This window comes from Ips typographus, linkage group LG14 (genome assembly GCF_016097725.1).
Source record: "Ips typographus isolate SLU linkage group LG14, UJ_Ityp_2.0, whole genome shotgun sequence".
Classification (NCBI taxonomy): Eukaryota; Metazoa; Arthropoda; class Insecta; order Coleoptera; family Curculionidae; genus Ips; species Ips typographus.
Window position 1 is genome coordinate 5,626,853 of NC_138435.1, and position 72,089 is coordinate 5,698,941.

The following is a 72,089-nucleotide window of genomic DNA, read 5'->3' on the forward strand; positions in this document are numbered from 1 at the left end:
TTAGCCAGGCTTGCAAAAGAACGTTTTGTACGAGGGTGTCCGGGTTGTCAGGCTCGTGAAGGCCAACAAAATCAGAAACCTATCGGTTTGTTTCACCCTATCCCGGTTGGCACCCCATTTGAGAAAGTTGGGATAGATTAATTAGGTTCGTTTAGCAGAAGCAGCAGTGGCAAAATCATGATAGTAGTTGCAACGGATTACGCCACACGGTGGGCGGAGACCGACGCACTACCGAGCGCTACCTACTAGACACGGTGCACCTAAGGAATTGTTGAGTGATAGAGGAAAGGTTTTTCAATCAGAGTTGGATACAGAATTACTGAAAAAGATGGTGACGACAAGTCAGTTTACTACGGCGTATCATCCCGCAACTAATGGCTTAACGGAAGGATTCAATAAAACTTTAGCCAATATGTTATCCATGTCTACTAATACAAATCAATCAAATTGGGATGAATATCTTCCACATGTGACTTTTGCGTACAATTCTGCAAAACAGGATAATACTCAATTTTCACCATTTATGTTGGTATACGGTCGTGAGCTAATTTTACCAACAGAGGCAAACCTGTTGCCGCCCTTAGAAAGCAGTAATAGCAACCAAATTAGAGACGTTAGTTTAGCAGTCAGAAATTTGGCAGCTGAGAATATAAAACGGCGACAAAACATAGATAAATTACGTTTCGATTGTAAACACCGCAATATTAAATTTAAAGAGGGTGACCAAGTGAAAGTATTCACCCCTATTAGGAAAGGGGAAAAAGTGAAAAATTACTGCTTAGATGGTTTGGCCCTTACTATACAGGGTGTCTCTAAAAGGTCTGTACAAAATCCTATGATATATTCCTGACATCAAAATAAGCCTATTTGAAGCAACTTATCTTAGTCCGAAATTGCTCCGTCTTCGAGATACAGGGTGGTAAAGTTAAAAAATAGAAATAGATTTTTTTAAATATAATGTACATTTTGTAACATATTACTTTCAAATCTGGTACCCAGGATTTAAAAGTAATACGTTACAAAATGTACATTATATTAAAAAAAAACGATTTTTATTTTTTACTTTACCACCCTGTATCTCGAAGACAGAGCAATTTCGGACTAAGGTAAGTTGCTTCAAATTGGCTTATTTTGATGTCAGGAATATGTCATAGGATTTTGTACAGACCTTTTAGAGACACCCTGTATATCTGTGAGTCATCGATTCTCGAACGTTCCTTTATGCACAGAATGTTCCCGCTATACGTCCAGTAAACGTTTATTGTATCGCGAACATTCCATCCGATGCGCCGATCCAAGTTTAATGATACCGGGACATTTCCAAAAGTAGTTGTTTTGTGGACTTGCATTTTACATGGGGTTAAATGGGTAACTCCCTTATTTTAAGGCCTAAACTTCGTATTAGGGGGGGTAAGTTTGGGACACCCCTGAGATTCGGTGTTGCCAAGTGGTACACTTTTGCCCTAAATTTAGGGAAATTCTATATAGTGACCCCTCGTTTTTCCCTAAATTTCAGGAAATCTTAATCTGGTTATGAGGCCTGGTTATGTAACAATATGTCTCTGTTCTATCTTTCAACTTCCCCATTCATTTGAGGCCAGTAAGGAATAGTGTGAAATATTTTAATGTTATTTTCTTTGCAAAAGAGTTTCATTTCCTCGCTTGTGAATTGTCGACCATTAGCCGATGTTATCGAAGTTGGAAATCCAACTTTGGAAAAAACTTCTTTTAGCACGTTATTGGTTGCAACAGCAGTCATAACTGCTACTATAGTTCGCACGATTTTGACTTCTTTATATCTACTAAAATGATCGACTATTACAAAGAGATAGTCATCACTTGGTAGTGGCCCCATAACATCTACGCTTACATCTACCCAGGCATTTGTAGGTATTTCCCTCCTTTTCATAGGATGGGTTATTTGGTGCAGAGAGTAGAGTACAACCTTTACATGTCTTTACAAATTCTTCTGCCTGTTTATTAATTCCTGGCCACCAGACTTTTGTTCGTAACCTACCGTTAATTGCCACGATTCCGGGGTGTCCTTCGTGAGCTGCACCTAAGAAGTAGAAGGACAACTCACATCATTTTCGTCGCTCGAACTCATTGTCACCGATAATTCACTTTGACGGAATGGCTTTATTTCAAACAGGTATGTCAAGCGTTGTTATGGAAACGCCGAAAAAGTTGTGAGTAGATTATTAGTAGAAAGCGAAAACGCTCTAGAGCAGAAAATGATTCACTTTCTGCTTTCGCGCGGCAAATAACCACTTTCTGCTTTTAAATGGAAGCGTACATGAGGTGCTTTGAAAGTCAGTAGTCGAAAATATACTAATTGCTTTGGTTGGGTTCCCTCCCTGGCTAGTATGGCCAGTGATCGTCGAGAGGTACGGAAGAGCACTTCGACCGTTACGTCATAGCCTTTGATAATGTCCGCCGCAGATGTGGACGAAACGTCAGGAAGAAATTCCATTGGACCACGGCTTATAAGCCCGGATAACTTTTGTATTATATTAGAGGATATATCGTATCCAAAACGAAAAATTAGTTTAGATCAAGATTTAACTCCGAGTTTAACTAATTTGTATTCGGAAATTTCTACAAATTTTCCGCTTCAATTAGAAGAAATCGATAATACTAATATAAGAAGTAGTTTAGAGAATAATTTATGAGTAAGAAGTACTACCCCTATTGACAAACTGAGTGATGCTTTAAGATCAAGCGTTACTCTTCTAAAAACTTTTGACGGAAATCCACTGAGCTTGGAATCCTTTGTAAACCAAATTAATACTTTTCACACACGATACTTTAATGCTGATCCATCACAGCAAGAATATATAATTTTGGCAATGAAATCTAAAATATTAGGTGCTGCTGAAGATTTTCTTTTAACTCGGCCAGATCTTAAAACTTGGGACGAAATTAAAAATGCACTACAATAAAAGTTCACACAAACAAATGAATCTACACAAGATTATATTCAAAAACTCAAATCTCTAGTTACTAAAATTAACACAAAAATCTGTACTGAAGTAATGAATGCAGCAGCAAGAACTATATTAACTTCCCAAAATGAACTTACCGCGACACAAAATCTCTTAGCAAATATTTCAAGTGAATTGCGAACTCTATTAATTGTTCAAAATCCCCAAAATTTGGACAGTGCAATTGATATAATAACCAATTATGAAATATTGACTAGCCAAACCACTTTCAAAAATGACTATTTACAGAATCAAAATAAACCAAGTAATAAACCTGCTAATCAAACCTTTGTAAACACTCAAAAGCCTTTCAACTCTTTCAAACCTCAAAACTCTTATAGACCACAAAATCAATTCCAAAAATCACAATTTCGACCTCAAAACCATCAACAAAATGCACCAAATCAACGAAACCATCCAAAGCCGCAATTTCCACAACCCATGTCCGGTGTAAGTACCATAAAACGAAATTTAACTGCACCAGGTCCTCAACCTCAACAGAATAGACCTGAATACAGACCTTATAATAATTTCCAACAGACAAGAAAACCCAATTTCTCTTTTCAAGAATTAACACATCTTGAAAATGAAGTTAATGATGATTATTACCAACCCGAATTTGACAATACTTACCCTAACGACGACGCATACTTTGAAACTGAAAACCTTGAAGATAATTAATCAACTTCGATGTTACCTCCAGAAGAAAGTTTAGTCGATCAGCTTGAAAATTTTCATCTACAAGCCTCGGACAAAACCAACCATGTTTAAGTTTAAATAGTATGCAGATCAATCAATTACCTTATATAGAAATTGTCCAATCTAGTGAGTGAATGTGCGCGAATACTATATCGGGCGTTTTGTTGTGCGTTGGCTTGTTGCCCGGGAGTTGGCAATACTGCCGAACGACACATGACTGACAAGTGACATCGACAGTTTTGTTTTTTGTTGGTGCGTTGGCACCAAGGTTTTTTACCTCGTTTTTTTGTGTAGTTGACAGCCAATTTTTGGTCTTTGTTAAAAAATTAATGAAAAATTAATGTAAAAGTAATAATCTTTGTATTACATATCATAAAAGTTCCAACTGCTTTTCAATCATTCCAGCGGACCGTTTATTTCAATTGCGAAAGACTCCGCTACCCCACATTTTGGTCAATTCGAGCAGGATTGAATAGCGTGGTTTTGGATGTTTGAAATGGAATGTCAAATCTCTGGTTCCAGTTAAAGCGTTGTTAAGGAGTCAGAAGACGAGTGGCAAAGAAGATTTATTATTAATCTGAAGAAATAGGGGGAATCTGTAAGTCCGTTCCTTTTATTTCCTTTATATTTCAAGCTCCCAATTGAACAAGACTGATTTGATAATATTAACATAAAACTTCATTATTTGTGCTTACTGAATATTGTTTGCTCCTTTTTAAGCTGTAGCAATAATTTCAGCAACCAGAGGTTTTTATTCACACAAATAACTTTGAAGATTTAATAAGGTAAGTGGGTTGCTTGAGGTGGTTTACTGGTTAATGCCAGGTTATTTGAGTTTTCTATTTATTTAATTATAATTGTTAGCCATGTCTGTAGTTGATGATAAGACCGATGTGAGCATTGAAGCTGAAAAGAAAACTTTAGTAGCCAAGCGAGGTTTGTTAAAGTCAAATCTTACACAAGATTCGAAAGTTTTGTTAATGATCCCAGAAATTATAATAAGATTATTGAACTTGGTGAACGTGTGTCAAAAATTGAGAAGGTTTTTGATAATTTTAATGAAATACAGTCCGCATTAGAGCTTTTAGAACCGTCCGAAGTTCAATTTGATGAGAGAGGAATTTGAAAATCGGTATTTTTTTATAATATCAAAATCGAAACAGTTGATTAAAGAGAATGATATAAATTTGGAAAGGGCTTCAAATGTACAAACTCTAAGTAGTCATGAGGCTCCACAGAATACATTTTACCAACTTCCACCTATTTCCCTCCCAAGTTTTGATGGATCATATGATAAATGGTCAAACTTTATTGATACATTTAAAATATTAATTCATAACAATTCTAATTTGGCTCCAGTCCAGAAATATCATTATTTACGATCAGTTTTAAAAGGTGAAGCATGGAAAGTTGTGGATTCTTTGGAGGTAAATGATTCTAATTATTCTGTTGCTCTTGATCTTTTAGTTAAGAGGTATGAAAATATACAGGGTGTCCGGAAAATACGTGTACAACGTTTGACGACAGACTCCTGACGTCAAAATATGTCGATCTAAGCCGACTTAGTTATATCCAAAATTGTCTCGTTTAGCCGGTAGAGGGCGTCAAAAATTTGTAAAAATATTGGTTTTTTACTAAATTACGTGAAAACCTGCTAATCGATTTTAATGAATTTTAGTATGTAGACTAATACTATAAAATGACGTTTTCTAGTAGTATAGTCACCGGCTGTAAATAAGTGGACGTGTTATAAAGGTGATATAATACGTCAACATTTCTCCTAATTTTTTATATGAACGGCGTTATGACAACCCAGATATTTTTGTCGAGTGACCGGAAGTATTTTACATACTAAAATTCATTAAAATCCATTAGCAGGTTTTCACGTAATTTAGTAAAAAACCAATATTTTTACAAATTTTTGACGCCCTCTACCGGCTAAACGAGACAATTTTGGATATAACTAAGTCGGCTTAGATCGACATATTTTGACGTCAGGAGTCTGTCGTCAAACGTTGTACACGTATTTTCCGGACACCCTGTATATACAATATACATTACAAATATAATACAATTCGGTGTCATATGAAAGGTATTTTTGAGTTACCTTCAATACAAAAGGAATCTCATAGCACATTGCGAGTTTTTCTTGACAATTTTTTGAAACATTACAGATGTTTAATTAATTTAGGAGAGCATATAGATGCTTGTAGTTCTATGGTTATTTATTTACTTTTATCTAAGTTGGATAACAACTCAAAGAGAGAATGGGAAATCAGGACTAGAGATATAGTTTCACCTGAAATAGACCTATTTATAGAGTTTTTATCTGACAGATGTTTGCTCTTAGAATCCTTAGATATTAAACATGATTCAATGTCAAATAAAAAGGTACCTGTACACAAGGGATTTTCAGCCAATTCTGCAATTACAAAGTATTTTTGTATTTTGTGCAATAAATCTGGTCATGGTATTACTTATTGCAATGAGTTTTTTAAATTGAATGTTAATTCAAGGTTTGATAAAGCTAAAGAATTAAATGTTTGTATAAATTGTTTGAAACGTGGACATAATAGTTTTTCTTGTGTTTCCAAACCTTGTCATTGTGGTAAAAAACACAATAAGTTGCTACATTTCAATAATAAAGAGTCTAAAAATGAAAGTGACCATAAAAATAAATCTACAATAGAATTTAATAGCTCAGCATTTACCGAGGCTAATGCAAATCCTGAGAGTACTTCCATTTCTACAGATGAATCAACTGTAGTGAATTGTGTCAAAGGTAATTGCAACAAATTTACATTGTTGTCTACTGCTCAGATTTTTGTTTATGACTCAAATAATCAGCCTATTCCTTGTAGAGCTTTACTTGACAATGGGTCACAATCAAATTTCATGTCAGCTCAAACTGCCAATATTTTGCAGCTAGCTCCTCGAAAAATAAATATGCCCATTGTTGGTATAAATTCTGTAACATCTAGAGTCAATCAATGTGTACAAGCTAAAATTAAATCTATGAATAGCAATTATTCATTGAATTTGTCTTTTCTTGTGATCAACAAAATAACTGAAGATCTACCTCAGCAAAATATTGACACTTCTGACTGGCCCATTCATGAGAATGTAAAACTGGCTGACCCTCATTTCAATTTAGCTTCTCCTATCGATATTCTGATTGGAGGTAGTGTGTATTATGATATATTGATTCCCTTTCAGATTAAATTGGGACCTGGTAGGCCAATTTTACAGTCTACTAAATTTGGATTTATTTTAGGAGGTAGTTTGTGTTCTACCACGTCTGAAAAATATCTTTGCAACTTTGTTAAATGTGAAAACCAAACTTTGGATGAACAATTGGAAGCTTTTTGGAATGTTGAAGAATGCCATGTTAAGGAAAATGTCTACACCAAAGAAGAATTAGAGTGTGAAGAACATTTTGTTCAAACTTATAAAAGAGATCAAAATGGTTCCTTTGTGGTTAAGCTGCCATTTAAATCCAATGTAGGCAATTTAGGTAAATCTATTGACATTGCTATATCTCGTTTTTTTGCATTAGAACAGAGACTTTCAAAAAATGCTAAACTTAAAGAACATTATTTGTCATTTATGAAAGAATATGAGGATCTTGGGCACATGACTCAGATAAAACCTTGCACTAATGAAGATCAAGTTTTTAATCATTTTTATTTACCACATCATTGCATACTTAAAGAGTCATCATTGACAACAAAGTTAAGAGTTGTTTTTAATGCGTCTTCAAAATCTAGTTCTAAATTGTGTTTGAATGATACCCTCAAAGCAGGTCCGTGTATTCAAGAACCCCTTTTTTGGATTCTTTTACGTTTTAGAGTTCATGCGATTGTTTTTACAGCTGACATTGCTAAAATGTATCGCTGCATTTTGATTGATAAATCACAGCATGACTATCAAAGGATAGTTTATAGATCTGACCCATCTGAGGAAATACGACACTATCATTTGAATACTGTCACTTATGGTACTGGTCCTGCTAGTTTTTTGGCAACACGTTGTCTGAAACAGTTATCTTTAGACAATAAGACTGTCTTTCCTGAAGCTTCACGTTCCATCATGGAAGATTTTTATATGGACGATTGGCTAGCTGGAAGTGATGACATTGAGACTGCTTTGACTCTTATTAAAGATACGTGTAATATTTTGTCTGGCGCTAATTTTCATCTTCGTCAGTGGACTTCTAATGATCCTAGAGTCCTAGATTATTTGGGAAAAACCAACAATTGTACTGGCACTCAGTATTTTGTCAAAAATGAACAGGAGAACAAAACTCTTGGAATTTTCTGGAACTGTTCATCCGATGAATTTCGCTATTCCGTTGTTATTAATGAACATATTTCTAAGTTTAGTAAACGTATTATTTTGTCGATTATCAGTCAAATTTTCGACATTTTAGGCCTTTTAGGACCTGTTATTATCAAGGCTAAAATAATAATGCAACAGTTATGGTTGTCTAAAGTAGATTGGGACAGCCCGTTGCCTGAACATTTGTTGCAAATGTGGTTAAATTTTTATACTCAACTACCTCAATTAAATGAAGTAAAGATTTTACGTCCTCTGAAAGGTACAAATGTTGATTGGATTGAAATCCATTGTTTTGCAGATGCATCAATCTTGGGTTATGGAGCTGCTTTATATATACGTTCAAGCAATTCATGTGGCAAAATTGTTGTGCAGTTAGCATGTGCAAAATCTCGTGTAGCCCCAATCAAGTCATTAATCTTGCCTAGGTTGGAACTGTGTGCTTGTGTTTTGGCAGTTCAGTTGTGTCATACAGCCTCGTCAGCAATGAAGTTGAATGTTCGAAACATCTTTTACTGGACTGATTCACAAATTGTTTTGGCGTGGTTAGCACGCGAACCTAGTTCTTTAAAGACATTTGTATCAAATAGGGTTTCAAAAATCCAAAGTATGTCTAATCTTTCTCAATGGTCTTATGTCCCTAGCAAGGAGAACCCAGCTGATTTAATATCGCGCGGTCTTAATCCCTCTGAGATTGTGGGTAATTCTTTCTGGTTTTCCGGACCTAGCTGGTTGTCTCTGGACAATCAATTTTGGCCAGAAAAAATTTGTATTAATGAATCAAAAGATTTTAATGATTTACCTGAAGTTAAAGTTAGTACTTTTGCTTGTTTAAATAAATCTGACCCAAACGAAGCACAATTATTCTTGTGTAAGTATTCTTCCTATCGAAAATTATTAGCGGTTACTGCATATATAGTTCGTTTTAAAAATAATGCTTTATCGCCTAAACACTGTAGAAATTTGGGACCTATCACCATAGAAGAATCCGAGAAGGCTTTAATTCTGATGGTGAAGTTAGTTCAAGGTAAAGCTTTTGAAGCGGAAATGTCTGCCCTTCAACACTCAAAACCAATATCCACTAAGAGTGTCGTATTACCTTTAAACCCTATGTTGGACAAAAATGGATTGCTCTTGGTGGGAGGAAGGCTAGGTAATTCAAGTTTAGATTTTAACGCTAAACACCCAATAATATTGCCTTCCGATCATCACTTCACAAAGTTGCTTATCATGCATGAACATTTAAAAAATTTGCATGCAGGTCCACAACTTCTCCTATCTACGTTAAGATTACGATTTTGGCCTCTCAGAGGACGAAGTACGGTGAGAAATGTTTTAAGAAAGTGTTTAATATGTTTTAAAGTTTCGCCTACTAAGTTTTTCCAAAAAATGTCAGATTTGCCTGCATCACGGGTAACTCGTACTTCTCGTCCATTCGTAGTTTGTGGAGTAGACTATGCTGGCCCTTATAATATTAAAGATAGTAAATTTAGAAACAAGAAATTCATTAAGGCTTACATTTGTATTTTTGTATGTTTCAATACGAAGGCTGTGCATATTGAGGTCGTTTCCGAACTATCTAAAGAAGGGTTTTTGAATGCATTCAAACGGTTTGTAAGTAGGCGTGGTCTATGCTCTCACATTTACTCGGACTGTGGATCTAACTTTATTGCGGCTGAGAAATCTCTTTTTAATTTTGCCAATTGTGCTAAAGACAGCAAATTTATGAATTTTTTGTTAGAAAATCAAATAAAATGGCATTTTTCTCCACCTCGCTCACCACACTTTGGCGGGCTTTGGGAAGCCGCTGTACGTTTAGCTAAGTACCACTTAAAAAGGATCATGCAAAATTTAACGTTTACTTATGAAGATTTCTACACCATTTGTGTGCAAGTTGAATCGGTCTTGAATTCCCGTCCTTATATCTCCTTACGGAGGAACCCGACGATTTCGAGGTCCTCACCCCAGGACATTTTTTGATCGGGGATTCCTTAAAATCTATTCCTGAGATGCCACTATGGGATAAGAAAATTAGTTGCGTGTCCCGTTATAAACACATGCAGTTTATAATGCAGCAGTTTTGGGACCATTGGTCTAGTGATTACCTGCACAATTTACAACGAAGAAGTAAATGGCATACATCTCAAGAAAACATTACCATAGGAGATCTAGTTTTACTTCATGATGATGGGTTACCTTCCATGAATTGGAGAATCGGGAGAATAGCGGAAACTTTCCCTGGAAGGGATGGTTTGGTACGTGTAGTAGCAGTCAAAACAAAGGATGGGGTATACCGGCGTTCGAAATTGTCCCTCTTACCTACGGAAACCGAAGCTAAGAACGTTTGAAAGGTGGACCTTTCAACGGTGGCGGCATGTCCAATCTAGTGAGTCGTCTAATGTCCGCGAATACTATAGCGGGCGTTTTGTTGTGCGTTGGCTTGTTGCCCGGGAGTTGGCAATACTGCCGAACGACACATGACTGACAAGTGACATCGACAGTTTTGTTTTTTTTGTTGGTGCGTTGGCACCAAGGTTTTTTACCTCGGTTTTTTTTAGTAGTTGACAGCCAATTTTTGGTCTTTGTTAAAATTAATGAAAAATTAATGTATATATATCTGTATATATCTTTGTATTACATATCATAAAAGTTCCAACTGCTTTTCAATCATTCCAGCGGACCGTTTATTTCAATAGCGAAAGACTCCGCTACCCCACAACATCTGCTAGGTACTATAGAGGCTCTAGTCCTAATTTTGTTGGTTTTTCGGAGTCGGGAAACGGATTTTAGCACCAATCGAGCCAAGAAGCGGCTCGGTTGGGCGATATGTAACCATATATAGTTTTAGTCTGACATTTTCAAATTTTGTGAAAGTTGAGTTAGAAATGACTGGTTCAGTTAGTACGCTACTAGTAGACACCGGAGCTGACATATCAATTTTTAAACGTTTATCAGTAAATCCTGATCAAATAGTTGATTTTTCTCGAGCCACTAGCATCAAAGGTATCACAGAATATATCATCAAAGGTATCACAGAAATCAGTCTCGATAAATTTAACATTTTCAACATAGAAACGGAAAATCAAGATAGACATTTTCAACTCTTAAAAGAACTTAATCAAGATGTCCCAGACTTTGTTAAAAAAGAACTGCTACAACTTTGCGAAGATTATTCAGACGTTTTTGGATTAGAAACAGATAAATTAACATTTAACAACTTTTACACACAAAAATTAAAAGTTATTGACAAAAATCCTATTTATATTAAAAATTATAGAGCTCCCAGAGCACTTAAAGATGAAACAAATCGACAAGTTGAAAAATTGTTACATAATAATATAATCGAACCATCTTGCTCAGCATACAATAGTCCGGTTCTATTGGTTCCTAAAAAATCGCAAACTGATCAGAAAGCGTGGAGATTATGTATTGACTTTAGAGCTGTAAATAAGGTACTTATAGGAGACAAGTTTCCGATTAATCGTATAGACGATATTTTAGATCAACTTGGTAGAGCAAAGTGGTTCTCAGTAGTCGATTTGTTATCAGGATTCCATCAGATACCTTTAGATGAAGAATCGCGAGATTTGACTTCATTTAGCATCGATAAGGGTTCATATCGATTTACCAGATTGCCTTTTGGACTTTCAGTCAGTCCCAACAGTTTTCAAAGAATGATGGGTATTGCTTTTGCCGGAATAACTCCAGAAAAAGCTTTTTTATATATGGACGATTTAATAGTAATAGGCTGTTCAGAAAAACATCATTTGAATAATCTAAAAAGCGTTTTTGAAACTTGCAGAAAGTACAATTTGAAATTAAATCCCAAGAAATGCGAAAGTTCATTTAACCGTTTAAAGCAAGCACTAATTAGTCCTCGCATTTTGCAATATCCGGATTTCTCAAAACAGTTTATTTTAGTTACTGACGCATCCCAACTTGCTTGTGGTGCAGTTCTTTCACAAAATTTTAATGGTCAGGAACTACCTATAGCTTATGCATCTCGTATGTTTACAAAAGGCGAGTCTCACAAACCACCTATTCTTAAAGAACTCACAGCTATTCACTGGGCAATAAAGTACTTTCGTTGTTATTTATATGGACAAAAATTTTTAGTAAAAACAGACCATAGACCTCTTGTTTAATTATTCTCTATGAAAGACCCGTCGTCCAAATTAACCAGAATACGATTGGATTTAGAAGACTTTGACTTTGATATAGAATATATAAAAGGAACAGATAATGTAGGCGCAGACGCCTTATCTCGAATAAATATTTCGGATTTGCAGGAAATCAGAAACACGGCTCAAATATTAGCAATTACCAGATCAATGACTAAGACAAACCAAAATTTTAATAAACACACTACTACTGGGGATAAACAATTATCACGTACTGAAGAACCTCAGATTTATGAAGCCCTTAATAATTATAATGTATTGAAAGAACAGACAGTTGAAAAGAGAAAACGAATTAGAGAGAGATGGACTCTTCCTACCAAAGTTTAATTGACAAGCGACTGATATCGGCTTTGGCCGTTGAATATCAGGAGTTTTATTGGTTGTTTATTCAAGTTGTTGAAAAACGTTGCCGTATCTCAGACCACATCAAATATTTGTTTTGAAACATCGGTTTAAAGTTAATAATAGTGTAACGTAGTAATTACACTATGTTCCGTACCTGCATTTGCTTCGGTCTCCCCCAATACCAGACTTATGTAAACAAGATCGGCGAATTGGGGTCATGATGTGGGTATAAATACAGCTTCAAAGCACGTACTAATCACGGAACTCTGGGGTCTTCCCCAGAGGGAAGTCACTGACTGATCTCTGGGATAGTCTGGATTCACCATCTGTGTAGCTTTTAGTGGAGCAGGTGGTAACCAAGTGCAAGCACCCGGGAATCAGCCTGTTAAAGGAAATAGCACGGGCGAGCAGCATTAGTTGCCGTACCGGCTTATCTCCCCTTAACAATACCATAGCGTTTTATTCGGGGTGGTGAATGCCCTGGGACGCTAGTCTAGGGTTCTATTCACCCCCGGTAAGCGTGCGCCCTCCGCGAACCTCTACAAACATTCCCACAGACACACCCACCGCACATCATGATCCTCGCCATCTTGGCAATCTGGGAGTAAGACCATTGTATCAATCATCATGAATAAAAGTGGATTACCGGTACACCTGTGGTTTCCTTCCTCTGAGCTACCCCTTAACGTGACAGTACTAGAATAGTGTAACACACCATTTCATCATAAATTACCAATTTAGGATTCTTTTTCAATGTAAGAATCAAATGTTAAGAAATATGGATTTTTACGTAGGTATTACCTTACGAAAATATAAACAGTTTCATTTGGAAGAATCATCAATTGTTTGAACATGAATCACAAATTTATTACTTATACTTCTTCTACCACCAAGTGGTTTTCGGAACAATCTTGCTAAATATTTCCAAAGTTAGCAAAACTGGAAACTACATTATCCAAGTACAAGTGTTAAAAATAATATTTGACTTCAAATTCAATTAAAGGCGGGATACTATAAATAAGTTGGACCAACCCGTCGTCCGGCTTCACAGAACAGCGTTGCCAGTGTCATTGTAAAGTACGTAATTCTGAACTTTCTTACTCAAAATACATCAAAGCAAAAAAATATCGAGATCTCATATTGTCTGATGTGGTCAAAAACTGTTAACCTTTCTGGTAAATTAACAAGACAAATCTTGATACTACGTAGTAATCCAGTATCAATAAATTTTCTGTATTAGCTTTTATCTCTCATACGTGGTAGAACTTTTATTTGCGCAGGACTGGCAACGCGGGACAACCGGCGCAAGCGCATTAGCAGATCATCTCGGTCTTTGTGTTTCAACCTTGATTTTGCTCGACGCAAGAGACACGATTTTAGTTTCAGAATAGGCCGCCATTCCGCCATTGTGGAATTCTAAATGCTGCTTGAAAGTTGGTGCTGTTTTTTTAAGTGGAATCTTATGTTTGAAGTGCTAAATTGCATCACAAAAAGTAAGTAAAAAACTTAATTATTATTTATTAGGCAATATTTTAGTACATTATTACTTTTGTTGATACTCATATGGTATATTCTTTAGATATAACCACATGGTTTCTATCCAAAAAGCCTGGATTTACTCTACTGTTTTACTAGTTTATTCTCAATTGGTATGATTAATAGTATCTCTTTATTTTTTTTGCCGAATTTCTGTGTTTTTAGTAAGTACTAAAATTACTACTAACTTAAATTTTTTTACTTTATTTCTTTGGTGTCAAATAGTAACAAAATTAATTAACACAGTTAATGCAAATCCATCATCTTTTAAATGTTTTTTATTACATTTACAGACAAAAACAAAATGCAATGCGTAATTTTAATTTTAAGCTTATATAGTTGGATTTTTACCTTTTGAGAAGGGCTCTTTTTACATCTTTGTTTCTCACATATCAAACATATGAAATAAACAATTTTAGCAAAAAAGGCACGTTATTAATTTTGTCATCCTGTCAAATTAAAAACGTTGACATTTACTGTCACTTTGATATAAATAAATACCAAAGGTATAAAAATGCTGCGCTACAATGAGCAAGCCCAAATGCTAATTCTAGATGTGCTGCTTTTTTTGGAGTACGAAAAGAAACAATTTCCAGATGTTATCCCAATTGATTGTACCAATGTGTATGATAGAGCATCACAGGCTTTAAAAGTGAGTACTGCTACCCTATGCTGAATGAAAAAGGCTGGAATTCCAGCTGACGGCTCAGTCAGCTGAGCCGTCGGTCAGTGTCGGTCAGGTAAGTTAAATGTCGGTCAGTAAAACCAAAATAACCGCTTTTATGAAAAACAAAGAAGTTAGTAATGTTGGTATGTCAAATTACTATTTTCGCTTTATTGTGCAAAGCACAATAACACAACACAAAATCAATGAACATTAATAATATATTATGTTATTAGGAGTAGAAGAGATCTTTAAGTGAGTGCAAGCACACCTATTCACTGAATGAATGATGATTAAACTGAAACTCTCATGATGATGTGATTTTCAAGGCACTTGTTCATCAGTCACTTCCAAAAACACTAATTTTTCAAAGCATTTGTAGGTTAAAATTTATGATCTAATTCTAGACATGCGTGTTTTTTCACCTGCTTGACGTCATTCTCAAAGGGTAAAAATTTGACTATAGGTATTTTTCTGTAATAAACTTTTCAAGGTTATGTTGTATTAGCAGTTGTTGTTTAGCTTTTAGAACAATTCTATATGATAGAACGAACCTCAAAATTTGTAAAAGTAAAAATTAAAATAAAAGAATTGAAGAGTTTTTGGGGTAGGTATAGGTATTCATTTTTTTTCACATCAGGGGTATTTGAAATATTTTGAGTGTTTTATTCTTTTTGCTCATACAGTTTTTTTTTTGGTGTATGAATTATCCGTCATTTCATTTATTTTAGAGACTGCGTCCTAAAGAGAAGTAGTTGAACCTTTTGGATTGAACAGAGCACATTCTCCATTTAATTGTAGGTTGTAGTTAAATAAGCTAGTATTGTAAACTTTGCTTATCTGATTAGATAATGAGTAAAGTGATTTCGAAGCGTCATCTTCGACGAAAAACAGCTTTGTCTGTAAGAAAAACATATCATGAAATGTCTCTCACGCTATATGAAAATTTAAACAATAGCACTAATAGTTTATATGAAAACGAAATATTTAATTAAAATAAAAAGTAAACTGTACTAATGACAATTTATATATTTCATCGCCAAAGAACTACCAGTTTTTTGAAAATGCTGAAGAAAAGTCCAGCAAAAACTTGAGTTTAAATGCTGATTATGCGACAATACCACCGTACCCATCACCATTTTCACAAATAAATAACGGTTCTTTTAGTCATACCTTGGACTTTACTTCAGAAGAAAATGAATTCAAACAGAAATTAAAATTATGGGCTATTAGTAATGGTGTGACACATCGATGCTTAAATGAACTTATTGCCTTAATTAAGTCAAAATATCCATTTTTAAAAAATGATGCCAGGACCCTTCTTGAAACTCCTAGAAATATGAATGGCACAGTTAAATTAAATAACGGCGAATTAGTATATTTTGGTATGACAAGAAATTTAATAAAGCAACTTACTACACTTCCAGAAAAAGATTTTACAGAATGTCATAAACTTTACCCTCTAGAAGCCCTCTAGCCCATTAATGTAGATGGAATACCAATTTATAAAAGTAGTGCTATAGAATTGTGGCCTATATTACTGCATTACAAAACTTTCAAAAACCATATTAATGTTATTGCACTTTTTTGTGGTACTGGAAAGCCTAATCCTTTAGAGACATTTTTGAAGCCGTTTATAAACGAGATTAAGATACTAACAAATAAAGGATTAATCGTTAAAAATAAATCTTTTAAAGTCATTTAGAAGCATTTTGTTGCGACGCACCGGCGAGAGCATACCTTAAACAAATTATAGGACATAATGGAATACAAGGTTGAAATTACCGCTGTGAAATTACCAGCGTATATTGCAAATCTAACAAGAAACGATATTATCCCATTAACTTTAATGCTTCTATGAGGTCCGATAACAATTTTTTAGTGATTGAAAACATTCCTAATACTCATATTAAAGCTCACTCTCCATTGACTGAACTTGATATAGGATTGGTAACAAATTTTGTGCTAGATCCCATGCATATGATTTATTTAGGAGATATGAAAAGATTGATAAATTATTGGCTAGAAGGTGAACGTCGATTTAAATTATCAAAGTCGACTGTCGCTGACATAAATGTCAAAATATCTTCTATAAAAAAATATATTCCATGCGAATTTGGAAGAAAAATTAGAACATTTAAAGATATTAAACGTTGGAAGGCTGTGGAGTTTCGTTTCTTTCTACTTTATTGCGGAGTTGTTGTTCTGCAAAGTAATGTTAGTTCTACGATTTACAAACATTTTTTATTGTTACATGTTGCAATTTATATATTATGTAACAATAATTTGATCAAAACGTACTTGCATGTATCAAGAAAATGTATTAAAAAATTTGTTACTAAAAGCGAAACGGTTTACGATAAATTCTTTGTTGTATATAATATACATTCTTTACTTCACATATGTGATGATGTTCAACAATATGGTTCATTAGAAGATTACAGTTGCTTTCGTTTTGAAAATCACTTAGGCAAAATAAAGAGAAGTATTAGAGGAAAAAAATTACCTCTGGCTCAAGTTCACCACAGAATAGTTGAATTTTCAAAAATTATTAACAATACTCCCCAATATAAATCACGAAGTTTTTACATTCCTTGTGGAATTACAAATAAAAGTAACACAGCAAATTAATTATTGGCTCAAAATTTACTATTACCAACAGAATACCAGATAACGTTGTATTGGTAAAAGAAAAAAATTTTGTTATAAAAAAAATTTGCATGATGAAGGGTGTATACAAATGCATTCGACAATATTTCAGATACAAAGAAAACTTTTACACCTATCCTGTTTTGTCGTCAGCCTTAGGTATTTATTACGTCAGTGGAGTTTGTCCATATGACATAATACTGACAAACGATATAATACATAAATTTATATCTTTTCCAGAGAAGAATGGTTTTGTTGTTATTCCCATCGCACATTTATAGTTTATATAGGGTAAAAGGTGTGTCAGGCCAAACTTAGTTTTTTTTAAATTAATTTTTTTAATTTTTTAAAACCATCTCTGATTGAACTATTGAATAGAGCATGTCAAGACGATTTCAGTCTATATATCCAGATATCCAGCTTTGTTGGGTTGAAGTATTGAATACTATTGTCAAAAAACTTAAATAAAATTCGAATTTGATTTTAAACAATTTCATACAATATTAATTAATTCCTTATTTATGTTTTTTGAGGAAAGTGTTAAAGACCTCAACTATCTTCTGAAGACTGAAATCGCCTTGACGGGCTCAATTTTACTCAACAGTTGAGTAATATCCCAGCTAGCAGAAGCACGTTATAATGACGTCAATATCTGGTGATTAGTCGTCATAAGACGTCATTTGACCGAAAGACGACGTGATATTCACGTTTCGTAAATGACGTCATAACGTCGATTAACATACGACGACATAATGACGTTGGTGATAAAATGATCATTACGTCCATTGTGGTTTTTGTGAGTTTTACATATATAATAGGTCGTTTTGTAGCGATTACCGTTACTTGCAATATTCAAGAATGTGTTACTGTTATCCTAAAAATAATTTTCATGAATACTTTTTTTTTAAACCTGAAAAAATAATTGTTTATATAGTATTCATCCCATTGGAACACCAAGTCCTCTCATACGTATGTAAATGGTAAAATTAAGAAACACATGTATTTAAATTCGTATGTTTTTTATTGTTAATAGCTTAACATTTGCTGTAACAATACTTATTTAAATCTGGCGCCATTAATTAACCGGTAACGGGCAGCGCCGCAGCACCTACCGCTACCACAGCCGTTCTCCGGCCGCCATCCGGCAGTGTTGCCAAAGTTATAGTTGTAAACATTGTAACATATTTACTATCTGTTTTTAAATGTCTGTTGATTGATTTTAAATTGAAAACAATCATTAAGTTCAATTATTAAGGTTGTTTGGAGATAAGGATTGTTGGAGGTAAGGTTGTATAAGGACCGTTTGGAGAGCAAACCGAATTATATGTTACCTTTGTTATAATTTTATCAGTACTAACAGAATATTTTTGGCAACACTGTTATACTTCCCGCTCAAATCGGCCAATGACGACTGACCATACAGTCACGTGTCACGTCTGGCCCGCAGCTCGACAGCGTCCAGGCAGCCATTTGAATTTAATTCGAATTCGATAACGAATTTGCCATTGTTGGTATTTTGTATCGTTGGACAATAAACGGGAGTAAACGTGATTTCCTTTTAATCGTGGTCATCGTGGTTGAAAACTGCAGAAACAAGTAAGTAGTTATTTTATTTTACCTTGTATATATTGATTTTAAAATTATTAGATTAGATCTGTATCTGGTTTTGGTTACTTTGCTATACTGCACCCCTTGCCCTTGCAGCTTGCATGCATGGGTATTTTTATAGGTGGGTCGGAGGGAAAAAATCCATAAAAATGACTTTGGGTGGTTTTTTTTGGTAATTAAATTAACTTGTGTTTATAGTTAAGGTGCGAGGAGCAAATTGTACAGATATAAGTACATAAATAGAACTACCGATAAGTACTTCAAAAATGTCTTATGTGGGTGTGGAGTTTCTCGAAAATGGTGCAATGGGTCTTGTCCATGCCTCTTGGCTTTCTCCTCTAAAACGAGAAGTTTTTTGGCCTCCATATAAGTCTTCAAAAAGTTTTAATAAAGCACTGATGATTGCCGAGGAGCCAAATCAGAGCACATGGAAACTAGAACCTATTAAACGCTCTTTTTTTGAATGTGGTGTGTATAGAATAAAGTTTTTTTAGTAGTTTATAATTTCTATCTAGGTAGTGAATGTCAAAACATTTACTAAATATCAAAAGGTCTAGTATATCAATTGTTTTGACTGCTCACCGACAATATTGTTTTTATTGTAAAACATTGATCTATGGAATCATGGCAGTACAATTTTTATATTTTATTTTCTTAATTATTTTGGTAGTTGTGCCAATAAAATGATAAACCAGGCTTTTCAGATCAAGGTATTTGTCTTATAATAGCTTATAATAGATTTAGTAGATATGCAGAGTATTTCTGACTACTTCGGTGGTACAAAACTTCTTGGAAAGGCTAGGCATATTTCCTTATAAGCTTCTTTAAATTTTTACTAGAAATGCTGCAACTTTTCACTTTAAATCTTGCTTTCAAAAAGTTAAGTTTTTCTACAAGAAACTAAATTAGGTGATAGAGGTTTTAGGGACACTTATTCATATATACCAACTGTCTTATAAATCAAAATAAAATTTATTGTGTAGTACTCGCGCTGCTCTGTTGGTTTCCGAACGCACTTACAACAACGTCATGCTACGACTTATGTCACTGTCATCGATATAGACAGATGAGAGGTTAGAGGTTAACTTTCACTTTTTCGATTGAGAACAGAATGATTATGTATTATGTTAGGTTTAAAATCCTAAATTATTATTATTATTTTGTCATCCTGAATAATTTAATAAACTATTGAATTTACGAGTAGGATTTATTTATATTCTACAACGTCAGAAGTGGGATTTGAACAAAGTGCCGTTATTTAACCGGATGTTTTAAGATTTTCATCACGATGCATACCAATGAGGAATTTGAACGTTTCATGGCCCAACAATTCCAACCTGGAGATGAGAATGACATGGGGGCTAAAGGACAACAATCTCCAACCACCCCACCAACACCCGGACTCTCTGTACAGGGCGGCCCCTCAAATAGCCCAAACACTAATGCCACCGATATGTCATCTCAGTTTATGTCGACTATTACCATGCTTATGCAGCAGAATAGTCAAATGTTAAGTATGTTACAATTATCACAACAACAGGCACCTTCATTTACGAATCCTAATGTAAACCAAGTGCCAAATTTTAACATTATGCCTGATTTATCAAAGAGCATAGACGTTTTCGACGGTGAAAAGGGTCCTGAAGTGGCAAGTGCATGGTTGAGTCAATTAAGAAGTATGTCACTAATCCATCGTTGGCCTGATGCCTTTCTGCTGCAAACAGCCAGAAATAACTTAAAGGGAGCTGCTAGATATTGGCTTCAAGGTAAAAATGAGGAACTCACTAGCTGGGATCTGTTCGAAACTGCATTTAAAAAGACATTTATGTTTGAAATAAGTAAATCTGACAATTGGAGGAAGATGCAAAGTCGCCATCAGCTGCCTACAGAAAATGTGAGTGTTTATTTTCATTCTAAAGTTGCATTATGTAAAGTACTTGGCCTGACTTTCATGGAGACAAAAGAACAGGTAGCAGTTGGTTTACATTCTAGAGACTTAAGCAACTTCATTATGTCCAAACATCATGATGATGAAGACAACTTGTTTCGGGACATTGTAAGTTATGAACGTGTGGTCAATGCTCGTCGTGTTAGACAAGGTGACCGTACTAAAGAGCAGACAAGTCTCGCCAACACTGAAGGAGTTTTAAGCAACAAACCACCAAGGAAAGCAGGGAGCCACGTACGTTGCTACAATTGCAATACTCCTGGACATGTGGTGTCTGAATGTAGGAAGCCATTAAGACCAAAAGGATCCTGTTTTACTTGTGGTGCCACTACACATCAAGTAAAGGATTGCCCTGCTAATAATCAGAGGCCTGCTAGAGGAGACCGTACAGCACTGATGGTACAAGAAAGGCCTGTTCCTGCTATGATGGTTAATGTGCAGTTGAGTAAGAATAGTTTTAAAGTAAGTGTTGAAGCTATTATTGACACTGGAAGTCCTATTTCATTGATTTGTCATAGTTTGGTTAAGAGTGTGGATCTTTTACCAGAAACAAGATTTGATAAAGTTTATGAGGGCTTGAATCAGTCTAAATTAAACATTTTAGGTACTGTTAAAGTCTTACTGAAAGTATGTGAAGTAGAAGTTGAGCTTTATTTTAAAGTGGTGCCAGATTACACCATGTTTAATAAATGTCTGCTTGGTAGGGACTTTTTGGCTTTGAAACAGCTTTCCTTTGTTATAAAAGGTAACCAAATTTTGATTACACCTAATAATGTTGATTCTCAAGTATACCCATCTAATGAAATCGAACAGGAAACATTAAACATTCTAAATATTTCTTATGTTAATCCGCAAGAAGTTTGCTTAGATATTAATCCTGAACTACACCTAAATCAAAAGTTAGAGATAGAAGATGTGATGAAAAAATCTTATTTTGAACCAAATCGACCTTTAGAGCCTGCTATTAAATTTCAAATGAAGATTGTAGTTAATCCTCAACATGCTCCATTTTATTTCAAGCCTCGTAGGCTATCATATGGAGAAAAGTTGGCTGTTAAAGATATTTTGAATGATTTAGAAACAAATAACATTATTCAAAAAAGTAACTCTGAGTATAGCTCACCAATTGTATTAATCAGAAAGAAAACTAAAGATCTTAGGTTATGTGTAGACTACCGCTTTTTAAATAAAATAACTTTACGTGACAATTACCCAATGCCAGTTATTGAAGATCAAGTTGAAGGACTTAGAAGTAAACGATACTTTACTATACTAGATCTTAAAAGTGCATTTTACCATGTTGATATTGAGCCTTCCTCTATAAAATATACTTCTTTTGTATGCTTGGACCAACAGTGGGAATTCTTGAAGATGCCATTTGGGCTAAGGAATAGTCCAGCTACTTTTATGAGGTATGTACATCAGATATTTAGTGATTTGTTGAGAGATAAAAAAATCTTATTGTATATAGATGACATTATGATTGCCACTGAAACAATTCCAGAAAATTTAAATATTTTAAAACAGGTTTTGATGTTATTAGTTGACAATAAACTTACTCTCCGTCTTGATAAATGCCACTTTGTAATGACAGAAATTACTTTCCTGGGTTATACCATCCGAGCTAATAATGTAATGCCGAGTGAGGAACATACAAAAGCTATTAGCAACTTTCCATTACCTCGTAATGCAAAGGAGCTTCGCAGCTTCATTGGTTTGGCTTCTTATTTTAGAAAATTTGTAGAAAATTTTGCATTGATTGCTAAGCCTTTGTACTCCCTCTTAAAAAAGGACACTCCATTTAGTTTTGAACAAGAACAGTGTGACAGTTTCAATAAAATTAAGAGTATTTTGGTCTCTAGGCCAGTTTTATGTATTTACTCACCATTGGCAGAAACACAACTCCATTGTGATGCCAGCTCACTGGGTTTTGGGGGTATAATTATGCAAAAACAAGAGGATGGTTTGTTTCACCCTATCTTTTATTTTAGTCAGCGTTGTACTGAGACAGAGTCCAAATTGCACAGTTTTGAGCTAGAATTATTGGCTGTGGTTAATAGCTTGAAAAGGTTTCGAATATATTTGCAGGGTATAACTTTCAAAATCCTTACAGATTGTAGTAGTTTAACTTTAGCCTTGAAGAAAAAGGATATACACCCAAAAATTATGCGGTGGAGTTTAATTTTAGAAGAGTATGATTACACATTGGAACATAGAGATAACACAAGGATGCGACATGCAGATGCACTTAGTAGATGTTTCAACACTATATTATTAGTGAGTGACCTACCTTTTGAGACTACTTTAAATATTAAACAAACGCAGGACAAACAAATAGTTCAGATTAGGAAAGATTTAGAAAAAGTGTGTGACAAAAATTTTGAGCTAAGGAATGGAGTGGTGTATAGAAAAGATAAAGGTTCTTTATTGTTTTACGTACCAAGTACTATGGAACATAATATAATTCGAAGTTGTCATGACGACTTAGGTCATGTAGGAGAATCTAAATGTTGTGAGGCTATTAGACAGACTTATTGGTTTCCTGATATGCGTAGGAAAGTAGGAGAATATATCCAAAATTGTCTTAAGTGTATTGTGTATAATAATAAAAGTGACAAACCAGAGGGATTTTTACATAATATACCAAAAGGAAATAAACCTTTCTTTACGATACACTTAGATCATTGTGGCCCTCTAGAGAAAACCAGTAGACAGAATAAACATTTATTTGTAGTGGTAGATGGATTTAGCAAATTTATAAAACTGTATGCTTGCAGGACAACAAGCACAAATGAAGTTATCAAGCATTTGACCAGTTACTTTAGCTATTATAGCAAACCCTTACAAATTATTACAGATCGAGGTTCGTCTTTTACTTCAACAGCATTTAAATCATTTGCAGAAGATTTAGATATTAAACATGTTTTAGTTGCAGCCGGTGTTCCCCGAGCGAATGGCCAGGTGGAAAGATTTAATCGAAGTGTAACTCCTATGTTAGCTAAGTTAAGCGAAGATCCTAGGAAGTGGGATCTCCATCTGACTGAAGTCGAATTTGCTCTAAACAACTCGGTTAATAGATCGATTGGTGACACCCCATGTAAGTTGTTATTCGGAATGAATCAAGTAGGAACTATCAGAGATATTTTAAAAGAAATGTTGCATGAAATTACTGAGCAAAATTCTGAGCGTGATTTCTATAATTTACGTAATAGGGCTGTTGAAAAAATTGAGAGGTCTCAAGCTTACAATAAAGCTTATTATGATCAATCACATCGTAATCCTGTTGAGTATAAAGTTGGTGATTATGTTTCAGTACCAAATATTGATGTAACTGTTGGGGTAAACAAAAAATTGTTGCCAAAATTTAAGGGCCCCTACATTGTTCGTAAAGTTTTACCGAACGATCGGTATTTAATATCTGATTTAGACGATTTTCAATTAACTCAAAGACCATTTACCGGAGTGTTTGATGCGGCTCATTTAAAATTATGGTCTGATAATGAGCCTAAAGATGTGAACTAACTAATCTTGTTGACAGTAAAGATTCATGCTTAGTAAGTAAGTTTATGTTATGTATTACAGTTCTCTCTTATGTTATAATTACTGTTTTGATTTGATGACTAATTATGTGAAACATTATGTTAGTTACTAGACATACATTTATGCTATTACGAATTTATGTTGTAAAAATATTATGTCTTTATGCCCATCTTATGCAGATTACTTATTACTTATGTTGAGTTTCTGATACTTATGCCAGATTTATGTACTATGACCAAACTTATGTATTATGACCTTATGTAGTTATTTATGATTTAGAGGATACTTTCCTGTTTATTAAGCATTATGTCGGTAGTTGAGCTTATGTTTTGAAGTTTAGAGTTTGTAAGTTTGATTGGATCAATCAAATGTCAGGTATGGCCGAGTTGTAGTACTCGCGCTGCTCTGTTGGTTTCCGAACGCACTTACAACAACGTCATGCTACGACTTATGTCACTGTCATCGATATAGACAGATGAGAGGTTAGAGGTTAACTTTCACTTTTTCGATTGAGAACAGAATGATTATGTATTATGTTAGGTTTAAAATCCTAAATTATTATTATTATTTTGTCATCCTGAATAATTTAATAAACTATTGAATTTACGAGTAGGATTTATTTATATTCTACAATTGCAAATTATTATTTACAGATGATCTTGACAAAGCCAGACGAAAACTAAAAAAGTGTGAAATCACTTCAGACATAACCTCTGAATCAGAGGTGGAAAATAAAAAGAGAACTAGAATTAAGAAAACTCGCAATTTCTTGTCTAGTTCTTCAAGTGGTTCAGAAGAAGAATTGCTACTGAAAAGACCACCCTAACTTCCAAAAATAAAAACCACTTCAAATGTGAACAATTTTGGTATGTATATTTTGAGAAGTTCAGATTTACTCTTTATTTAACTTTTTTAACCATAAAATAGTTTTATCTTTAGAATAAGTTTGATACATTCATATTTATTGTACTAAACCTGGGTTTTGTATAGTTAGTTTAATTGCTAATCATGGTTTAACTCAAAATTTTATTTTGCAGTAGCAATTAATCCACAAGGGAGCCATTATTCACCAGCTGAAAGCGTCATTGCACATCAAAGCATCAGTAATAATTGTAATTTAACACCATCAACTTCACAATCAGTCAAGGAAAATTCAGTTCAGAGATTAAATGAAACTGCATCCGCGGGTAGTAAGTATTAATGTACATTTTAAAGTGAACCTTCTAGAACTTTACAAAGTCGTCAACTTTCAGGTTTCGAAAAGATTTTCCATGAAATAAGCAAATTACGAGAAGAACTTAAGGAAGTAAAAGGTTTGCTTAAACAGTCGAAAAACTGTATAACTGTTAACTTGCCAAATGATGCACCAGTCACCTTCCCTTTAAATGATTTTGAAAGCTTTCAAATACTGGAACAATATTTGGGCGCAGAAGAAAAACATAATGATTTGGTAAGGTGCATTAGTCAACATGTATACAAATATGTGCTTATTGTTTTTGTTTGTATTCAAGGCTTCTTACTTTTCATCTCTGGGTGGCAATGGAATAACAGCCAAAGTTAATAAAATTCTTAGGTTTGCAATCACCAATAGTTTAGCATCCAAGTTTAATTATGCAGGGCAGAGAAACCAGAAAGTAGCTTTTGGAGACACCAAACTAAAATCAGTGATTACACGTAGGATTATTTCCAGGTAGTTTAATTTTTATTTTATTTATACTTGATTGTTGTTTTAGGTGCCATTCAGATCAAATGCCCAGGTGTGACTGAAGTTGAAATAGAAAATGCCATTGAAGTATGGCTAAAACATTCAAAGCAGCGAATGGAAAAGAAAAAAACCGTTAATATTGCTCCTGATAATTAAGGTTTTTGTTTTTTATTTATAATGTCAAAACGAAAGTTAAAAGAGTTAGTTGGTCCAAGACAGCAAAGTAGGAGAGTTTTAAAAGCTACTAAAGAAGCTTTCTCAGAAGCTTTCAATAGTAACCTGTGTAATACTGAAGAAAACTTTGTCATTAATTTTATTGAAATTGACCATACCGAGCATGATTTAAATAATTTAAACTTAGAAATTAATGTTGAAAAAGTTGCCTTTGATAGATCTGATGGTGAACTCTCTGATAATAACAGCTCTTACAACTCAGACACTAACAATTTATTAATTTCATTTGAATCCACATCTCCTTTAAATTCTGTTCACCGTCATAAAACAGCTGACAGTCTTTCTAAACAACTATCTGAATGGACTGTTAAGTATAAAGTTTCCCATTCGGCTCTAACAGACCTTCTTCATTTGCTGTCGCCATACCATTCTGAGCTTCCTTTAGATAGCCGAACATTATTAGCAACTCCTATTTGTACACCATTACATAACTTAGAAACAGGGCAGTTTTGTTATTTTGGAATTCAGAGTGCACTTTTGAAAATTGTCCCAAATAACTTTGTTGGAAAAATTAAATTAAGTTTTAATGTTGATGGAATTCCACTTTTCAAAAGTTCCAAGTCACAACTCTGGCCCATATTAGGGTTGGTAACAAATATTCCAAATAATTCGCCTTTTGCAGTGTCAATTTTTTGTGGAAAAAGTAAACCAAAGCCTTTGCAAGATTTTCTGAATCCTTTTATTATAGAGTTGAAGAGTTTACTACAAAATGGATTTGTTGACAATTTTCAGAACCATCTTGAAATTGAAGTTCATAGTTTTGTGTGCGACGCTCCTGCCCGTTCTTTTTTGAAAGGTACTAAAGCACATACAGGATATTCTTCTTGTGATAGGTGTGTAGTTCGTGGAGAATACTATAAAAATAAAGTGGTTTTCAACTCTCTTGTATCTCAAAAACGTACAGATGAATCTTTTCGTCAAGAAATTGATGAAGATCACCACGTTTCACATACTCCACTTTCTGAACTTCCAATTGATTTAATCACCACCTTTCCAAATGATTATATGCACAATGTTTGTCTGGGAATTGTCAGAAAGTTAAGTAACTTTCTGACAATTCCCAGACTTTAAAAGTTAGGTTGCAACACCAAAAAGTACAGGTAATTTCCCAACATTTACTTGATTTAAGAAAGATGATACCTGTTGAATTTAATCGTAAACCTCGTTCACTTGAGGAACTTCAATACTGGAAAGCTACTGAGCTTAGAACTTTTCTTATTTATGTAGGTCCAATAGTTTTAAAGGATGTTGTAAACATTGCTGTTTACGAAAATTTCTTGGCATTTCACTTTGCTATTTCAGTACTTTTATCAGATCGGCATATAAAAAATTTGGGAGTCGCCTTGGTTAGAAATATAATTAACGTTTTTATTGATCATGTAAAAGTTTTATATGGTTTAGAATTTATGGTTTATAATGTTCATTTGTTGTCTCATATTTGTGATGATGTTGATATGTTCGGAGTGCTTGACAATTTTTCAGCTTTTCCTTTTGAAAATTATTTAGGACAATTAAAGTTATTAGTAAAAGCTTCAACAAATCCTCTTCAACAAATTCATCGGCGGCTCCACGAAAGAAATTTATTGATTTCAAGCTCTAACTCCCAGCTCAAAACCAAAATTGAATTGAATTTTCCGCATTCAAGAGGGCCTCTTATATCATCAAATGAGAATGTAAAATGGCATAAACAGTTTGACAAAGTAAACTTTTATAATGTGACTGAACGAAAAATAAAAGTATAGCAGATAGTTACTGTTTTAATATGCAAGGAAATAAAGTTATGCAAATACATAATATCACAAAAACTCATGATAACGAAACTTATGTTATTGGCAGAGAATACCTTGAATATGATGACTTTTATACATATCCCTATGCATCAAGTAAATTAAATATATTTGAGGTTAAATCCTTGTCTGAACTTAAAGTATGGTCAATCAAAGAAATATGTGGCAAATGTATGGTATTACCTGTAAAACATCTTTTTGTAGCTATACCTATCATTCATTCAGTATTATGAATATTTTTGTTGTCAATAATTAAGGTAAATTATTATTGAAGGAATTAGGATGTTCCCATTACAATGTCACTCATTTTAGAAACGATATGTATACTGTATGTTCTCAGACTTTAATAAAAACACTTCTGTAACAAAATGATGCTGCTGTATGGTGGCAGGGTGTAAAAAGCAATATAGTCAATTTTGATGATGCTATTGAAAGTTTAAGGCATGCTTATGGCTATGCAAAGCCAGCATATCAGATATACAGGGAGCTTTATGCCAATGAACAGAAAATGTCTGAGCCCACAGATATTTTCCTAAGTAGAGCTCGAGCACTTTTATCAAGGCTACCAAATACACACCCTATACCTGAACAAGCACAATTGGACATGGTTTTTGGCCTTCTACGACCTCAAATTAGAGAGCGACTGAATCGAGAGTCATATAGTTCTTTTCGCGAGCTAACTGGAGCTGCTCGAAAGGTTGAGCAGACTTTAGAAGAGAAAAAATCTCACTCGAGACCAAATCAAAACAATGAGACACGACATGATCTTAACAACCTCAAAGTTAAGACACAGTGCCAGTTCTGTAAGAATTATGGTCACACTAAAACTGAGTACAGAAAACTTGCCAGGTTGACTGAAACTACCAAGTCAGTTACACCTCAAGTGCCCTCTCATAATCCTCCTGAGATTAAACCTCAACTGGTTTGCTATGGTTGTGGTAAAGTAGGCTTTGTCAGGAGTAATTGTCCTGCTTGTAGAACTACTTCTACAGCTGCCCATGCTTTAGAAACTGAGTATTTGTGCCAATCTTTTGATACTAATGCACAGAAAAGATCCATGATAGAAATTGAAGTGTATGGTTTGACTGGATTCCCAATGGTTGACACAGGAGCTAAGACTACCATTGCCAGCTCTTCTTTAAGAGAGATATTTCTCAATAATCACTTACCATACGAAAAGAGGCTACTTTCTATGATTTTGACAGATGGAGTAGAACGCTTAGTTGAAGCCTATATTTTCCCTTCTGTCACTGTAACTGTAGGTAAACGCCAGATAAGCACCAGCTTTACCTCTGTTTTAAACCAAGAAAAGACTCGAACCCTACTTGGTATTGAGTTTATCAAAAAAGCAGGAATAAAACTGGACCCTGCAAACAACAAGTGGACCTTCAATGACCAGGATGATAAATACTTCGACCTAATCCCCGAGCAGAACTTAAAACTGGTTCACCAAACAGAGGAGTGTAGCAGTATAACTACAACTGACCAACTTGTTAGCACCCAAGTATGCTCCATGGAACTACGATCAGAAGAAGACCAGAGCTTAACTAATGAGCAGAGAGAGCAGCTAAACATCCTTCTAAATAAAAATGCTGATCTATTCAATCCCAGTAATGCGACAACACCATTAGCTGAACATGTAATCAAGGTCACTGATGACACCCCCATTTCTGTACCCCCGTACCGAATGTCGGATCCAAAAAAGCTTATTTTGAAAAGAGAATTGGACAAATTACTGGAGTTAAACCAAATTGAAGAGTGTGAATCAGCTTACGCTTACTGTTCACCAGTCGTCCTTGTTCCCAAGAAAAACGGCGAAACAAGGCTCTGCGTTGATTATCAACGCCTCAACGCTGTGACAGAACCGGACAGATACCCCTTGCCGAGGCTTGATGACCTGTTACATATGGCTAAACGCACTCCGTTTATGACAACACTTGACTTGAAAAGTGGTTACCACCAAATAGGAGTTAGACCCTTAGATCGAGACAAAACGGTCTTTATAACGCCCTTTGGATTGTTTAGATACAATGTCATGCCGTTTGGGTTGCGCAACGCGCCCAGCACCTTCCAAAGAATGATTGACCGTTTCCGGGCAGGGTTACAAAATGTCACAATCTTAGCTTATCTTGATGACATAAATGTCTTATCCGAAACCTTTGTGGAGCACCTGAGAGACTTACAACTGACGTTCGACCGTTTGCAGCTGTTTAAACTATCTCTGAACCGAAGAAAATGCACTTTTGCCTGTGACCAAGTCAGATATCTGGGTACGCCCCAAGGAATCAAACCCAGTCCTGAGAAAGTGACAGCTATACTGGAAATGAAGCCTCCCACCAATGTCAAACAATTATTGACATTTCTCCAAACTTGCTCCTGGTTTCGCAGATTCATAAGTAATTTTTCCGAAATTGCCAGACCCTTAACGGACCTAACTAAAAAGAAAGCTCAATGGAAATGGGAAAACGCCCAAGAGAAAGCATTCGACACATTAAAAAGGCTGCTGACGGAACCGCCAATCCTCAGACAAGCCGACCCAAGCATGTCATATGTGTTACGAACAGATGCCAGCGCGTATGCCATTGGGGCAGTACTCCTCCAGGGGGAGGGAGCGGATGAAAGACCCGTGGAATATGCGAGCAGACTCCTGAACGCAGCGGAACGAAACTATGCAACAACGGAAAGAGAGGCGTTGGCCGTGGTGTGGGCAGTTGACAGATTCCGAGGATATCTAGAGTCATCAACAGTAGTCGTCAAGAGCGACCATCAGCCGCTTAGATGGTTACTCTCCCTAAAATCACCAAATGGACGATTAGCCCGTTGGGCTCTAACTCTTCAGAGTTACGACTTAAGAATAGAGTATATCCCAGGACGCTCTAACGTGGTAGCAGATACTCTTCTCGACCGCCACTAGTAAATGCCGAAATTGGATTGGTGACAGTGGATTTGCCTACTGAGGCCGCTTCTGAAATGCGGAGACAACAGTTAGCTGACCCAGAAGTGAGGAAAATTATCAATTGCTTCGAGAGTAAATTACCAGACCAGACTGACTACAAGCGGTGGACAGAACGAGGTTTTCACATGATAAATGGAATTTTATACAGATTTGCACCTGATCAGGATCAGGAAGAACCTCAACTGATTGTGCCACACGCCGAAATAGCCAAAATCCTTAAGGAGTATCATGATGACTGTACTGCTGGACATGGTGGAGTGGAACGGACAATTCTACGCATACTAAGGCGGTATTATTGGCCTGGATTAAGAAGAGATGTGACCAAATATGTGGCAAACTGTGACAAATGCCAAAAATTTAAGGCCAGCAACTCAAAGCGGAGTGGGCTTCTGCAAACTCCGGCTCAGGCTCAGAGGTTTGAAGTATTGGCCATGGATCTGTTTGGACCTCTACCCGAAACAAATGAAGGTTATCGCTGGATCTTCATAATTGAAGACCAAGCCAGCCGTTGGCTAGAAATCTTCCCAATAAAGAACGCCACCGCAGAGAGTTGTGCCAAGACTTTAATAGAGGAAGTTATACTCCGCTTTGGAGTGCCCCGTCGGATAATAAGCGACGATGGAACACAATTCGTCACATCAATAATGCAACATACAGCGCATTGTTTGGGGTTTGAACAGAATTTGATACCCGTATATCATCCAGAGGCAAACCCGGTGGAAAGACGCAACCGAGACCTCAAGACTATGCTAGCCATTTACGTCCACGACGACCATACAAATTGGAGTGCTGTGCTGCCAGCGATTAGGTTTGCAATGAATACTGCGGTATGCCAAGCCACGAATTATACACCTTCATTTTTGACATTTGGTCGGGAACTACGCACCCCAGACGACGTACAACGGGATATGAGAGACATAGTAAACTCCGACAACTACAACCCGCAAATCACTCCTTATTTGACCCAATTAAGCAAAGTTCTTCGAGAGGCCCGAGAGCACCATGAACAAATGCAGGACAGAAACAAAAAGTATGTTGACGAGAAACGAAAATATGACGAACTCAAAATTGGAGACAAGGTGCTTGTCAATACCCATGTTCTCAGCAACACGAAGAACCAGTTCACGTCAAAATTCGCCCCTCGAAGAGACGGACCCTATCTCGTGGTAAGAAAGGACAGCCCAACTACCTATGGAATCGCAAGTGTAACCGAACCAAGCACTATACTGGGCAAATACCATATATCCAGTCTGAAACGGTATCAAGTGGATGAGTTAAGCGCTGAGCCTGAAGTACAGCCAATAAGGCCTATACGAGGAAGGGGACGTCCCAAAATCCAAACCTTGGAAGATAACGTAGCCCACGAGGACGAAAACAATATTACAGAGTGCGATGAAGACCCAAAACTACCCATTGAGGAAATAGATCGTAGAATAAACCAGGGGGAGACCAAACCGCACGAGAAGGAAGAACTCCCGAAGAGATCTGAAGAAAAGGGGCGCCCAGTACGACTTCGTAAGCCCCCTACCCGATGTACTTGCTGCCAATAAAATTTTAATCGAAAACCTCACGAGGACGTTCGAGGATTTCGAAGGGGGAGTCTGTAACAAAACTTAATACGGACCTGCCTTTACAATATCTGCAACACTAAAGTACAACCCTGTACTGACCGACAGCCGACAGCGCCCGCCGGCCGGCAAACGAATTAATATAAGTTTAAGTAAGGTTAAGTGTGACTAGCATGTGAGATAAGCTTGGGAGAATAAAGTTTTCCAATTTTAAAAGTGATTTACTCATTTTTACTGCTTAAAACTCTTCTTCCCTGGTAGCACGGGATTTACAGAAATTCCCGTCTACACTTCTAGATTTTCAACAATGCTTTAGTTTTATTTCTATTTTTGCGTTGATAAAATGGCAGCGCTCAAATATTTTTTTTTGATTGTGACGTAAAAATCACGTCACATTTGTAACGTGAATTTTACGTCACATTTATGTCGTCATTGGTCCGAGACATTAGGAAGTCATTTTAACGTCATTTTCACGTAATTTAACTGGTCATTTCTGGTCACTGTATGACTAGTTTTTGACGACAATTTCACGTGTTTATGTTAGCTGGGTAATAAAAAGGTTAAAACAACATATAACAAACTAATTACAGACACAATTGGGGAATTGTCAAGAAACGTGCGGTCGGGCCCACAGCTAGACTGCAACAGAACGCATAGAATGACCCACTGACCATTGACCCACAAAAAGTTGTTTTTTTTTTGTGTCCGTTAAATATAAACATTTAGCATATTCAGGTGTATGAATGAGTGTAAGCGAGAATTATCAATGTTTATTTCCACAAAGAGTTAGATCGGTCTGTTCATAAACATGTCAATCAAGTTCGAATAAATGACGTTTAAATTTTGGGTATCAGTTCTAAAATTTACGGCTTTGTCCCTACACTTGTTTATCCACAGCATTTCGGAAATCACCCGTTTTTTGTAATTCACTGCACTATCCAGTATCTTCGGCTGCGAAAAATCAAATGTGTGGCCGTTGTTTTGGTAATGACACGCAAGAGCCGTTGTACCTTCTCCTCCATTATGTGTCAACCTAGTACAATCATATTGATGTTGTTTTAGTATTAGGTTTAATTTATTTTTTGTTTGCCCAATGTAGTTATTGTTACAATCTTTACAAGGAATTAGGTAAACTACGCCAGATCTCTCCAACAGCGGAATTTTATCCTTTAGCTTTGAGAACAGATCCCCTACTGTTTTTTTGGGATATGTGACTAATCTTATCTGGTCATTATTCAAGATTCTCGTTAGTTGGTTGCTTAAACCTGAGATTAAAGGTATTTTATAATAATGTAGATCAGGTTCTGAATTTGGTGTTGTCTGATGTTGATTGTTACGTTGGGCACGATAGTCCGATTGACTTAAGATTTTGTTAACTACGATGGAGGGATATTCATTAAGATTAGCAATATGTCTGATTTTATCAAAGTTAGTCTTCCAGAACTTCTCGTGGCTCAACTTTGTGACTCTATTCTTCAAGGACTTCAATATGGCAATTTTCTGTGATAGGGGATGCGTAGACTTGAAATTAATAACTCTTCCAGAGTGAGTTGGTTTCTGGTACAAGTCAGTAAGAAGGGTATTGTCATTATTTCTAATGACTAATACATCCAAAAATGGAATACATTACATTAGCATTACACAGCATTAGGTCCTAAATTTGCACTGAACCACACTAAGGCTGATTTTCCAATAGTTAACATTATTAAGGACATAGAATTTGTTATTGACCTGACCCCTGATATTGACAACAAAAATAACTTAAGGGCTCGTTGTACAAATGCCATTAGTAACCATGCTTATAAACTCAAATCTGCGCAACACAGTGATTGTTATACTAGGGCTTTCCACCTGTCCAAAAAGTTCTTGAAAGAAAATGATAATCTCATAGTCACAAGGGCCGACAAGGGCAATGTCACAGTATTGATGTACAGGGATTTTTATGTGAACAAAATTGCAGAATTATTAAATGACCCTGAGACTTATAAATTACTTACGAAGAACCCCACTACGTCTTACGAAAATAAAATTAATTATCTAATTAAAAAAATGTATAATGACAACTGTTTAGACAAAAAAACCCACGATTATCTAATAACAAAAAATTCATTACCACCTAGAATTTACGGTTTACCTAAGATTCATAAAAACGACACTCCCCTTAGACCGGTAGTGTCGTGCGTACAGTCACCATTATATAAATTGTCCAAATATTTAAGCAACATCCTTTCAAATATTAACCACTGGTTCAAGTATTCAATCACTAACTCATTTGCACTGGTAGAGGAAATAAAACAAATCAACGCTGTCCCCGATGGATACGTTCTCATATCATTAGATGTGAAGTCACTGTTCACCAATATCTCAAAAGAATTGGCTATATCGTCGAGATAAGCAAGTATTGTAATATCAGGTAATCCAATTCGAAATTTGTCAATTAACCTCTGAAAGGTCGCTGGCGCTGTCTTAAGCCCGAAAAGCATGCGCTTGAAACGAAAAGTGCCAAATGGAGAGACAAAAGCAGTTTTGTCTCTATCGGAGGGTTTCACTGACACTTGCCAATATCCTGACCGCAGATCTATAGTAGACATAAACGAAGTAGGTCCGGTGGCATGAAGAAGATCGTCCATTCGTGGTGTTGGATAACAGTAAGAAATAGTAATGCGATTTAAAGCACGGTAGTCCACGCAAACGCGCAGTTTGCCGTTCTTTTTGGGTACTAAAACCACTGGCGCTGAATACGGAGACTCACACTCTTCGATTACTCCTTCCTGAATCATTTTATCCAGCTCCTCTTTCAGGTATTCCTTCTTCATAGGTGACATGCGATAGGGCGGCGATGACGTTGGTTCAGTCGAAGTTAGATTTATGGAGTGCTCTGCGTACGGAGTCGGTTCTGAAAAAACTTCAAAAACATCATTGTTGAGTAATATTAAATTTTCTAGCTGCAGGCGTTGTTCATCCTCGATTATGTCTCCACTAGCTTCATCATCTCGAAGGTGTAGGTGTTGATTTAAAATATTAATTTCACAATCGTGTTTGGACTGAGATGGTGGTGTACAAAATTTGTAAAAATTCCCAGGTTCTTCTGCAAAGGCCCATCTCATTCGAGGTATATCCAAAATAATATTTGACATTTGTATGAAGTCACATCCTAGTAATGTTTTTGAGTTTGTGTACTCAGGCATTGCAATAAAGAACATTGTCAAAAGTTTGCTCTGCACTTGTACTTGACATTCGAAGCGAACAGCATGTACATTACGAGGTTCCCCATCTGCAAAAGAAACTGTCAAACTTATTTTCGTAGAGGGACAGCTAACTTGTTTTAGATGTTGATACAGCTTTTCACCGGCAATACTGTACTTTGCTCCAGTATCGACAGTAGCAAGGCCTCGCAATCCTGCAATTTCAATCTCAAGAAGGGGTTTTTCATTTGAATATGAACTTGAGCAAATTTCAAGGTTTAAAACATCCACAGAATTGGTCTCAGATGGACTGGGTCTTTGAGTTCTTCGGCACTGTGGACAGTTACTGCGAAGGTAACCAGCAAGTCCACATCCATAGCAAGAAAAACTGGGTTTTACTGTGGAACTCGAGGTGGAAGTATTGACAACTTCCGTAGGTTTTGTAGACGCATATTTACGACATGCTTCAATAGTGTGACCAAAATTATGGCAAAATGTGCATTGCGGACGTGAAGGTTTAAATTTCTCCTCATCTTTCACTTTGGGCGAAGAGTTACTGAGATTACTGTCAAAGTTTTCTGAGAAGTTAGCTTCAACAGCTCTAGCTTTTGTAATTAACGTTTCAAAAGAATTAATGGAATCACGTGGCACATTTCGTCTAATACGACTATGTAATAGGCCATATATCATGTCAATTTGACTCTTTAAAGGTATAGGCTCATCAGCTGATGGTAATTTGGACAAAAGGGCTCTTGCTTTATTCACAAATATATCTGTAGGCTCCATACCTTGTTCTTTGGAGAACAGTTCACGGTAAATTTGATATGGAGGCTGGTTTCTTCCAAAAGCATGTTGCAAAGCTTCCATGGCATCTTTCCATGTTGTCACAGTTGTTTTTGCACTTTGCCACCAGGTTGCAGCATCACTGTCTAATAGCATGGATAAACCGAGAAGTGCATTTGCATCAGATACATTTGCACACTGTTTGTACACTGAAATGCCATCGATAAAGGCATCAACACTGTCTGTACGTTTTCCCGAAAAGCGCGATTTGCAGTCCACAAAGTTTCCTTCTGGTATGAGTGCAGGCACCGGTTCCACGTTACGGGGAACGTTTATCTTTTTCCAGCCAGCAGTTGTTGTAACATTTCCTGTGTCATTACGACTTTTTCCATTAACAGGGCACCAAAACGTTGGTGATTGGCGGCAAACTAAGCCGAAAAGCTGACGCAGAGAATCAACAAGATTGCTCCGAAAAGTCAGGGCAGCCACTTTGTAGCCGGTTTACGTTTTAAATCCTTTATTTCTAATTCAAAGTATAAAACTATCTACACAACAACCTTCATAATCCTATTTTTGTCACCCGTCAGTTCAGTCAATTCTTCCGAAAAGGCACTGTCAAACGTCAGTCTGTCACTTTGAAGTCCCTGCAACCCGCCTTACACCGGCTTGTACGGTGGGCTGCATACCTGGTCGCTACAACATATTATTTACAACTATATAGAAACTAAAACTAAACTGGGACAAACACCGACTTACAGAGACTGGCAGTACATCTGCAAACTTGGCGACACCATCAACAATGCCAGAGGAGGAGCAACGGTACTCCTCAAACCAAAAGTAAGACTAGGAAAAGCAAATCCCCCCCACCTTAACAATCCCTTAAATGAATGTTTTCACTTCACCATACCCTACTTAAACGACCTACTGCACGTATTTTTGGTACATATTCATCCTCATTCTAATATAGTACAAAATATTTTGACCAAAGCGTGCCTCTACAAATACGCCATTATTATAGGAGACTTTAACCTTAACCGAAACAAAACAACTTAACGGATTTTTAGACAACTCGGACTTTACAAAGCAACATACACCACCGACATCCTGATGCCTGAGAACCAAGACTCCACGCCTGACATTTTACTACACACAAAAAACCTTACGACTAACATTAAAGACATACAATTAACCAATGAACTTGGATCTGACCACCTAGCTATAACCTTTAACACTGATCTACAGCAAACACAACCTGTTCCGCGCACTCGACGTGATACTAAAAAATTGAACTTAACTAAAACTGGTATTGAAAAAGTGAATAAACACTTAGACGATTACATTCAGTCACAGCCAGAACTTACTTCCATAGAGGCTTTACAACAACAACTTACTTTGGCAATTGAGAAGTTTACACCGGAATTAAAAAATTCATTTTTTCAACATACATTGCCTAAATTTATTTTAAGACTTATCAAACACAAGAGGGAACTTTACAGACCATACACACAAACACAAAATAACGATCTAAAACGAACCCTCAACAACCTAAACAGTAACATTAAAACTTTAATTGAACAATACAGACAAGACAAATGGCTTGAAGCGTGCCAAGAAATAGAAAAGGACAACGGAAAGTCCTACTGGCAAAGAACAAAAAAACTAGCGCAGTACAAGAAAACTAACACTATTGGCTCTATTGACGAAAACGGACCCACATAGCATAAAACGGACATTCACATCTATAGTATATTCTTAGAATATTTTGAAACGAATATGAGGCACTTGATATTCTTCGAATGTACTTAGTATATTCTAAATCGCATATACATACCTTAGAATAACACGTATAGCCACAGTATATCCCCAAACGCATATTCGGCGCCGGATATATTTTAATATATAGACAGTACATTCTCCAATGGATATTAAATATCTGAAGCTTAACTGTAAGATACCCTGTTCATTTTCGAGTTCAAACTATAAATTGAAAAACTATAAAAAAAGCTTTTAAATTTAAATACATATATATGCAATAATTTTAGAAATGAGATTTTAACAACGTATATTATCATTCAATGTCAATGTTCCGTGAATTATTAGGAACAAGTCGTTTTGAATATAAATAAATGTAAGTACATAATTAATATTTCTGGGTTCTCAGCTTTAGAAATAATAAAGGTTACTGTGCACTGTTCGGCCGTTTAGCGTTTAGCGAATTGGCGCGCTGGGTAACCGTCGTGGCTCGCTGCGCTGGCATAGAAACAGTAGGCAAGCGTTTTGATTGGTCAAATGTCTGTCTTTGGCCTTCAAACCGCCGTCGTGCGGCGAGAACCGTCGAAAACGTGTGTTCTAATGAATGCATCGTGGCGTGTGGCGTGGTATCCTACTCCAATACTCCATTTTGTTTCATTGGCGATTTTCTGCGACTTGGCGGTATACTTTTACAGTTTTTTATGGACTTTCAGTTTTTTCGGTTGTGAACTGTGTGAAACAACGATTGGAAAAGGTATGTAAAATAATATGTTTTTCAACTTTTTAGTTTGAAAATACCTATTTTCCTAGTTTGAATATTTTTTGTTGGCATTTGAACTTTGCATCATTATTTATTGTGTAAATATGTCTTCACCTGTTAAAAGAGCCATAAGATGTGGAACTAGTAAACGATCTTTTCAGAGGGTCATTGCAAACCAAACTGAAATGGATTTACTGGCATCCTGCAGTGACTTATCATACATAAATAATGATGTCAATGCTACTAATAATCCAGTAGCTCCTCCTTTTATTCCTGGTAAAAATAATAATAAATCTACGAACTCATCTGTCTCAGAATTTCTAGATCATCATAGCTCAGATTGTTCATCTTTTATTGAAACATTTAAAACCTCGAGTAAACCTCAAAGACATTTTGAAATTCTGGATGTAGTTAATCAGAGTAAAGAAAGAGATGAAACATGTGAGAAACATAAGTTTAATTAAGGAGCATCTATCGAAACATTTAGTCTTGATAGATTTGCAGAGATGGGCTATAGATAATAAAGTTCCTCATGTAGTATTAAATAAATTGCTGAATGGTGTTCTCCGAAAGCATTTTCCTCATTGTGATTTTCCAAAAGATTCTCGAACTTTACTTAAAACTAATAAAAAGGTAATTCATTTAAAAGTCACAGACAATAATTACTGTTATTTTGGAATTGAGAAATCAATAAATCTTCTTTGGGAGAGACACAATAATCAAATAAAAAATTATGGAAACATTGACTTGGCTATTAATATTGATGGGTTACCCTTGGCCAAAAGTTCAAATAGTGTGTTTTGGCCTATTTTAGGACTTCTAAAAAATATTCCTGAACTCGAAAATGAAGTATTTCTAATAGGTCTTTATCATGGTTATGAAAAGCCTAGTCATCCTAATGTTCTTTTGGATGATTTTGTACAAGAATGCCTTGAACTTGGGGATACTATTAATATTCAAAATGTCATTTTTAGTTAGTTATGTTAGTTTGTGATGCACCAGCCAAATCTTTTGTATTACAAATTAAGGGGCCCACAGGATATTATTCCTGCACAAAATGTGTGGTTGAGGGAGATGCTGACAGACATGGATACTTTATTGAACATAATTGTCCCAAACGTACTGACAAGGGATTTCGTGAAAAACAGAATCCAGACCATCATATTGGTAACACAGTAATGGAGCTCCTTCCTAATTTTGACCTAGTACAGAATGTTGTTTTAGACTACATGCATTTAGTATGCTTAGGTGTTGTTAAAAGACTTTTAAGTCATGTTAAATATGGATTTGTTTTTGGAAAGCCACCTTATAAACTCAGAGCATCTGACATTTTAAAAATTAATAGGAGATTGCGGTTCTGAAGAAATTTCATACCTATGGAGTTTTCAAGAAGAACACGTAGCATAACTGAATGCAAGAGGTACAAAGCAACAGAGTTTAGAAATTTCTTATTATATACTGGTCCAGTTGTATTAAAAAATATTTTGAACAAAGACAGATACCACCACTTTTTGACCCTTAGTGTTTCTATATCCATACTGCTCAGCAATGAGCTTGTAAAAAACGAAATATTTCTTAAATATTGTCACGAAGGATAATAAATCAAATTTATTTCACTTGAAAGGAAACATTAAAAAATGTGGAATGTTTATATTACTTGAGCGGAAACATTAAAATTGTGGAATGCGGTCGGAGTGCAACTGCAATTAAGATGCATTTGCTGAATTTGCGAAATAATGTGGAATGTTTTCCAAGTACCGATGGTCGAAGGTCGTCACGAGTTGTCGGCTAGACGAGGCCAGGTCTGGGAGTTTTGATTGGTGGAACCAGTGTCTGGAATGCTATAAAAAGGAAGTTGTACCCTAAAGAGGGGTTCAGTCGGTTCAGTCAGTTCAGTCCAGTTCTGTCCAGTCAGTCCAGTTTTGCTGTGCACCACGTTGGTGATCGAACCGCAAATGTCAATTAGACATGTCCGTAACGCTCAAGTAAAGTTAATCGCGAACCGCGCTCCAAGTGACAAGCCTCTCTCCAAGATTCTGTCTTCTATAGAGATGTAAGTATGTTTATTGTACTTCTATGTTGTGTGTTAATAATTTATTATGATTTTATTGGGAGTTAGTAACGTTTTCGTTGGGTTAGGAAACCTGTTATTTTACTAGTTAGTAAGTTAGGAGTTGTTAGGTTTAAGTACGTATTCAATAGAACTTGATGGTAAAGTTAACTGTGTTTCATTTTCACGCTGAAACGAGATCCCAGGCAAATAAGTTGAATTAAATTCAACACGTCACGCTAGTCGTGACATATGGTGGAGGCGCCGGGTAGTTTCGTTCTCCGTAGCAGGCTCATCGGCTTTGGCCGGGGGTGTCGTTGGTCTGGACGGGTCAGGGGACCCCCACGGGTTGCTGAGTTGAGATTCCCGTCCTGTCATACGAGCTGCAACGGCAGCCCAAGACACGTAGGGCGGCGATACGCCACCCACGCGCGCACTGTCCGGAGTTGGGGTGAAGCGTAGGGGTGAATTGTCTATAGAAAAAAAAAAAAAAAAAAAAAAAAAAACCTCAGTAATGGTGGTGGTGGAAGTAGATGCGGTGACCAGTACCATTTATGGTTACCTGGTCACCAGACCACCAAGTTGGAGAATGGTCTCCTGAGGTTGTCTCCTCAATATTGTTGTCCGCCGTCGGAGCAGGAATCCCGTTCGGGAGCCGCTCTTTGCGGACCGGGGGCGTCGATGGCCTCGTGGGTACTGCTGACCCCCACGCAGAAGTGTTAGATGAGGGTGTAGGATAGGTAACACCCTGGTGGCGCCCAATGGACGGTGAAGCAGACCTGGCACCGATGTCCCTGTTATTACCAGACCAAACGTCGGCGAGCCCTTCACCAGGGCGGCGCATCGTTAAAAGTCTCCGGAAGTGCCGGAGACGGCAACCCCTTCCAAACCCAGTTTGGTTGTCACTTGGGGGGCAAGATTGTGGATCTTTAGTTTTGAAAAGAACAACAAATTGGATTACTTTATAATGTGAATAACAAAGCCAACAAATTTACTTACGGTTCATGATGAAAACACGAAAAAATAAAAAAAAACACTACTACACTCAAATGGAGTAAAAAGAAAAAACGACTGCACTCGCAAAGGCACACAAAGAAAGTGACTGGAGAGGAAAAAAGTGAAGGACCGTTTCGTTCATAAAATGACAAAACTGCTGTGAATGCAGTGCTGTATAAGTAAAATAAATAAACGATAATAAGGCACCGTCTATCCCTAACTGACATAAAGATTGTAACACTTTGTATACAAAGTAATAATTTTGTTGAAGTGGAAATATTACGTTTGTTGGGTACAAACTTCACATACCGAGTGGTACCTAAATTTGAAGTTACTGAGCTCAGGGATTTTTATTCTCTTATCCGCGTCTGAATTTAATGGCCAATTGAAAGATTCACGAACGGATATTAGTCTAATTTTCCGCAGTTACACCAAAAGTGTGTAAAATGATTATCTAAACGCGCGTGTTACAAGTTATTTGACTACAATGGAAAAAATGATATAATTAAAATGGCATACTTAAACAAAAAATACGAGGGACGTTAAATATATCGGGAAATGCCATAGGTGCCGAACAAGTAAATACTTGAATAAATATAAATGTCAGGGGTATGTGATTATGGGGGGATAGACAGATTAAAATAAAGAGTTTTCGCTTTATTTTAGTGTTGGATATTTTTGAATATCAGCATAATGTATTCGGTCGAAAAAAAATGCACAAATGAATAATATGCGACCGCACTTGTCCCGTAAAAATGCTGACATGAAATTAAAAGAATATAAATAATTCCATCGCTGTGATTTGCATTTTAGTTAGCGAAGTACCGTGATAGTACCGCGAGTGCGTTTCATTGAAAGAATACCGATCGAGAGTTTATAAAAAATGGAGTGGATTGTGATGTTTTTATATTATGCCCGATGTGTTTCGGACATAAATGTCAAGTTACATTTATATGACATGGCTTTATACCATTTATGGGAGTTACATCAAGAAATACAGCGACCAGGAATAGTGTATTTGGGAGTCACAAAGGCGTTACTAGCACTGTGGACCCAAATAATTCACATGGAATACCAGATGATACATATTGATTTATTGACGAGACAAGGAAGAAACCCTACGGAAAGATGTGGTTGTGCAATCTGCGCACCTCCGAGGGTGCCATTCTATCAACCAAGACAATTTTGGGAAATTTGGGGAAGTCTGTTTGTGGATGGTTGCGCATGCAATGTTTGTTCGTTCAGAAGGAATTCGCAATTCAGGCGGCGTGAACTACATGAACCTCCCCGACCCCATTTGCCACCAAGAATGATGGGACATCCATTTAGGGTGCCATCAAGAAGTGAACCTACATTAGTTGAAGTGCCGAGGGTGACTTTGCGACAGAATTGGAATCCCGTTGAGCCACCACTAAATACAGCAAACATGACAAATTGGACTCGGCAGGTGACTACCGCTCCTCTTCGAAGACAAATAAATCGTACACGTGTACGTGGTACGGCACCATATCAAGTGCCTATACGTGAGGAAAGAAATGAAGACCAGTTGAACACTGGTCAGGCAAAACCCGGAGGGACCCAAACCGAACAAAACAAGTGAAACAGTTATTGTTCAATATTTTATATCAATATTATATACTATATATTTAAAGTTTATCTATATAATAATGACTATTGTAGCACGAAGAAAATAAATGATATTTAACCATTTTTCTTGTTTAATTAAAGGTAAGATGGGTAAAGTTAATACAGGCGTAATAAGTTTTAAAAGGCGTCAAGTACGTCACTGTTATTAATAATAATATACAGATAATGATGACGCAAGCGTTACCCTGACCTACCTCAAAACCGCTGACAAGACAAAATAAACCGAGTATAGGTTGTTTACACTACTTAGGTAGAGTGCATTTCAAACCATAGGGTCATTAGACAACCGTAAATTTTGTTTTGTGTTTACGTTTTGATAATTTACTTTCTTATTTTTGTTTACAGATAATCTAGGGAAGAAGCAATCAAACGTTATCGTCAATTTATTTTTTGTTTTGGATAAATAAAATATTTCTCCGCACGGATTTGAAATGAAATTAGAACGGTCAATGTTCCAGTTTTTAAAACAACTTAGTTGATATGGAAATTGGGACATTAGTTAAACATATGCAGAAGTTATTGCAATCGGTTTGAGGTATACCAGTGAATAAAATTCACTCGGTTGAAGGTTAATAATTTAATTGAGATATAAAAGAAATATGCGTGTAATATTATATATTATTATATGTTATTATTAAGCCTTAAGTAACGCATATTAACCTTTGTTCTTATTTTCATTACATGTAAAAACCGCTTGAGGGAGCCATAAGAAGCCAATGTACTAAATGGCGCTGTGCAAAGCCAGTATTGGACGACCATTGAAGATGACATTTAACAGTATCACCAGAGTCAACCACATGATGAAAATGAAGCCTAAGCAGAAGAGACTATGGAGTATGGAATGGACATTGCTAGACTTCAGCTACTGGACTATTTGGTGACCAGTGAAAGACGATGTGTTAAGTCATAGTCAGAGCAATTGATGATTGTGACAAACATTTTTGTGCGAACAATGGCGCAATATAAGTTGCAACATCAGAGCTACTTATATTAGAGTAAAATGGTGCGTATTTAAGGGCTACCCAAGGTTTCAAATGTGTTATGTTAATTTAAGGGTTACTTTAATGATTAGGATTATTATAAGTTTTAGGTACGACGAAGCGATAACGAAAAATGGAGAAAGTAAGTTTTTAGAAAAATCAAAATTTTCGCTTACTCCACTTTTCTAATACTGTTATAATAAGATGAATTTTATATAAGGATAGCGGTAACTTAGGTTAGTATTTAGAATTGTCAAATGTAGGAGTTACCTCTCTTAATTTAAACTGGAGGACCAGTTTCATGGAGAAGGGACAAATGTCACGAAGGATAATAAATCAAATTTATTTCACTTGAAAGGAAACATTAAAAAATGTGGAATGTTTATATTACTTGAGCGGAAACATTAAAATTGTGGAATGCGGTCGGAGTGCAACTGCAATTAAGATGCATTTGCTGAATTTGCGAAATAATGTGGAATGTTTTCCAAGTACCGATGGTCGAAGGTCGTCACGAGTTGTCGGCTAGACGAGGCCAGGTCTGGGAGTTTTGATTGGTGGAACCAGTGTCTGGAATGCTATAAAAAGGAAGTTGTACCCTAAAGAGGGGTTCAGTCGGTTCAGTCAGTTCAGTCCAGTTCTGTCCAGTCAGTCCAGTTTTGCTGTGCACCACGTTGGTGATCGAACCGCAAATGTCAATTAGACATGTCCGTAACGCTCAAGTAAAGTTAATCGCGAACCGCGCTCCAAGTGACAAGCCTCTCTCCAAGATTCTGTCTTCTATAGAGATGTAAGTATGTTTATTGTACTTCTATGTTGTGTGTTAATTTACGCCTGGTTTATTATGATTTTATTGGGAGTTAGTAACGTTTTCGTTGGGTTAGGAAACCTGTTATTTTACTAGTTAGGAGTTAGTTAGTTAGGAGTTGTTAGGTTTAAGTACGTATTCAATAGAACTTGATGGTAAAGTTAACTGTGTTTCATTTTCACGCTGAAACGGGATCCCAGGCAAATAAGTTGAATTAAATTCAACACGTCACGCTAGTCGTGACAATATGCCGCAGATTTAATATCTGTCTTTTTATCTCTTTCTAAAGATATTTATGGACAAAATTTTTTTTCTTTAAATGTGCATTCCCTTATTCACTTAGTAGATAGCTGTAGAGAGTTTGGAGCTTTAGATAACTTCCTTTCAAGCTCATTTCCTTTCGAAAACTATATGTAGAAGTTGTTAAAATATGTAAGAAAGGCTCATCAACCTTTACAGCAAGTGATTCATAGGTATACTGAAGAGTATAACTTCATTCAAGATAAAAATAACACTATGTCTCATACGATTAACTGGTCTCAATCACATACTGATGGTCCTCTAATACAAGGTTGTAAAAGTCCTCAATATAAAAAAGTCATACTGACCAAATGTACATTGTCCTGCAACTCAGTTGCCAATAGAATTTTGCTATTAAGAGATGGACATGTTTTTGAAGTAAACAATTTTTGCCATTCTTCTCAAACAAATGAGCCTATGATGATAGGATGCTTCTACAAAAAAATAGCCAGTTTATTTAATAAACCTTGTGACTCTACAGATTTAGGAATATTCATAGTTGAAAAATCTGATACAACTTTAAAAGCAGTACCTTTTACACTTTTCACCAAAAAAGTAATGCTCCTCCCATATAATGAGACAAATAGTAAATATGTTGTTTTACCTTTAATACAGTCCTAATATAAAAAAGTTTTACACATTTTTTACTTATTCTTTTTGATTTAGTTTTGTATGTACAGGGTGTTCCAATAATATAAGCTGTGCACGCGGCTGTTTCTCGAAAATTATACAGAGTTCGGCTTTAAAAAAAAAAATTTGCATGGTAAATGTGGCCAAGAGAAAATGCTGGAAATAATTTTCAGCTTTCTAAATCCACCGTTCGATACCACTAAAATGAAAAACTGAAAATTTAAATAGACTTTAAAAGAATTTGACTATGAGGTATAGTCAAAATATCAAAAGTGATCCCCTATTCTCTACGAAGAATTTTACTTTATTTTCTATCTCTTCAAATAAGGTGGTGGGGGTATAGTTCAAAGTTTGCTCTTAAAGAAATGAAATACCTCGAAAACGGCCGGCTGATCGTAGAGAGTTCGATTTTGCGGCATTTTAAAGAGCATTTTCTGTTCTATACAGATTTCCAAAACAATGTTCCACTTAGTTTTCGGTCTTTTCGGTAAAGGGCGTTTTACCAAAATGTACAGTTACATCTTAGATATAGTAGTCTAATCTAGTTAATAATGTAATATTTATACGTATTTATAACTGTAAAAAGGCCATTTTTAACGATATTTTATTAAAATACTGCAGTTTTCACACAACGATAGATAGATCTGATTGCTTATGGAATAAGTAATAAGAATTTACTTATATCATTGCATTTGATTTTTTCGAGATATCTAAGATGTAATTGTAAATTTTGGCAAAACGCCCTCTACCGAAAAGACCGAAAACTAAGTGGAACATTGTTTTGGGACACTTCATAGAACAGGTAAATGCCGCCAAAACGAACTCTCTGCGATCAGCCGTTTTCGAGATATATTATTTCATTTCTTTCAGAGCAAACTTTGGATTACCCCCAGCACTTTATTTGAAGAGATGGAAAAAAAGTTAAATAGCAAAATTCTTCGTAGAGAATAGGGGATCACTTTTATGATATTTTGACTATACCTTTCAATTTAAATTTTCAGAGATTTTAGACATTTTTTATTTTAGTAGTATCGAAACGCCCTTTATCGATGGATTTAGAAAGCTAAAAGTAATCCAGATTTTTCTCATTTTTTAACTTATCGAAATAAACATATAAAACATAAAATTTATATACATATAAAAATATGTATATAAATTTTATATTCGGATTTTGGCGTTTTTTCCGGATGACTGACTACAGATAGATATATAGGTTGTTAGAAAGCTCTAAAAAAGGGCAATTTATTTATCAAAAAATATACTTTAATAATATCCATTAAAAAATACGTTTGTACACATTGCGGATAAATTTATGTTATTTCTAATAACACCCTGTATAAACCTGAAAAAAATTGTTGTATACCTGTTTGCCTCTTTCTAACTAGTAATGTACTAGTAATATACGAGTATTAACTTATAATACTGTTTTTTCATGTCATAATCAATCACAAAATATCAAGATATGGATGACTGTGATGACAAACAAAAAATTTGGGTCGTGGTGTCATTTGCTGATGACATGTCCGTGGCTGTGGTTCCTAATATCTGGATTAAAAAAACTCCAAATGGTTGTGTGACTTGCTACTGGCCTCCAAGAACTAAGAATGCGTCCGCTCTAGTAAAGATGCGGAGGGAACCAGTAGATGAATCGTGGAGCATTTACGATGTAAAAATATTAGGCTCATTTGGTAAGTACATAGAGGGAGTGAATAATAATTGTTGAAATAGCTTCAGAATAATAGTTTAAGTTTTAGCAACTGTTTATAAGAACAGTTTTTTTCGGTTTAAAGAAAATATTTTTCCAGTAGGTATAAACTTTTTTGTAGATAACTATGAAAAGGCCATTCGAAAAAGTGTAATAGCGGAAGACACTTCTGACCTATCCTCTTCTGGAACTGAAAGATTCAGGAAAAGGAAGAAGAATTCTAAATATGAGGAAACAGGTGTTTCATCTCCAGGAACATCATCAGCAGATGATAATCAGTCATCATATAAAGCAGGAAAAAGTGGCATTACATTTCCCAAATTTCCAAAACCTAGTCCAAAGGTAATAGGAATCAATTTGCTACTTGTGGTAGTCTATCTACTTTATTCGGCTTTTGGTTTATTTCTAGATACCAACCTACGAGCATCAACCCTTCCATAAATAACAGAGCGAGTAACAGAGGGCTAAACTTTTCTCTGCAACCTAAATTGTCAATAAAGGTAAAGTTAATGTATTGGTAAATTAGTTTTGATCTGATACCTTTAAAGAAGAGTCATTAATTACTAATAGTAATTACTTATAGGAAACGTATGAGAACAGGTCCGTTTTGCACCAGGAACAGGATCCTAATAATGACATCATTACTAATTTAACAGAAGTAAGTTCAGCAATCTATAAGAAGAGTATTATAATGTTATAAATATATTTTTAGGAAATGTGGGGATGGTTCATTTTCTCAGCAGTTTGATAATGAAGGCACTATGATCTCACCAAAAGTAAGTTGCACAATTTATAATTTATCATAAACCACTTAATAACCAGATATGAATTTAAAAATTTCTATATTTAATATGCAGAAATCATAATGAAATAGAAATCATTCATTGGAAACCAATGCTAAGAAGCATCATTGTAAATCAGTGCGCTTGACAAACAGAGATCTACCAACCAGTTGGCTCACAAGATGATAATTATAGACTCTTTAAAAAAATGATTTTGATAAAATAGTCTTGTGGCCAACTATAAAGTGATATCCGGTCAACTTAGTTCTGATACACTAGACAAGGGACTTATAAAGTTTTTCTCCATCTTTGTCAAAAAAGGTCTCTATCTTGCATAATTGTTTTTCCATACCTGCATATAAAACATACATGTTTCACTGATTGAATCAATTGCAACTTTTTTTTTGTATTAAACTAATATTTTGCAAACAGTAAATAATACTCTGCAAAATTAAACTTCGAGAAAGTATAATAAGATTTCATAAATATCTACGAAATATTCATCGGACCCTGCAAATTAGCATATTGTTTTAATTAGCATGTTGTCTATTCCATAAATAATGTAGTTTTCTCTAGGTTGTGGATAATACTATTAATGCATCGTTATCGTCCCAAGTAAAACCCAGTCCATCAGTGCCTTCTGGTTTTGATTCAGGTGTGTGTGTTCAAGCGCATGTGGTGACAAAATTGTGAGTGTTAATAGTGAAGTCGGCCAATGGCCAAACTTATACGAATCGTATAAGAGCGGAGTTGACAGTGACGGTGTTGACGGCTGACAGTATTGACTTTTACAAAAAACCTAACCTAGTTTTTAAGAAAAAAAACGGCGTGCGTAAAAAAAATAATGTTTTTTATTATTGTCAAGGTGCAATGCAAATCCTGTTCTAATTCTAAAATGTTAATGGCAAAATATCTATAAGTAAAGCCCGTTTTTGTGTGCATCTAAGCAGTTTCATATTGAAGTGGAACCAGCTAATTACCTATATACAGTCCACCAGAATCAATCAAACATTGTTGATCCTTCGACCGGGATAGTTTTGGTTTGAAAAAAGGCACAACCATTAAGAGGCATTGCGGGGAAAGTGGTAGAAAACTACAGTGCTACTAGTCGAGGTGGGTCCATTCCATTCTAAAGCCTTAAATCCATTTGTTTCTTTCCTTTGCATGCGAGTTTGGTTGATTTCAATTAAACAAGTTTTACATCTGATTTTAATTGAAAAGCTTGAATATCTAAGTAATTACATTGCACGCTTATCTATCTATTATCTAACTACGTTATTTATTAATTCTTAAAGGCAAATAACTATCTAGCCCAGTATCTAACTCATTTATTTCATTAAAACATGACTAAACTGGATAAACTTGTACAAAAACGAAGCTCGATTAGGGCGCGTGTTGCCTCATTCGAAAAATATCTATCTAATATTGAAGCTAAATTTCCACACTCTATTTTTGAAGATCAAGCTGTGTTTTTTGAGCTTGAACAACGGTTAGATCACTGTAACACCCTCTTAGAGGAATTTAATGAAATTCAATATGAAATTGAGGAGATTTCTGCTGAAACTCAATTTGAATACGAAGTCCGAGAAACCTTTGAATCACTGTTTTTTAATACAATTGGTAAAGCTAAGAAATACCTTTCTGTTAACATTAAAGCGTCGCCAGACAATGCCTCACTTGTTAGTTCTATTCAAGCAGACAATGTTGCACTAAGCAATTCATGTGGTGTAAGACTCCCTGTCATTGAAATAGCAGCATTTAATGGTGAATATGATGATTGGCTTGAATTTCGAGACACATTCACTGCTTTAATACATCAAAATACAACACTTTCACCTGTCCAAAAGTTTCATTATCTAAGATCTTACCTAGGCCCAAGTGTTCTTGAAATTACTGCTAGTTTGGAGCTTTCTGGCTCAAATTATGAAATTGCTTGGCAGTTAATTTGTGAGCGGTTTAATAATAATAGAATCTTAGTGCAAAACCATGTCAAGTCACTTTTTAATCTACGGATTCAGACTGAATCCTCAGCAGCTTTGCGAGGACTAGCTGACAGTGTGACTAAACACTTAAGAGCTTTGAAAACACTAAATGAGCCAACTGAATATTGGGACACACTGATCATATATATTTTGACCACAAAACTAGACTCTTCCACTCTGAGGGAGTGGGAGGAAGTAAAATCTAAGTTTAAAAATCCTTCCTTGGATAACATAAACACTTTTCTAAAAGATAGAGCTGACTTACTTGAGTCGATTGAGCAAAGCAACAGTAGTGTGAAGGGCTACCAAGCTAAACATAATAAATTTTCTAAGAGCTTTGTTGTTAATGATTCTGGGAGTGGATAAAAATGTGCATTTTGTCAAGGTAATCATTATTCAAACCAATGTGCTGAGTTTCTGAATTTAGATTTAAATGGCAAACTAGACTTTGTAAAAAATAAGCGCCTTTGCATGAACTGTTTAAGATCAGGTCACAGCTACAAACAATGCTTTTCAGGGCATTGCAAGAAATGTAAATGGAAACATCACACATTATTGCATAATGATCATCAGACAACTTCCCAGGATTCTAGGCCAGCCACTCAGGCAACAGTTGCTGAGATTTCTCAAGAACAAAATGTTTATCAAATGTCATCTAGCAGTTTAACAAATAATTACCAAGTTTTATTACCCACACAGTAATGGTAAATGTTTTTGACTTTAATAAGAAAATACACTCAGTACGCGCATTATTAGACTCAGGTTCTCAGAGTAGTTTTGTATCTGAAAAACTCTTGCATAGTTTGAATGTATCTAGTCAACCTGTAAATATCACAATTTGCGGATTGAACAAAACAAGCGCGCGCTGTAAAAATCGATGTAATATCGCTGTTAAGTCAAGGGTATGTGACTTTACTCGAGAAATTTCTTGTCTTGTGGTACCTCAGGTAACTGGCACTCTACCAACTTATGCAGTAGATAAACGAATGTTGGAAATACCAGGACATTTACCTTTGGCGGATCCTCACTTTGACACACCGGGTGACATTGATTTATTGATAGGGGCAGATTACTTTTATGAGATAATGTGTGTAGGACAAGTACGGTTAGGTGAACGGGGACCCTATGCCCAAAAAACACGATTTGGGTGGGTTATTTCAGGAGACACCAACAAACCAATTAATTCGTGTCACAAACTAAATTGTAATTTAATCAAAACTAATGAGGTTGATGCTCAGTTATCACGATTTTGGGAAATAGAAGAGTTTCCACAGACTAAACTTTTGTCAAGTGAGGAAAGGGCTTGTGAGAAGCATTTTCAAGAAACTACTTGACATGACTCTGATGGTAGGTTTGTCGTTACCATTCCTTTAGCTAAGAGCATTGACGTTCTGGGTGACTCTTATATGACTGCTGAAAAACGATTTTACGGTTTAGAGAGGAAATTTAGACAAAACGAAGAGTTTAAAACTCAGTATGTAAATTTTATAAATGAATATCAGACATTAGGACATATGGTGAAGGTTAAAGCCAATGCGAGCCTGTCAAAGGGTTACTACATGCCTCATCATGGAGTAATTAACGAAGGTAGCTTAACAACAAAGTTGCGCGTTGTTTTTGACGCTTCATGCCCGACTTCTACAGGTTATTCCTTTAACGACCTTCAAATGACAGGACCGACGATACAGTCAGATTTATTATCAATTTTATTAAGATTTAGAAAACACAACTATGTTATTGCTGCAGATGTCGAGAAAATGTACAGAATGTGCAGGATTAATCCAGAACAGAGTTCATTACAGAGGATTTTGTGGCGCTCTGATCCATTACAGCCTCTCGAGACGTATGAACTAGTTACAGTCACTTACGGCACTCGATCTGCATCATATTTAGTAGCGATTAGGTCTCTTTTTCAAATTGGTATTGATTGCGAGCGTGAATTTCCTGAAGTATCGCGTATAATTAAGGACGATTTTTACGTGGACGACATGCTTACGGGAGCAGAGTCAATTGAAAAGGCAATAGTATTAGGTAATGGCGTGGCGCGTGAATTGAGTAAAGCATACATAGCGTTGTTTATATGTTTTGTAACACGTGCAATCCATTTAGAGTTAGTGTCTGATTTGACAACTGAGGCATTTCTGGCGTCGTTTCGAAGATTTTGTGCCCGACGAGGTAAACCAGCAAAGGTTTTTTCGGACAATGGTTCTAATTTCATTGGAGCAAATCATGAACTCAATGATTTAGGTATCTTTTTAAAAGAAAGTTCTAGCACTCTGGTCGAGTCGATTGAAAATACAGGTATATCATGGTCCTTTATACCTCCGCGTTCACCTCACTTTGGAGGATTGTGGGAGGCTGGCGTAAAGGCTTCTAAATATCATCTCAAGCGAATTGCAATTAATGCTTTGTTAACTTTTGAAAGATTTTATACTTTGTTAGTTCAAATTGAGGCCATACTTAACTCGCGTCCTATCACACCTTTGTCATCCGATCCCTTGGACCTCAATCCACTTACACCAGCCCACTTTTTAATTGGACGATCTATGACTGCCCTTCCGGATGCTGATCTATCTACTCTTCCGATCAATCGACTGTCTCACTTCCTATACGTGCAACAACTTCAGCAGCACTTCTGGAGTAGGTGGTCACGTGAATACATATCAGAATTACAACAGCGATGTAAAAGGACAGACAAGGATTTCTCTCTGAATGTCAACGACCTTGTCATTGTCAAGGAAGATAATCAACCACCTTGCCGATGGATTCTTGGACGCATCACATCCCTACATCCAGGCCGAGATGGTATTTGCAGAGTGGCATCCATTTCTACCAACAAGGGCAACATGAAGCGAGCCGTAGCGAAGCGTTGTCCTCTACCTAACCAGAAAGGTGTTTCCGAGATGGTTGAAAGGGAGTCCTTTCAAGGCGGGGGGCAATGTTCAAGCGCATGTGGTGACAAAATTGTGAGTGTTAATAGTGAAGTCGGCCAATGGCCAAACTTATACAAATCGTATAAGAGCGGAGTTGACAGTGACGGTGTTGACGGCTGACAGTATTGACTTTTACAAAAAAACCTAACCTAGTTTTTAAGACAAAAAAGGCGTGGGTGAAAAAATGTTTTTATTATTGTCAAGGTGCAATGTAAATCCTGTTTTTAATTCTAAAATGTTAATGGCAAAATATCTATGAATAAAGCCCGTTTTTGTGTGCATCTAAGCAGTTTCATATTGAAGTGGAACCAGCTAATTAAATATATACAGTCCACCAGAATCAATCAAACAACATGCTGCACAAGTTTTCTCTCACAGAGTTTCATCTACTATGCGGTGGACTGTAAAACATGGTAAGTTTTAAATTTGTGAAAGTTTTGTTAATTATACGCTCTAAATAATATTTGTATTTATTTTTAAAGGACAACAAGGACTACTGCCCTGAGAATACAAGGAGCTGAGGATACTGCCACATTTATCTCCTTTATGGACCAAGTTTTTGACAGCGTCAATGGATCCACCTATGAAGCAGGCAGGTCATGGAAATCAGTTACGTTGTGCAGTTAAAGAAAATTCGTCTTATGTACCATTTTGGAAGGATAGTATAGTCAATCTTTTTCATAGCAACTAAAGGTGAAAGAGTTCCACCCTCAGTAAAAAACTGGGTGAAAACTCTTCGAGGTTTTATATGTATGTGGGAAATGTTAAAGAAAAAAGGTTTTAAATATTTGTGCTTAAGAAGAATTAATCAAGATCCATTGGAAAACTTTTTTGTTAGAATTAGAAGCCATGGAGTGCGCAATGTGAACCCTACATGCTATTCATTTATATGTGCTTATAAATCTTTAATTATTAATAACTTTTCATCTTGCCATTCGATAAATGCACATTGTGAAGATGACGAAAATTCAGTACTCGACAATTTAAAATGTTTATTGACAGATAGCTTTGAAGATAATTTTGAGGAAAATACGTTTGATGACAGTTTGGTTTATAACAGTAACAGTCCTCTAGAACCTATTGATAATAATGCTGTCATTGTTACTCATGCTTATATAGCTGGGTTTTTGGCAAAAAAATAAAAAATGTCGTTGGTATCTGTCCAACCTGCATGAATCAGTTACAAGCAACAAAAAAAACTGATAAACATACATTCATTTCAGATATGGAATACGGTCCAAACCGTTTAATAAGCCCAAAAACCCAGTTTCGGCGAACCTTTAGTAACATGTCTATAATTTTTATGCAAAATATAAAACAATATCTTTTAGAAAAAGCCGTTAAAAAAAACTTTCCATAATCTTGAAAAAGAAATTGTATAATCCATTTTTGTGTAAAAATCATAACGTTTTTGATGTTTGCATTGACTTATTTTTATTTTTTTTTATTTAAATAGGTATTTAAAAAATATTAATTTAGTCTTGAAAGGACAAACATCTTTGAATTTGAAAGAAGATGATTATTTTAAAAAATTGGCTTGGCAGAGGTTTTTGTCCCTTAAGAGCAAAAAAGGTAAAATTCAATTAATGAAACAAATTACGATTACATGAATTTTGTTCTAATTAATTAATTTGTATTTAATATTATAGTAGTATTATGAAAGAATTGTAAGGCTTTCTGTTTGAGGGTATTTCTGGTAAGACGGCGCCGGCTACAGTTACTTTTTTTTTGTGAAAACAGTTAGGTAATCCTTCTGGTCCTGTTCCTGTTTGTTGAACACCGGGGAAACGGTGTAGCAAGCGGGAACGGTGAATCCTGTGACTCGTTTGCTTAGCTCCGGGGAAACGGAGTAGTAAACGGGTTTGGGGATACTGGAGGGATTAGCGGCTGTGTGACTGGCAACGTCACGAGACTTGAAACCTCTGTTGCGTGCTTGGGGAAACAGCGTGCAACGGAGGCTCTATTTGTCGTACCCCGGGGAATCGGGGCGGCACCTAGAGGTTAGGTCGAGTGACGGGAACACCGCTGGTCACGTACTTGGGCCTCTTTGGGTTTTTGGAACGAATTCCGGCGCCGAGTAGTCAGTTTTACATAACCGTACCGTACCGCCGTACTTACACCGTGTCACAGACAGTTTTAATCTACAGTAGACAGGCTAAACAGTAGTGAAGGGTCCGTAGGTAGGTTTCATTATCGTTACACGCTTTCCCCGTACCACCGAATAAGGTAACTTCCGTTTCATTGGGTATTCGTTGCCGTAAGTATTTACTGTAAGTACCGAGAGCCGCAATACAGTGCATTTAGAGGAAATAGTTGGTTTAATTTTGTTTTCTTCCCGAACCCTTTGGAACTTTTCTCCAGCTGTCTAAAGGCTACCCAGGTACCGCAAAGAGGACCTTCAGCCACTATAAATAACGAAGGTGGCGCCCGAGGCAACGTAACCGAAGAAATCCGCAAGAAAAGCGCTACAAGCGCTTCTACCGTTAACTATCCAATATTTTGCTCGCAGCGAGGCTAATAATGCTTGTGAACCTGCGTGTAGCTGTTTGTGGTAATAATCCAGTATAATTAGTTTGGTTAGTATATGTTTTTGACCCAAAATAATAGGAAATCGCTTTGAATAAGTCATATTTGCATTGTGTAGTCTACCACCTACTCGTATTATTCCATTTTTATCCAAAAATAGATCCAATAAACTTATAGAACAATGCTTTGACAATGGTTTGGATAATTCTAGGGTCTGCTAATTCTTCCCTAAAAACTTGCCTCTGCATAATACATACCAATACTAATAGAGATTTATCTAATTCCTCGACTGAAAGATCACCAACCAATCTATCACCCTGTTTAGTTTTTAAATTATTAAAAAATCTCAGACAAAATGCTACTACCTTCTGTAATTTAAATAAATTAGAAAACTTATTAAACTGTAGGATGGCTTGTCTGGATGACTGAATAAAGGCACACTTTTAGATAACTCTATTTATTATTCAGATGCAAAGGCAAAAATTGGAAAAAACGTGACCGCTCTCTCGCCCCGACTTAACCTCACTCTGTCTCTCTCTCTCTCCGCTTAAACTTCACTTGTCATGTCACACCCGTCACTTGATAATGGCGCGAATTTTAAATTGTAATAAGTAGTGTACTACAAAACAAATGGAAATCTTCAATGACACTTGCAAAAACTAATTTTAATTCTTTCCTCTCGGGAACTAGATCTCTGTCTAATATATGGTTTTGTGGCCAATTGACCTGATCAGTTAATAGCCAACTGGGCCCCTGCCACCATATATCTAGTGTTTTTAATTGACTCGGTTGGACTCCTCTGGATATTACATCAGCAGGATTTTCTTGCGAAATTACATGACCCCACTGGTAATGTTTAGTAATAGCTTAAATTTCGGCCACTCGGTTTGCTATAAAGACTTTCCAGTTACTTGGTTGCTCAGCTATCCAAGATAATACAATCGTGGAGTCAGTCCACAGATATACCTGATCTACATTAACATCCAAGGCATTAACAACCCTATGAACTAGCTTTGATAACAACAAAGCTCCACTTAACTCTAGCCGTGGAATACTTAGTTTCTTTATCGGTGCAACTCGAGACTTAGCAGTGGCGGCTCCTCAATAAGTGCACATGTGCACGTGCACTCCCAAATTTTGAGTCCAAAAATGCATGTTTTTATTATAAATCTTATAATGATTGAAATAATTTTCTATTAATACCAAGTATTAATCTTGGAAATAAATAAGCTTTTATTAATAAATAAACGAAATCTGGACGAATTACGGATCACCGCCGCCACCGTGCACCGTGTGCCGTGGTAAAATCAAGTGCACAGCTCATGGGTATAGTAAATCTGATTGGTCGAACTTCCGCCGTCCGCCCCCTCTGTACCCCGCGACTGTCTAGAGTCAGTCGATGTTTTAAGCTGGCCCGTGTGCACAATTAGATCGTGCACTCGGGGTTTTTCTTATCAGTCACGTGTTATTTTTCTTCGCGACTTTTTAAAATGCCTCCAGTATTTCCTAACGTTAGTGTGCAATATTTGAAAACAATTACATATTTTAAAATTGTAGGAATCTTGGGCGTGGTCCTAATTGGCCCTTATTTTGTGCACTACCTTTCAAATTTACTACGAGCCGCCACTGAGACTTAGCACAAATAAGACGAACACAAAGTTCACCGAGACTATTTTCTGATCTCAAGTACAAGGCACAACCATATGCGAGGTCACTGGCATCGCAGAAACCATGTATTGATATTTTTGTTGGATTACTAATTAAAATTTGTCTTGGAATTTTTATTTCATTTAGTGCGTCTAATTGCAAGTAAAACTGCGTCCAATTAGTGAACAGCTCCATTGGGATAGTTTCATCCCAACTTAGCCCCATTTCCCACAATTTTTGTAAGAAAAATTTAGGTCTAACGATTATTGGGCCTACCAATCCAAGAGGATCGAAAATCTGAGAAATAAAAGACAATATTACTCTTTTCGTTAAATGATCCTTTCTTGAATTACTTGTCTTAACAACATATTCTAAAAAATCTGAAGTAGAATTAAAATAAATTCCTAAAGTTTTCTTACAATCTCCCTCGGATATCATGTATCTCTGTATCATCTTGAGAAATTTCCTTTAGTATATTTTCCTTATTGCTTGACCATTTTCGGAGTGGGAAACCATACTAATTCAGAATATTTGACAATTGACTAACAACATCTAAAGCCCTTTCCTCAGATTCCACACTCAGAATTAGATAGAAATTTTTGTTAATAATTTGACTAATATCGGGTCTTGTTTTCTCAATATCAATAGCAATTTGATGCAAACAGCGAGTGGCCAAAAATGAAGCTGAAGCAGTGCCATAGGTTACAGTATTTAGCTGGTAGTGTTCAATTTCAAGGGATGGATCTGACCTCCATAGGATTCGTTGCAAGTCTCTATGGGCTTCAGTGACATTTATCTGTCGATACATTTTGGCAATGTCCGCGGTCAATACTACATCAAACTGCCTGAATCTAATTAATATGTTTAATAGATCTTCTTGAATGGTTGGACCAACTTTCAGTACATCATTTAGTGATAGTCCACTAGCACTTTTAGCGCTACCATCAAACACCACTCGCATTTTAGTAATTAAACTATCACTATTTATCACACCATGGTGAGGTAGGTAGAATATAGGAGACGTAACATTTTCGTTGTCCGGTTCTATTTGCGTCATATGACCTAGCTTCATATACTCTTGCATAAATTCTACATATTGCTTTTTTAACGAAGAATTCCGTGAAAGCTTCTTTTCTAGGCTGTGAAACCTATTTAGTGCACTTTCAAAGGAATCCCCTAATCGGTTCACATTGTCCTTGAGTGGTAAAGCTACATTAAACCTACCGGTTTTATCCCTAGCATAATTTTCTACAAAACCCTCCTCACATTCAACTTCTTCTTTAGAGAAAAATCTTTTAGGCTCACATTCCTCAATGTTCCAGAACTTTTCTAACTGATTTTCTAAATCCTGATTTGTAGTTGTGTGACAAACTAGCACTGAATCACTGTAGTCTTTGGTAGGATTCATACATCTCTCCTGAAATTAACCAGCCTAACACGCTTTTCTGTAGAATTGGTTGCTGATCACCCAATTTTATTTGTCCTACGCACAACAATTTAAGAAACAAACCTGCACCTAACAAAACGTCTATGTTAGAAGAAACATTGAAGCTAGGATCAGCCAACTGCAAATTTGGTGGTATGTTCAGTTCCGCAACACTAAATGTTCTAATTGGATGGTTAGAAGTGATATTGTCTAGTACAAGGAATGTTAGATCAGCCTGGAAGTTTGTTACGGGTTGATTTGGCAAGAATAGATTTGTCTGGGAGTACGTAGTATTACCAGCTCTACGTGACAACTTCGCATTGCAGTTTCGGTCACATACGGTCGTACCTACGCCGGATTGGGCTAACGTACTGCCCGCTTTCTGAGGAGTCTGCGCCCTCTTGCTCGTACGAGTATTGATCGACGCGACAGGTGCTTTCTTCTTGAATCGCGCCTTCGACGTTGCCACGAGATATTCTTTCTCTGTCTTCGTTTGGCTTGTGGACAGTAGATTGCCGTTGAAGGGTCATTTTTTTTTGCTGGTAGAGATATTCACTTTTGGTTGAGGGAAAAGGGAATCTAGAGAGGGCTTTTTTTTGACAAAACCTTTTCACGTGTGAAGTTCGAAAAATGGAGGCAATTCTATTTAGAATCCTGAATTGATTCTACCCCACTGATTGGGACTTTGTATAGCCTCTGTTTTTATCAATTAATTGCCATAGTTTTGGTAGCATCGCCGTATGAGTTTTAGCGATCGCATTGTGTTCTGTAGGCAATTAATTAGCCGCATGGTGGCGTTATAAAGGTTCGAACTTCGGCCATTTTAAATCGGCTATATTATCGGCGGTTGTCTTAAAGACGCGGATCTTTAATTTTTGGTGTTCCTCGTTAAACGAGGTAAATAATTGGTTTTAGTTTGTGTATTTGTATTATATATAGGGTTGAACTTACAGGAACTAGTACCAGGACTAAGGTCATTTAGTCCGGAAGGCTTTTCCAAAGACGTTTGGATTAGTTCATATAGGTAAATTGGGAATTGTATTTGTCTATGGATGTACGGAGGGTCTGAAACACTGAGACCGGAGTTGGGGAGAACCGTTTTCACGCACCTTTTTCACCTAACAAGTCACCAGAGTATTTCACGAGTTGACCAATCGGGATAGCTTCATATGTGGGTCAATAGATGGTTTAATTAATCTAAATCGTCACTAGATTCGGAGGTCTGTCAAGATAAGTACCTATATCTAAGTTTCTGTTTGTGTAATTTGATCATACAACAACTAATTACTTCATTTATTACTGGCTCTACAAATTTGTATTTGCTCAACATATTGATAAGGGTTTTCATATTTTAATTGCTTTGACCCAGTGTAAAAAAGCTAATCACAGTCGACTATGGTTTCTTTTGGGGGTGTACTCAGGGTACATAGTGCTATATTTGGTAGCGTAATTACATTTTTAAGTGTTTAACCTAAAGCGGTGTAAACCCACTCATTTATTGTTTTTATTACTGTTTGGTAGCGTCCGCAGGGTGCCCAGCGTTGTAATTATTTGCTGCACACCTTTGCTATTTGTTTTGTCATTATTCCGATAATGATTAAATGTATTTTGTTCACTTAATGGTGTGGCCTTTCTTTGATTAGATTTTGAAGCCATATTACGGGCAACAAGTCAGTATTTGTTTTCCATATTTTGTTTAGGGTTTGTTGCAGCTAACTTTAAAGAACTTTAGTTGTTAAATCAAAATTTCGGTGGCGCCTAAAACTTATTCTCGATTTTGACAAAGCAGCAGTTTGAAATACAGAGGGAAAAACCTCACGAACCCCCGTCTGAGCTAGAGTATTTTAATCACCACCTAGGGGAGGAAATTTGTTGGTAAGTTGGTTTATAGACAACTTAATATTTTGGGTGAATCCACACTCTTCCTGTTTCGGGCTAAGGAAGGTTGCAGCGATTTGCTTTGGGTAGTGTTATAAACGCCTACGTGTTATAATTGCGTTACAAGTTATTGTAGCACGATTTTATTACCGAGTGTAATTTAGATCGTATTTTAGTCGATATTTGATTAACTCCAGTCACAGGAATATTCACTCGTTGTTGAGTCACCTGCAACCTGTCAGCTAATTCAGAAGTGACAAAGTTCGACTGAGATGCATTGTCTAATAAAGCTCGACATTTTATAAATGAACCCTGTCTATATTTAATAAAAATTATTGCCGTTGTTAACAACACCTGCGATAATTTTTTTCGACTTACTAACCGATGTTGCCACAACTACGGGTTCATCTCGTTCTCCTGACGTTTCTAAACTAACATGCACACAATCTGAATTGTTAGTAGTTCCAATATTTCTATGAACATCTCGAGAACTATTAGAATCTAGATGCAATAGTGTATTGTGGCGCTTTCCACATTTTCTACAGGTACCAGATGTGCAGTCTCTCGATGAATGACTAGAACGTAAGCAGTTAAAGCAAAGTTTAAGTCTCTTAACTTCATTTGACCGTTCTGAAATTGACAGTGACAGCAACTGCCTACAATTATAAACAAAGTGTGAACCCTTGCATACTTCACTTTTAAGCTGAGAGCCTGATGCTCGCTCGGAAGTATAGTTGCAAACTCTACCCACTTTAACATCGGACTTAAAACGGGACTTGACGGGTTTTATGGTTGTTTCAACGGTTACTAGAATTAAAGATTTATTGCTTAAAAACTTTGTTAGGTCACTTAAAGTTGGATCTCCATGAAAAACAGAAATTGTTTTTTCCTCCCATTCTTTCTTGGATTCAATATCTAGTTTCCTACTTAAAATGAATATCAGCAGTCTATCCCATTGTTCTACTGGCTCACCTAGTGCCTTTAAGGCTCTAACATGTTTTTCTATTGAGTCATTTATAGTTCGCAACAAATTAGGCAATGCATTACTTATTGGTGGCATGTCAACTAGTGCTTTGATGTGTTTCTGTATTATTACAGGCTTATTTTGGTAGCGATTTTCTAATAATCCTAAAGCAACTGCGTAATTGTCCCGTTTAATTTCTAAACAATCTAAAAGTTCTCTAGCAGGGTTAGAGTGCCCTAATAAGTAATAAAACTTTTGAATCGTGTCTAAATGCTGATTATTGTGAACTAACGTTTGGAAAGTTTCAAAAAACTGAGACCATTTCTCAAAGTTTCCATTAAATTTTGGTAATTCTAAATTTGGTAATCTAGTACTACCTAGTACTGTATTACTACCACCAATATTCACGTCTGGTTGAGGAATATAATGAGTAGCAGAAACCAAAGGACTAGTAAAATCACTAACCAGCTTATTTGCAATAGAAACTAGACTATAGAATCGCTTTTAAAAGCTACTTTGATCGTCATTACCATCCTCAGGCTCTGGATCCAAATTATCAATTTCTAATTGAATTTCTTCAAATCTTTCCAATAAATTTCCTATTTTAGAAATACGCATTTGCAATTCATTTATTTGAACTGCATCAGGTTGACTGATTGCATATAAGAAGTCGGAAAATCTATCTAATTGACCCGTTAACTGATTCCTTTGCCTCATTAATCGATCTAAGTCCACGCCGGTGGACGGACTAGGTACGTCTGTCTTAGTTTTTTTACCCATCTTTAAACAAAAACAGACCGTTTGCTAACTGTGCCTACTTTATTGGAAATAAACCCCCTCAGCCCTGATAACCTAACAAAAATACTAAATAATAGTCTAAACACTCGCTATCTCTTTCTAAAACCTGGTTTAACAACATACAAAATAGTATGGACACTAGAATGCAAGCACAAATCAATTCAATGTTAATTGACCAGGAAATCAAGGAAAAAAATGATAATACTAAAAAAAGGATGGGGACTTACCAATATATGAAGCACTGCCGGCCATGCAACTATGTTTTTACTACCGACCACCAACACGTACACTAAACTTGATTTTATTAATTTGCTTGATAATATCCGGATCGATGGATCATGAAAATGCATTAGATGCTGTTATGTTCTCTTGTTGTGTTAAATAAAACAAGCTTCTAAACTGACTAAAAAACTGGACTGTATTTACTAAATTTACATAGCCATGCTAATGTAATGTTTACTGCTTAATGGCCAACAAAAGACAAAGCCTGTGCCCGCACTTCTTCACGTTGATTCGGTGCGAGAGGTCGGTTCCATTTTCATCGCGGAGGGACGGACACTTTGAGCTTCCCGCGCGTTTTTGAATTGTTAACACTTCCTTCAAAAGTGGTGTGATTTAGCTTCAATGTGCTTAACTTCATGGATCATCAGCGAGGGTCTTCATCAGTGTTGCAACTAAAACTTAAAATGATTCAGTGTTGATATCTGACTTAAATCTCAAAATTTGATATGCCTGTGAAATGTGAATAATCTTAAACTGGCTATAAAACATCTGAGAAACCCCTTCTAGGAACAGAATATGGACTTACACAGTCAAATTATCAGTCAGGTGACAAAAGTTTTTGTATATGGGTAGGTATTGTCGGAAAACCAACTTTTCAATTGAGCTATCTACATGAGCTGTTCTATTCTAGGTTTATTAACATTATAATTGTGTCCTTTTTTCCACACACTCAATTGTTCCAAATAAAACCTTGTACACTGAACGTTTGTATTAATTATTTATTCACAGTTCAAGGTACGGTAGGTAAGGTAGTATACATTTTCTTCAAGTGAAAAGCTTAGGTACAATAGGTGGCAAAGAAAACTGGTCTTACCACATAAACAGTGATTGTTCCACAGATTGAGTGTGAGTGGGTAAACCTTTCACCATACAAGCTATGCTAAAAACAACTTTGTCTTACTAACCTAATGTTTGTTTGGATAATAGTCGAGTTTCAAATTAGGAAAGGTAGATGAAATGTAGTGATTGAAAGTCTCTAAAGAGAAACAATTTGCTTCTAATTCAATGCACCATTTCACAGGACATACCTTTACTAATCAAATGTGAACTCGAGTTACACATTACTTGCAAATAAACTACTTTTGGTTAGTAGACATTTTACAAGTATCCTTGTAGGTGAATGATGTTCAAGTTAACTTATGGATCTAATTAAATATCAGTACTTTAGGGAAAAAACATTGACAATCAGTTATAAAAAATGCCTTTTTATTAACATCATACAATGTAAAACCACTTAAACACTATGGTGTGGTGATAACTAATGGTGTGTTGATAACATACAAAACAGAAGGATACAATAAAACTATCAGTCACATAGGTCACTAAATTTCACCACTTTTGAGGGTATTTTTTGTTCACATCTGCAGGCCTTCCTAGTCCATTGTTTTTACCACTTTAAATCGTTTGGTAGTGTTATGAAGAGGCTTGAGATAGGTGATTCGGTCATCCTCATTAAATATTTGCAAGCAAAACCACTGTTTTCTTAAAGAATTTTGCTACAAAGTAAATAAGTTTAGTAGAGACATTGAATGAGGTTATAAACGCAACTTACCAGATTTTTGGACTGTGGCTACTGATAAAGTGTTTTTATCACGATTTATTTGTATTTTCTTCGCATTATGTGGGTAGTAACTCAAAATTAGTACTAAATAAACTTGTTTTGATTACAGAATGACTGACAGCGATTTGTTATGATTTTGAAAGGTTGGTAGCACGACCGGATATAAACTTTCCTTAACGACCGCTTGGCGCGAAATTTAAAATTTCCGAATTTTAGATCCGTTTTTCGTCTTAATGGTCAAATCTACGGTATTGAAAAAATTACGAGTTGATAGCCGAAAATGTGCTCTACAACTTATCTAAAGCGTTTTTCCATTAAATGAACCGTACAGGCGCAAAAAAATCAAAACCATTTTCCCATGTTAATCTCCTATGTCCAGGGTGCTCTTGGACACCTGGTATAATATATTGTGCATACACTGGACTTTGTTTTATTTACCTGTTTCTTGAACCAAAACCATGAAATAAGGACTTAATTTAATTCAAAAAGCCCGCCAATACGAGTTTATGCAAGTCTGCCAACAGATGGCGCTTTTAAAAATTTGTCATGCCAATAGAGACGTAAAAATGACATCTGACGACCATCAAATGTGAACATGTGGCGACCCCTGTGACTTGAAAGAATTCATACACTGCTTCACCTTATTAACACGGAGATTAACATCTATCTAGTTGTGTTAATCTGTGCGTTAAATAATAAACTGACTCTTGTCAGAAATATTTTCCATTTTTTCATATACGCGAAAATGAAATTGGGAGACGAAGATTGCTGTACTGATATGGATGGGTGTACTGCTATAATTGGTGCTCAAAGTGGTCACATAGAGAAATCGTTACCAGCAACCATAAGCGTAGACGGTGACATAGTTTTTGTTAATTTACTTTTTCCCTGTAATTTTTTTAGTAAAAGTGCATATTTTTTTGTATGAGATTCATTGGATCTCTTGAGTTTGGGTGTCCTAGTATCAATTCAAATGGAGTAAAGTTAGTACTAGAGTAAATTGTACTATTATAGGCAACGATAGCATAAGGCATTCATTTAGTAATGTCAGAGTTAGGATCTGTTTGTTTTAAAAATCCTAAGTGTTCAATAGAGTGGAATGTAAACGTTCTACTGGAGAATTCGATTCATGATGATAGGGGGTAGTAAAATAAATTTTTATATTATGTGCATTTAGCAATCCTTTTACTACTTTATTTTAAAATTCGGATCCGTTGTCTGAAATTATTTGTTGTGGTATGCCAAAAAATTGAAAAAAATGTACTAGTTGATCCGCAGATGATGTGGCGTTTCCTGTGTAAGGTAATGCTTGCGCTAGTTTGGAGAATTTATCAAGAAAAGTTAGAAGTTTTTGTTTTCCTGCCATAAAGGTGTCTACATGTATGATTTCGAATGGCCTTGTTGGGGTTTCAGTAAGAATCAGAGGTTAATAAGGTGGTTTTCGGTCATAATTGGTTATCTGTCAGATTTCACAGTTATTAATGCAATTGTAATTTAATAGTAATTTGATTTTAAATAATTATACGTTTCCCGAAAGCCTCTGTGATTAGTTTTACCCTCATGACGATATTTGATCATTAACTCCCGATCATCGATTTCTATATTATTGATTAATTTCGAGCACTCTACTAGTTTTACATTCCTAAAATAATTGTTCATGCAAAACTGAAAGTATTTCCTTAATTCTTTAGAATACAAATATAGGTAGGTAGTATTCGCATGTAAATATTCTTTCAGAAAGTTCTTGATAGTTTCACTATTGGCTGGTAAGGTAGCATAAATTATTTCGTTTCCATCAAAATTGGTTCGTTCGACTTTTATGTAGGGGTCATAGGGTGATTTTTTATCTAAAATTTGGTATCGTTTATTATTAATAATTTCATCTACTATTGTCATATTTGAATGGTTATCTACGTTGTTTATGAAACTTGTGCTTGAATCATTATCATTGTTATTTTCGATTATAGTCTGATTTAGGGGTCTTAATTGGTAGTCGGAAATAATATTTATTTTTGTGATGTTAGATTGGGATGTATTTCCAAGGTTGTTTTCTAATTCCTGAATAGTTTCATTTAAACGTTCCGGTGTAACAATATTTGGATCTAATGACGACGAATCGACTCCCAAAAATTTTGCTATATCATCATTAATATTACCTGGACAATTAATTAATGATTCAGTTTCGATCGCGTTTATTGAGATTCTGGATAGTGCGTCCGCGTTTGTATTTAAACTGCCTTTTTTATAAATAATTTCGTAGTCGTATTGTTCAAGGCGAAGTCTCCATCTTACTAGTTTAGAATTTGGTTTCTTGAGATTAAAAAGCCAAACTAGAGGTCTGTGGTCCGTATAAATTTTGAATTTTTGACCATATAAATATGGGCGAAAATCTTTACAGGCCCATACGATTCCCAAGAGCTCTTTCTCTATGGTATAGTCGAGAGTACGAGTTTATGAAAGATTCATTGTGAACGACTTTGGCTCTTTTTTTCAAACAGGTAGTCAAAGGTTTACTAATTTTTGCAAAATTTGAAATAAATCTTCGGTAATAGCCTGCTAAACCAAGAAAAGATTTTATTTCTTTTTGAGTACGAGGTATAGGGAAAGTTTTGACTGTTTCAATTTTATCTGGATTAGGCTTGACTCCAATACAAGTAATTTTATGTCCAAGATAGGCTAATTCTTTGTGAATAAATTCCGACTTATCTAGTTGTATTTTAAAGTTCGATTGACGGAGACGATCGAAAACTTATTATGTGTTAGCGTAATCTATTTATGTGTTCTTGAAGTGATGTACTAAAAATAATAATGTCATCTAGATAAACTAGACATGTCTCGTTTTGAAGACATCTAAGAACATTATTCATGACCCTTTGAAATGTGGATGGGGCGTTTTTCAAACCAAAAGGCATACGTTTAAACTCGTAGTGACCAGTATCAGCAGAAAAAGCAGTTTTAGAAATATCAGCTGGATTCAATTCAATTTCGTGAAAGCCATTTGCCAAATCAAGGGTTAAAAAGTATTAAGCTTTACCTAGTTTGTCTAATATGTCCGAAATATTTGGTAGAGAAAATTTATCGTCTATTGTTTTTTCGTTGAGCTTTCTATAGTCTATGACTATTCCCCATGGTGAATTTGAATTTTGAATTATTCCGCTTTCCAGCATCTTATTAATTTGCGAATTTACCTCTTGCTTATGCACAGCGGGATATCTATAGGTTTTAGTAAACAAAGGGGTTTCATCTGTTAGGTTGATATAAACATCATATCAATGGATTTGATTTGTAAAAGTTAGAGGTGTACCCTCACAATAGAATATGTCACAATATTGAAAACAGAGGTTTCTAATTGCATTGTATTCTTCCTTATTGCAACGGGAAATTTTGTTTCCTTAAATTTTCAAAATAATCGTTATCGTACAAATGAGTTTCAAAAGAATTTCTCATGTCAGTTTGGTTTACGCTCGAGTTTATGTCGGTATTATTTAGATAAATGTCTAATGTTTCAGTTCAACTTTTATTCGGCAATTCGACAGATTGATTAAACACTTGACTTACAAAATTTCTATTTTGAGGATTAGTTGCTTGTTTAAGTATATTAATTAATTATAGTATTCCCTGAAAATATTTACATTGGTTCTCCTCTATTAAAATTTTGATTTTGTGGTGGATTAAAATGCCTTATTCCAAAATTTTGGATTATTTGGTCCCATAGTAGGTCTATTATTAAAATTCTGATTAAAAGTTCGAGTTGACCCGACCTTGGCTTGAACTGACCGTAACCTTTAAAAGCTAAGTCATTCCTGTTAGGATATACATTTCTAGGTTGGTTAAAAGCTTGCGGTGTAAAATTAGTTCTTAGATAAGCGTTTTGCTGAAACGGATTACTAAACTGTTCTAAAAAAAGGAGACTGTTTGGCTGTGGTGAAATTTTATGATTTAAAGCCTGTCTATTTCTAAAGTAGATAAAATTTTCTTCTTTTACAGCATGTGTCATAGCTTCTTCGACAGATTGAGGGTTTTTTAATCGTATAAGTTGCATGTTATAGTCTAAGCCATTAATGAAAGTTTTTGTTGTTAATTTTCCATATTCAGTAATTTTTAAAAGTTTAACTTCACGTGGATCATTTGATGCATTAATTTTAGAATAAAGTAAACTTCTAGCATCTTGTAACCTAATGGGCCTGTCCCACAATTTTTTTTTATTTCATATTTACAAAGACGGATTGAAAATATTATACCCGTATTTTTTTGTTTTGAAAAATATTAAGTCTAAATAGAAAAAAAATGATGATAAAAACTACATTAATCTCATGTTTAAAACGCCCGCCGCCGGTGACGTACTACACTATCAACCAATCAGCGACAAGAAGTGAAACAGTTGGCGTGAAACGCGCCAATAAAATCGCCCAGAATTACGGACGTCACACGCGCGACAAAACAGATCTTTTAAATTTAATGGACAAATTCAAACTAACGTAGAAACATTTACGACCACGATTTTTTCGTGTCGAATTAGTTTTTTAACCTTCTTTCGATTCCAGTCATTAAAAACAAAAATTTATGATATGTGGGATAGGCCCATTCCAAATTGCAAGGAATTTTCATGTTTATGCGGTCTCATCGTAATGATGTCTTGTACCACGCAATCAATCGATCTTTGATCCGAAAAGGTAGCCTTAATTGCTTCTTTTACTAAATTCCAATTGTTAAGCTCGATCCGCGAGGCTATTAGATCTGCTGCCCTGCCAGTGAGTTTACTTAAAATTGTGTCAAATAGAGCAAGATTTAACGGTGTATTAGGATGAGCACGATCTAGATGTGCTTCAAGAAAGTTTTCGCAAGTAGAAATAAATCTACAAATATGTTTAGTATTCCCATCAAATAATGGTATGTTATCGGCTTGGTACCGAATCAGAGAGTAATTTACGTTAGCAGTAGTCATTGTAGCTTAAATAGAAAAACTTGTAATAAAAATATTTAGAGAAAGAAAAATAGATAACTTCCAACTCGTCACCAAATATGCAACAATAATTCAAAAATGTTCCACTTACAATATTCTGACGAATAGTGCCTTGTTCATTTCTTAAGTTCTACGGAGTCCAAAAGGAGTAGCGATGTGGTCTTCTCCCTGGTTATCTATGAGCTTCGGGGCAATGCTGGTTCCCTCGATCTCGCACCAATAGGATCGGTCGATGTGAGACTTCTTCCCTGGTCGTGAGCTGCTTGCCAATTTTTCAAAAACAGGTGATGTTCGGATTCGCTTGTAAATCGTTAACACAAATCGGTTTTTTATGCTCGATGCACGAACCGTCGAACAGATCCTACCGACTGCGCCAGTTGTGTTTCAAGAAATTGAAACTCGATTTTTTAAACATTTTAGTTGTTTATTGAAAGACTTGTTACTTACAACTGACTTGATGTATGTAATTAGGTAATATTTATAACACTAGGAAAAAATGCATATTCAGCGATTCCCATGAGAACAGATACATGAGATGTCGGTTTAAGCAGAACTCTAAACTCTAATACTAAGTAAAATATTACATTCTCATAAACTAAAGCCGGGTTTATAAAAAATATTTTAATTTTAGTCTTAACTTTAGTATTAGTACTAAATTTAACATTAGCCCATAAGAAACAGGTGTTTATAAAAATTGGAATAAACCATAAGGATAATGTCAATCATGTGTCACGCGTCAAACAGCAATGTCATTTTTGTGTCATTTTGTCTATAGGAGTGTCATTTCCGTTTTGATTTTTGGGAATTTTCCCATTTTGTTTGTTCGTTAAAATAAATGTTAAACATAGGCACATCAGACTCCACTTTAATTGAATTGGTTCATCAATTTATGAAGAAGAATTACAGGCACAGACAGCTACAGGAGAGACTGAGACCCAAATTGATATACCTATAAATATAGAAGTCTTGCCAAGGGCCATTGGTACAGAAAAAGAATTTATATCCAAAGAAAAAAAAAAGATAAAGCAAATGAAAAAAAATACGGGACAAGACCTTGTAACCTTAGTAGGTACTTGTAATAGAGTGGGAGAAAATACTATCAGTTTATTGCAGAACATAAGAACTGAAACATTAGAAAAATCTTCAGAAATGCCTTAGGGTATTTGGTATTTTTTATTGTCAATAGGAGATTCCTTCCTCAAAATTAAAAACCAGAAGAAGCTACTTGCTCTCCAATCAAAAATTTTAGAATTTGTTGCTGAGGCTGTTGGAGAAGATTAATTTTATGTACTAACATGTGCAAGTAGTTGTAAGTTTTTTTGATAGAACTTTTGTGCTCTGTAAATTTTGTTTGAGTCATTAGTTTGTTGCAGTTTTACGTTAAAATTTGTTACTTTTTGTTTTTAATAGAAATTTGGTGTTATATAAATGTTTTAAAGTTTTTTTTATCGAGGCTACATTTTTTATAATATTAAAGGGCTATTTTTTGTACAAAATTAATCACATCCATAGTGCTGTGTAATTTGTATGCAAATTAAAAAGAAATATGGGGTTAAATCAACTTTGTAAAATGTCTTAAAAAGACTCTTATGACACAATATATGTATGTTAGCAATCATATCAAGGTGGCGAGCCCACCGTGAGAACTTCACACGGGCTCGTGGTACTTGAGGGCGTCTTTTATCAACCACTCTTGGATGGCGACATATTTATTGGTGTAAAAGGACGTCTTTGGGAATTTGCTAGGCTAAGTTATTTTAAGTGTCCTTAGAATTATTATTGTAACAGATAAGAGATAGGCGTATGTAATATGATACTTGTGAGACGGGTGCTCTTAGGGTGTTTAGTTAAGGGATTTAAGAAAAGTGGAGAGCATTCTGATATTCACCAGCAGAGAGTGTGGTATATTGGAATAAGAATCATTAAATTGGTTTAGTACGGGAAAATTTGTTTTTATTCTTCCCTCAATTCTTACATGTACATATATATATATTTTTTTTATTCTTAACCTACTT

General features: G+C 35.7%; 3 protein-coding genes and 1 long non-coding RNA gene across 4 annotated transcripts; all 4 read left to right on the forward strand.

Moving 5' to 3' along the window:
• Positions 1-19,267: 19,267 nt before the first annotated feature.
• LOC145737875 (uncharacterized) lies at positions 19,268-26,350 on the forward strand. The gene is made up of 5 exons (XM_081992716.1): positions 19,268-19,469; positions 25,143-25,260; positions 25,717-25,939; positions 26,001-26,163; positions 26,223-26,350. The coding sequence occupies exons 1-5, from the start codon at positions 19,268-19,270 to the stop codon at positions 26,348-26,350; spliced, it is 834 nt and encodes a 277-aa protein (XP_081848842.1).
• LOC145737701 (uncharacterized) lies at positions 19,994-21,133 on the forward strand. Its single transcript, XM_081992510.1, has 2 exons — positions 19,994-20,895; positions 20,994-21,133. The coding sequence occupies exons 1-2, from the start codon at positions 20,290-20,292 to the stop codon at positions 21,027-21,029; spliced, it is 642 nt and encodes a 213-aa protein (XP_081848636.1). The 5' UTR covers positions 19,994-20,289; the 3' UTR covers positions 21,030-21,133.
• On the forward strand, positions 23,580-25,095 carry LOC145737702 (uncharacterized). Its single transcript, XR_014180453.1, has 2 exons — positions 23,580-23,812; positions 23,879-25,095. It is a non-coding gene; the product is annotated as an uncharacterized LOC145737702 (long non-coding RNA).
• Positions 26,351-26,371: 21 nt separating the features above from the next.
• Positions 26,372-28,549, forward strand: LOC145737700 (uncharacterized). The gene is given in 3 exon segments (XM_081992509.1): positions 26,372-27,484; positions 27,487-28,147; positions 28,150-28,549. Coding segments are annotated over 3 exon segments (2,073 nt in total). The 3' UTR covers positions 28,449-28,549.
• The last annotated feature ends 43,540 nt before the right edge of the window (positions 28,550-72,089 follow it).

Bases quoted from the DNA above. Each gene is read 5' to 3' on its own strand.
- LOC145737875 (XM_081992716.1), top strand. From the start codon at position 19,268: ATGTCTTATGTGGGTGTGGAGTTTCTCGAAAATGGTGCAATGGGTCTT. The intron at 19,470-25,142 runs GTGTGTATAGAA...TATTATTTACAG, and splicing joins ACGCTCTTTTTTTGAATGTG to ATGATCTTGACAAAGCCAGA. The intron at 26,164-26,222 runs GTAGGATTATTT...TTGTTGTTTTAG, and splicing joins ACTAAAATCAGTGATTACAC to GTGCCATTCAGATCAAATGC.
- LOC145737701 (XM_081992510.1), top strand. From the start codon at position 20,290: ATGCATACCAATGAGGAATTTGAACGTTTCATGGCCCAACAATTCCAA. The intron at 20,896-20,993 runs GTGAGTGTTTAT...TTTACATTCTAG, and splicing joins ATCAGCTGCCTACAGAAAAT to AGACTTAAGCAACTTCATTA.